The sequence below is a fragment of the Cibotium barometz genome, chromosome 13 (assembly GCF_041138505.1).
Source record: "Cibotium barometz isolate CiBa-2024 chromosome 13, ASM4113850v1, whole genome shotgun sequence".
Classification (NCBI taxonomy): Eukaryota; Viridiplantae; Streptophyta; class Polypodiopsida; order Cyatheales; family Cibotiaceae; genus Cibotium; species Cibotium barometz.
This window is the reverse complement of record NC_141058.1, coordinates 32,887,683-32,948,630: the sequence shown is the minus strand read 5'-3', so window position 1 is coordinate 32,948,630 and position 60,948 is coordinate 32,887,683. Positions and strand designations below refer to the sequence as shown.

The 60,948-nt window shown below is 46.0% G+C and overlaps 1 protein-coding gene across 3 annotated transcripts; it reads right to left on the bottom strand.

Moving 5' to 3' along the window:
* Window positions 1-3,639: 3,639 nt before the first annotated feature.
* ALG10 (DIE2/ALG10 family) lies at window positions 3,640-49,012 on the bottom strand. 3 transcript variants are annotated; one of them, XM_086807391.1, is made up of 9 exons: window positions 48,654-49,012; window positions 48,452-48,569; window positions 31,150-31,238; window positions 30,675-31,008; window positions 30,011-30,263; window positions 29,551-29,688; window positions 29,250-29,457; window positions 5,783-5,925; window positions 3,640-5,584 (listed from the first exon to the last, which is right to left on the bottom strand). In XM_086807391.1, the coding sequence occupies exons 2-9, from the start codon at window positions 48,539-48,541 to the stop codon at window positions 5,316-5,318; spliced, it is 1,524 nt and encodes a 507-aa protein (XP_086663517.1). In that variant the 5' UTR covers window positions 48,542-48,569; window positions 48,654-49,012; the 3' UTR covers window positions 3,640-5,315. The 3 variants fall into 3 exon arrangements, with proteins under 3 accessions (XP_086663517.1, XP_086663519.1, XP_086663518.1); XM_086807393.1 differs by having other exon boundaries at window positions 31,150-31,249; window positions 48,654-48,919; XM_086807392.1 differs by lacking the exon at window positions 48,654-49,012 and having other exon boundaries at window positions 48,452-48,647.
* Window positions 49,013-60,948: the final 11,936 nt, after the last annotated feature.

Genomic DNA, 60,948 nt, shown 5'->3' with positions numbered 1-60,948 from the left:
TTGGTTGATTGTAAGCAAATAGGAAGATACAAGGCAGAAATTGCGAGTTGGAGACCATATCCGTCGAAGTACTTAGCAATGGGCTAAGGAATCTTTCCTTAAAGGGATTTGGAAATGGTTGAGGATGTTGAGAGAACCAATTCTTTGAATTTCACCCTCTCTTGGATAGAAAATAAGGTTAGGGAAGTGAGCTATTAATGACCAATGAGCTGATATTAATGCAATGTGAGCTAAGAGATATGATAGGCTTACAATGGTGAGGCTTTTGGGGAGAGGGGAGACTCTGATACCACGTTGAGAAACATGAATGTCTTGGACATGTGCATGGCTATGGTGATTAGTACTAATCTTACATTAATTTGGTGATTAAGCTAATCTAAGGAGAACGATGCCTAAGCATAAATATGATGATTAATTATTAAACTAATTAAGATTAGACTCAATCACAATTAGGTTACAAGATTGAGACTTGTACTCATAAAGAGGCTTGAGAGCTTGCTTCATGTTTCATTGCTTGAAATGGCGGGCCTTTTTATATGGGTGGGTACAACATTGGCTTTGCTATCTCATGTGGGATAATTCCACCTTTGCTCCTATGGATAGGCTTGTACTTCATTTGGGCTACTCATACTCACTCCTACTACCAACTCGTGTGCTCAATGGAACCAAATTTCTTAACTCTTGTGTATTAGTCTTGTGTGAGAGAGAGAGAGCTAAGAGTAGATTGTATGAATATCGGTGCATATGCCTCTTGTTTACTATGTGAGAGTAAACAAGAAAGAGAGGATTGAGAGTCCTTTCACGTGTACGCAAAGCTCCTTGTAGTGACTGACAAGGAGAGGGATTCGGAGAAAAAGAAGCTAGCACCAACTAGTGGAGCATGGAGTCTTCAAGAGATACAATCTCGAGAAAATCGGCAAGTCCCCATGTCAAGGTAAGGTAAGCATAGCTTAGTGTTTGAGAGTAATCTTACAAAGGGTTATGCAAGCCATAATACGCCAGCCTTGTCACATGCCCAACAACTAATACAACCCATGGGCATCCTCTAACTATATCATACTTACCTCAAGCAAGAAGCCCTCACCCATAGATGATGCCACCATTCACACCATCCATGTGGCTTACACGCAAGATATCTCCATCGACAAGCTATGGGAGGCCTATGCCTTTTTCCACAGCCCTATAGATGAAGGAGGATGACCTTGAAGATTCCTCAAAAGGCACATGAGGCAAGACCCAACCTTCTAGAGAAGAAGGTCCATAAGCCAACAAGACACTCTTCTAACAGTTTTTTTGGCGACAGAGAAAATACCTAGGAGCCAAACCTAACCTCAGCCATGAGCTATCTCAAAGCTAACCGTTCCACCCCATCCACCTCTGCACCCCAAACATAACCCTTCCATGAACCCATCTCCATCATCCTCCATGGGACTACCTACATCAAACTATTTAAACCCTAGGTCTAGTGGGACACCCGATCAACCGCATCCACCATGAGTCCCCCATCATTGACTCATTCCATGAGTCGATCTCAATGAGGCACCACCACACCAACTACTCAAGATGAAGTCACTAAAGATATTGGAAGGAACCAAGGGTGGTTTCCTTGCCTATCCATGAACAACAACTCACATACCCATTCTCGGAAAAAAAAAAACAACTCACATACCCACGCAATGTGCAAGATCCCACATTCCAAGGAAACTTCCATAACATAAATCAACATGGACTAAATCCGTTTGGTGAATCAACACATGGATCACCTATTTTCCCAGTGGAAGATCGACCACCCAACTACAGCACACTAGAGGAGGTTAGCACTTTGGAAATCCAAGGGATTACGTTGCCCCAGGTCACATATGATTCCAACCCGAGTGGGGCACATCCTATCTCCTCAATGACCTCCAAATGTGGTGTGAGTAGATCATCATTCGCACGTAGAGAAGTCCGCATTGACCCCAAGTTCATGCCTATTAAAGAAGGTGGTCCTCGAGCAAGTTCTTGTGCATGGATGGCAAAGGGCACGTCTATAACTTTACATACATTTATGGACCCACATCACTCACACCACCATGGAGATGCAACACTCCAAATGCAAAACTTCAATGACCTCTACTATACACAAGATCCTCGACTCTGGTAGCATGGGAGGTAGGTTTTATAAGTTGTTAGAGGGAGGTTAAAAATACCTACCTCCCATGACAATACAATCCTATGTATTCTCATGGGAGGTAGGTTTATAAGTTGTTAGAGGACGTTAAAAATACCCGAGTCTAGGGGATAGTACATCAAAGATGAGATGGAATGGAATGACCCTCATACCTTAATAAAAGAGCATAAAAACTTTGATATCGTTAGCTTAATTGTTTGAGATTTCTAGAAGAAGTTATAATTTATGCAAAAGGGGAAGAGGGGAGGGGGGGGGGGGGGGATATATATATATCAAGGCCTAGTATTACATGCATTCAAGGTGAATTTCAAAAATCTCCTACATACGGATTTTTAAATTTTAAATGCATACCTCCTACAGGTTTTGAGCTGATAATTAAACAACCCCTTGTGTATGTATATTTTCTATAACTTCACATGTCAAGACCCCATATATCATCATGTGCGTTCAAAACAACTGGACAAGATCTATCATGTGCTTTAATGTTCAAAGATGTCTATAAAGCCAATCAAAATATTTTTGAACCCGCCCACCCCCCCCCCCTCCCCCAAAAAAAAAAATCATGCTTCCATCTTATTATAGGTATAGAAAATAAGCCTAGGAGGTTCATATTATCTTGAGAAAACCCCCCAACATTTGATGCTTTGATCTTAGGTAAATTAATTTTAATTCTCGCCGGAAAGGTGGAGAGAGGCATTCCCTAGGGCCACTTAACCCCCAATGCGATGTGGAAGGCTACTTGGTATGGGTGTGCAATCTATTCCCCACCTTTGCAATGGTGCACGCGATCTTCAAGTGGGGGGGAACCCAGCCGGTTGTCAACCTCCCCACCTTTACAGTGGTGCATGTGATCTTCAAGTGGGGGGGGAACCCAGCCGGTTGTCGACCTCTGTCCACGTGTTGTGCCTCTGCTTGCACGTGCTCTATTGTTCCACGTTCTTTCATGATATAGAGCCTCGTTTGGCTCATGCCATGCCTTCTTCATGGCATCATGCTTCAATTCGAAGGGGTTGTTGGAATGAAATCTTGCCCTCCTACTACTCACATTGCCATGTGCCAGTGTAATATCCCCCATAGTGGGTTGGGGTCAACTTGACCCCTCTATATAGGGCTAAATGCCCATTGGTCTCTCATCATCCCCCACCTTTATAGTGGTGCACGCGATCTTCAGGTAAGGGGGGCCCGCGACCGGTTGTCGACCTCTGTCCACGTGCCTCGCCTCTGCTTGCAAGTGCTCTGTTGCTTTGCATTCTTTCATGGTATCAGAGCCTGGTTCGGCTCATGCCCTGCCTTCTTCTTCATGGCATCGAGCTTCAATTCCAAGGGGTTGTTGGAATGAAATCTTGCCCTCCTACTCCTCACATTGCCATGTGCCAGTGTAATATCCCACATAGCGGCTTGGGGTCAACTTGATAGGGCTAAATGTCCATTGGTAATCCCCTCATCCCCGACCTTTATGGTGGATCTTCTTTCTTTTTTAGCCGGGGGGGGGGGGGGGGGGGGGGGGGACCTAGCCAATGGTTGGGGCCTATGTCCGTGTACTGCGCCTTTGCTTGCACGTGCTCTATTGTTCAATGTTCTTTCAGCCTTTCTGTGGTAGGACCTCTCCATGGCACTAGAATATGTACGTGACCTACAGCTAACAGTGGAAAGTTTGGATCCTTAGGAGCAGAGAGGTGGTGGCTCTCAAAATGGATCGCTCGCTCTCTCTCTCTCTCTCTCTCTCTAATTACTCCGTGGATGCGTGGTGCCAAAGGGTCCCATGATCTAGTATGTATAGAGCCTGGGTAACACCGTCTATTGAAGATGGGTATAATGATGGTTTGTGAAGCATCTCCCTTGCTCAGACTCTAGACGTTGTCTCAACATGACCTCTCAATGGTGACGAAGCTCGAGTAGGTACATATCCACGTATCCCTAATCCTCATATTACATAACCTATAAGAGAGTTGAATCCATCTCAAAAAAGACAATGGAATCTCCCACAATATGGCGGGTACATGAATATGTAGTGCTCCTCCACTTGCCGATTGTGCTTACTCTACATACCCATGCCTCTTAAGGAATGCCCTCTACCTTGCTTAACTCAATCCACACACACACACACACACACACACACACACCAAAAAAAAAAAAAAAAGAGGGGGGGGGGGGGGGGGGGGGGGATCCTGTGTAATGCCGAAAATGCCTATCAGACCTAAATATCAGTACATGCAAGACACCTCCATAACGTATAGTGCATTAGAAACAATTGGAAAACAATTCCTAGATATGCATGCCAAACATATCTGTCCAAAAGCAATGCTGAAACTGTGGGGACTAGTTTCTCTGAAAGAGGTTTACAGTCTGCAGTTGTCATCCAACTAATCTGCTCCATAAGCCTCACCCCATGGAAGTTTACTATGTAGGCTCATACTCTCACAGAAAAAAGAGTTGTGAATGAGCCCGGAAGGGGTCTCAAATACTGCTTTAATGTCTCCTTAGTATGTCTAAAATTTGCCTCCGTCATCCTTTGGCCCACTCGGTAAGCCTGACTCCTGGACGTCACGATACATCCCAACACTATGAGGCCACTAAAAGGGCACCCCAAATAGGACGCCTCCTTATAGACCCCGTATCCATCCTTATATTAGTCTCTGTCCTCATGAAGTGCATGAGCTCTCACACAGAGTGGTGATCAATGGTCTGGGTAGTTAAAAGCTAGATGCATGTTGTGAAACCCTTGTTCAAAGAAACAATTAATGCCTCACATGAATCTCATGTGAGCTAGAGCACATACTCTATTTCCACCTCTTCCATATCGCATATGCTGGAGTCAACTTTTGATGTTGTCATGTGGCCTTCGACCTCTCATCAAGTCTCATTGTAATATCTATGAGATGTGTTTGAAGTTGGACCATGGCTTTTGTGAAAGATGACTATGTGCATAATGTGATAGCTGGATTAACCATGAAGAAATGATTTCTATAAAATGCCATCTTAGTGGCATACAGCCGCATCAGGGACACCCATCAACTAGCTTCAGGATTGGGAGAAGAGGGAAAGGGGGGGCTTACGGGTACTGCTTATAGACTAGTTGATTTAAGAGGCTTCAGTAGCTTGGTCCCTTGTATGGTCCAAGATGGACTAACTCGCAACGTATTCTTTACCAAATAAACCTCTGAGCTTCAATTTCTTCAGGTTTATAAAAAGGTCTGTATAAGAACATGTACATTGTAGCAAAATTAGTCATAGCATATTGTAGGAAGATAAGCACCCAGTATAAATAACCCTTCCTAATTCCGATAGGTGTGTGCAAAGCAATAAAATAAATAGGAACAGTGTAATATCTAAATTCTATTAAAGGAGCAGGCACCAAGACTGCTATCACAGCTACGAAGAAGATGAGTAGCCACATCTTCCTCTCTTTCTTACCTGCACAGAGTCAAGATTATGCATCAACATACTAAGACTCGATGTTTTGTCAAAATACACAGCTCTAACATGTCAGCAGCAGAGCCAAAGGGGAGACAAACCTCCAATTACATTAGCTACAACTACATCAAGAACCTTCCAAAATAAAAGATACATAAATCATCCCCAATTTTTAAGAAAGGCTTACGAAAGACTTACCAAGCACAGTGAATATTGAGCACCATGAGTAGGTGTAGATGATGGTCAACAAGTATTTGGCAGTCCAGTGTGGATTAATAATCCTTCTCCAGATGTAAAAGGTATAATGACGGTTGTCAGACACCAAATACGGATGAGCAAGACTACAAGAAGCAGTTTAAAATGTGGTTCAGCTACTCTCATTTGCTTTTCAAAATAAAACATGCTCGACTGTAAAGCACAAAAACCACCTCCTCTCTCTCTCTCTCTCAACGTGTTGCGTACCTCCGAGCCAGACGGAGACCGAGAGCACCAGGCTACCAGACTCCCAGACTACATTAGAGGGAGATCACACAGATACGGGCTCGACATCAACACCATATCTAGGAGCGGCTAGCTCACTTACACTCACACCCAGAGATCATGCTCCGAGGTATTTTTGCCTCGCCATCGCCTATGTATCACATACTACACCCCCATTATGGTACTGGCTGGAGCTAGACAGATCTGCATTGCATTCTTGTATACCCTACGCATATAGGTTGCATACTAAGCCTCTAGCAGTAGTGCTCCATCCATCACACCCCCCCACTAGCTCAGTACTTTCATAGTTTATTTCATGTTCATTTTGTCCTTTTTTTTCTCGACATCCAGAAGACATTGACAGTTGTACATTGATTTGTCTCATAGGTCGAGTTCGGCCTCTAGTAGACGTTAATACAACTTTCTTTCTTTCTTTCTTTCTTTCTTTCTTCTTTCTCTCATACACATTTGTCTCATAGGCCAATATATCTTTTCTTTTCTTTCTCTCTCTTTCTTTTTCGTAATAGAAGAAATATTACCAAAATTACTTTACAAATGGTCACATGCTCCCATGTGATGTACCAGCTTTCCCTCACTAATTACTCCGAACCACAGGTGTAGCTCGGAGTACCCTCATCCAATATATAGCCGTCTCATTCTCCACCAGATGAGGAGACTTTTTTTTTTTCGAGAAAAGATCCTTTCATTAGTTATATAAAAACGCCCGTAGGGCTACAAAAGATCTCTCCTGCTCCTAAGAGAGACAGAGCAGCGAATACAGCATGGCAGCCCGGGAGACTCTCCCTAGGTGCTGCAAAATACAAGCATCAGTACAAAGAACTGAGCGGCTAAGTCATACAATAGGGGGGGGGGGGGGGGGGGGAAGAGCCAAACAGGTGGCCTGTAATGCCAACAGGGGAATCCCGTGTGTAAGGTGTAGAAAGGGCCACAGCGCCAAGTGGTGTGAAAGGCCTGGCGCCGTAAGATCGCCTCATCCGAGTCTCCCCGAATGCGGTCGTACTGTCCTCGCAGGGTGTGGATCAACTCCTGCCAAATCCCCCGTACAGTCTCTGCTGGTGGCTCCAATCTCCCCTCAAAGGCCGTAAAGCACCGGGCCCTCCAGGTGAACCAGATGGTGAGGCTGCTGAGGAGCTCCCATCGTAAATCCCTCTCCTGTGTCCAGCTGGCGGACGAGAAATCCGGTGCCGGAACCAGGCGAGGCTGGCCCCTAATAAATCTGATGGCCTGACTGCCCTGCTCCATCTCATAGCCCATAGCAGGCCCTGACGAAGTCGACCAAGCAGCGGCACCCCACGTAAACATACCCTCTGGAGAGAGGGGGGCCAAAATACGCAGCATCCGCAGCCAAATCTGTTGTGCCTGAGGGCAATCCCAAAGGCAATGTCTCTGTGTCTCCATAGGGTGGCCGCATCGGACGCAGGCCGCCGGAAGACCGCTGTAAACAAGCCAAGTGCCAACTGCTGAGCCCCTGTGGGCGACCAGCCACTGAAAAGTCGAGATCCTGCGGGCCTGTCGACTAGCCCAGAGCCGAGCCCAGAAATCCTCCAGGAACTCCTGTGAGAGTCCCTGTAGAGTCGCCAATGCCCCGCTGCCGCTGGAGAAACCGTCCTCCTCGCCGTCAAAATATGCCGCCCCAGCCGAACAGTATACTGGAAAAAGGTGATCTCTGTGGCCTCAAGGGATGCATAAGGATCATGCCACTCGTACTCCCCGGGGTCCCACTGTAGCCGGGCCAAGGGGCGGGCCAAGGGGCGCGCTGCATATGCCCATATGCGCCAATCCGGAGCACATCAGCAGGGTCGGGGTCAATATGCCACTTCCGAGAAGCGGCCGCCACTACCCGAATCCTCTGAAAGGTGCACTCTGCAACCAAAGGCGACTCCACCTCCACTCTCTGGAGTCTGCCCTCATCCTGAATCTCATAGTAGAGGCATCTGCCATCCTCAGTGCAAGCTCTGACAGCAATCAGGATCTCCAACTGTGTAAAGGCTCCCATCCACCGTGGGGCCACTGGCTCGAGAGGCGTGAACCACTCCTCTGTGAGTGCCTCCTGAATATCATCCCTCATAATCAACCCCCCTCTAAAGTGACTGAGCCTCTCCACCTGGATCTCCTCTGGTAGACTGCAGAAAGCCTGCCAGTCTCCAAAACTACGAGCTGGGCCTGCCGCTAAAGGTTCCCAGGCCAGACGAGGCCGAGAACCCAGCATATGACCCTGCTCCGTGCGAACCGCTGGGCTCCAGATGAGCGGTTGTCTGGCCCGCTTCTCAACACAAGAAGGTGGTCGCTGAGAGAGCCCCGGTCTCAGCAGCTCCCAAGCTCTCAGGATACTCAAAGCAAATCTGTCCTCCCATCCTCTACTGAGCCCTGTCCTCCTCATCTCTATGAAGATCCAGCGAATCTCTGGTGCCCAAGTACCCCCTGCTGGGGGCGCCCGAGCCTGCAGCCGCTGCAAGAGGAGCTCTTTCCAAGGCTCAGCGCCTGGAAGCAACCCCCGAACAATAAGCTTCCCCAATAAGGCTCTACTCTGATCGACTGGATCTATAATGCCCAAACCTCCCTGAGCCAGCGGAAGTGTAATAACTGCCCATGCAACCTTTGCCCGAGCTGGCCGACCGTCCCGCCCAGACCACAGAAAGTTCCTGATCAGCCTTTGTACCTGGCTGATGCAAGAGCTCGAGAAAATCCAGCAAGACGTAATGTACCACATGGTCGCTAACAGCACCTGATTTGCCACCACCACCCTCCCAGCCAAGGATAGTCGAGCTGTACTCCAATACAATAGCTTCTTCCGAATGCTCAGAAGAAGCGGGGCAATCTGCTGCTCAGGTGACAAATCTAGGCCAATCTGGCATCCCAAATACCGCACTGCTGTGCCTGGAGGAATCAATCTAAAACCGGGGTCCGGGCTCCATGCCGGAGTGGGAGCACTACTGATCCAAAAGGCCACTGTCTTGCGCCAATTGATCAATGCTCCCGAAGCTGCACTAAAAACCTGGAGCGACTGCTCAGCCCGAATAAGATTGGCCTCATGGCCATGCAAAAATAAGCCCGTGTCGTCTGCAAACTCAGCATCAAGCATGTCCTCCCCCCGGACTGGGAGCTGAAGTCCTCTCAAACCAACCTCCTCTGCCGTCAAATACATACTCATAGCCTCCGCAAAGAAGAGAAAAAGGAAAGGGGCGAGAGGACACCCCTGACGGACTGATCTGGTCAGCTCAAAACTCGGCCCCCGTCCTCCTGCAATCAGCACCTGGCTGCGAGCTGTGGAATACAAAGCTGCCACCCCTCTGATCCATCCTGGCTCAAAGCCCAGGCGAAGCATAGTGCCCTCTAAGAAACCCCAATCAACTCTATCGTATGCCTTCTCAAAATCGAGAAGCATCACGACCAAGTCCTCGCCAAGAAATCTAGCTCGGGCCGTCGCCTCCCAGAAAGTAAAGATGTTGTCAAGGATACTGCGCTCCTTGACAAATCCTGTCTGAGTAGCATGAATCAACTCCCCGAGGAAGGACTGGATTCTCAAACTCAAGGCCTTTGCTAAGACCTTGTACACAATATTGAGGATCGTAATAGGCCTCCAATGCCGAATGTCATCTGATACTCCCTCCCCCTTGGGGATAAGATAGATCAAGCCCTCTGAAAAGCTCTGCGGCATCACCCCAGTGTCCAAAACATGCTGAAAGCCCCTGCGGAGGCCTGGCCCCAAAAGGTCCCAATAGTGCATAAAAAAGGCCGGCGTCAGTCCGTCCTCCCCTGGGCAACTATGTCGCGGCAGGACCCTCAAGGCCTCGGCAAGCTCAATCTCTGACAAAGGCGCACCTAGAACTGTACGCATATGGTCTGTGACCCTCCTCTGCACATGGGCCCACACAGTCTGTCTGCAAACATCTCGATCCTCAGTGGCTGGCTCCGCTGAAAGCAGGTCACTATAAAATGCAGTGGCAATGGCTCTGATCTCCTCGAGCTCAGTAGCTACCGATCCATCCGGTCTACCAAGCTGGCGGACTCCTGCTCGCGCATGACGAGGTCCAGTGATCTCAAAAAACTCTCCAGTCACTCTATCACCAAGCTGCGTCCACTGAGAGGCCTGACGACGATAGTAAAACTCATGTCTCTGCTCCTCTACCTCTCTAACCTCCTGGCGTGCCTGGCTCAGCTGGGACGCCACCCACTCACATGCAGGCTGCTGCTCCTGAAGGCGCTGTAGCGAAGCAACGCTGCGTCTCAGCCGTTGCTCCCGCTCACGAATCTCTCCCAGTCATGTCAAAGCTGCAGCGTGTAGAAAAGAGCTAAGATCAATGAGTCCCTGGGCACATTGGCCCGCTGCATCCTGGTCAGAGCACTGACTATCATGCCAGATCCTCTCAATGTCCTCAGCGAGACTGGGATCTGTAAGTACCCTCTCTGGGATCCTCAACTGCAAGCTGGGCTCCCGTGTCCCCTCCTCCAATGTCAATATAACTGGCGCATGATCTGAAAATGAGGTGCCAGCGAGAATGCCGACGGAGCCCCCTCGCTCCCCTAACCAGTCGCCCACATAAAAGCGATCAATCCGTGATAGATTAGTCCCTCCCTGCCGGCGATCCGACCGAGAGAAACTAAGACTGTCCTGAGACCGAGAGAAAGCCCTGAAGACTTGTTAAATGAATAGATCAACAGTTGTGCCTGATTCAATTAGGAAAAAAGTGTTGTGACTGCCTCCCACTCTATCTGCCGGGTCCTCAAGCATGTTGAAGTCTCCCCCAACACACCAATGTGCGGCCTCTGGCAATGCATCTATAACCTGAGTCCAGAACTCTGCTTTGGCACTAGCATGATTGGGCACATAGATGTTGAGCACACCCAATAACTCATCATGCATCCTCAGAATGACATACTGTGCTCTACCAGGCACAATGATCCCTCGATCCACAATGGCCTGCCGCCATACATCTGCAATGACCATGCATACTCCTCCCTGTCCACCCAAAGGACCAAACCCTGCAGACCAAAAAGTGTCCCATCTACCAGGCATCACCGAACCATATCTCCGGATCTTGCTCTCACCCAAGTGGTGCTCCTGCATCATCAAAATATCAATGCTGCCACCAACCAGGCATCTCTGAAGCTCCTGCCTCAAGCAACCACGATAGCGTATAAAGTGTGCTCTGCCAAGGCCCTGTACATTCCATGAGATGATCCTCATGGATGCCCTGCTGAGGTGGATGCTGTCTCAGCCGTACGGCGGGCCTTCGCAAGCGGCTTGGATGGAGAGTAGTCCCCATCCGAGCGGCTGCGAATCTGCCCACCCGGTGTACTGCAAGAATCCCGGATCAGGCGCCAGTGGCTGTGGCCCATGGCGACTGCCTCCCGCTCTGACAGAGCAACCTCGTGTATACACACATATCCAGGGTCGCGTGCTAAGTCTGCCACTATGCGCACGATCAAATGCCGAATCCCTGAGGTATCCACACTCCCGGGATCCAAGAAAAAATGAGCCAACTCCCAAAGTCGGCCTATCACATCTGTCACCTCCAGATCGCTCATGTGATGAGAAAACTCAACTGCATGAGTCTTCAAAGTGCTGAGAGCGAGCTCTAGAGTCCACTCCCGGTCGCAAGGGCCACATAGAGGGAACGAGAAGGCCACCGCTGAGTCTAGTGCCTCCTCCCCGCGGGCCGGAGGTATCACTACATGAACTCGGATGGGTGCTGGCTCATGGGGGCCCTCTGCTCCAAAAAGCCGTGTGAAGGTATAATCAAAAGCCTCCGAGCGCTGTCTAATGCCAAGGCGACTCAGCCGACTGCGGATAGATGAAATCCGTGAAGCCCTAATCGGCATAGGTCTCCTCTGTGATGCTCGAGCGAGGTCAGTGCTCAGCGCTCTCCGGACTGCAGGTGAGCGCCAGGGAACTGCCAGGGCCTCCCGGGAAGGTGAGGCGGGCGGAGGGGGAGGAGGGGGAGGCGAGGGAGGTGGAGAGGGAGCCGCTGCCGAAACCGGAGCGAAGACGGGAGGAGGCGATGGTGGAAGCGAGGCGGTGGGAGGGGACGGGGGTGGGGGGGGTGAAGGTGGGGGTGCTGGCATCTCCTGGTCCTCAGACGTCGCCGCGGGGGTCTCCTCCTGGAGGGGAGAGAAGCTGTTCCTCACGGGGACCCAGTGAGGCTGAGACTGTGGCTGCTGCTGCAGCGGTCTCTGGGCGTGCTACTGTGGCTGTCTCCCTCGGCGGTGCCCCTGTCCAGGCTGCCACTCCGAGGTCTCTGTGGCCTGAGCAAGTGTCCCGGAGGCAGCCTGCCGAGCCGAATCTGTGGGCGGGCCATCAGTAGCCTGCTGCTGTGGTGAGGGTCGGGGTCTCCTGCGAGGACAGGCCCTGGCCAGATGACCGACCTGCCTGCAAATGAAGCACTGGTTTGGGAGCCCCGAGAACTCCACTCTCTGATCTATCCACCCCCCCCCTATCCTAGGTAGCTGAATGACCTTAGGAAGGGAGGAGATGTCAGACACCAACACTCTGACCGAAGGTAGCCCAGCTGCTCTGGCCACCACTGAAGCTGCTGAGGGGCCCATCTCTAGTACCGAGCCCACCAATGCTCCGAGCCTGGAGAGGAGCGGAAGATACTCCCGGCGGAGACCAGGGAAACAAACTGTAACATGGAAGAGGCGCTCTCCCTGCTCCGCCGCTGCTGGGTCAAATCCATGCTGCCAAGGTCTGAAGAAAGCCCGAGCACCCCTGATGTCAAGGGGACTCATGGCAAGGACCTTGGCAACGCTCTGGGCGGCCTCGAACTCGATCTGATAATGTCCCCGGCCCAGGAGCTGTACATCCAGGATCTTGCCCACATCTGCAAGAAGGCGGGCCTGAAGAAGATCCCTGATCTCCCCTCTGCTGGGGCGAGTGCCGACTATACGGCAGATGGTGGAATGAGCCTGGAGGCGTTCCACCTCTGCGGTGAGGCTCGCTTCCTCTTCCGGCGAAAGAGAAAGCCTGATGGGGGTGACCTCAGGGGCGGGCGAGGGGGCTGCGGATGAGTCCCTCTGAGGCGGGGCGGGAGGAGCCTCCATCAGAGTCTGAAGCTGCGGCGAAGGTGAGGCGAAGGCGGGATCCTGCTGGAACCGAGTTGCACACAGAGAGGCGGGATACGGAGCGAAAAAGGAAAACAAAACCCCAAGGGGGGGCGGAAGCAAGAAAAAGGAAGGAGGGGGGGGGGTGGGAGAAGGCGAAGGAGAAAAAAGGAAAAAAACCCAAAAAAAGGGGGAAGGTGGGGGCTGCGCGCAAGAGGGATGGGAGGAAGCGAGCTGGCGGAGGGGGGGGATGAGGCGATGCAGAGGGGAGGGGGGCGCGAAGACGAGGGGGGGAGGCGCGAGGAGAGGAAGGCGAGCAGAGCAAGGCGGCGGCAGCAGGCGGAACAAAAAGGGGGGGGGGGGGGGGGGCTAAAAGGACAGGCGGCGGGCAATGCAGGGAAGGCGAAGGGGGGGAGGAGCGAGGGGAAGACGGGGGGGCGAGCAGGCGGGGGGGCCGACAGGCGAAGTGCAGAAACGCGAGCAGGGAGAGGGGAGGCGGGAGCTTCAGCGAGGCGTGCTAAAAATATCCAAACCTCTCCCACCATATGAGGAGACTTGCCACAATAGTAGCCCTTTTATACGACCTATGTGAGCTGTAATACCAACTTTTGCATCAAATATGAAGGCATTCCTAGTTAACCAGATATGCCGAAAACCTATCCACCTGAAAAAATGAAAGAAAATTGAATGTTCTAGGTTATCTGGCCCATTCAGAATCTTGCAAGAAATCCAGTCTTTAACCTTTAGAGGCCTATTTGTCAACGGAGTCCATACGCGAGAAAGGAAATTCCACACCTTCTTTGCCACCGGACATGAAATGAACAGATGTAGGCATGTTTCCAAGCATGCAGTACAAAACACACAATTACCAGAAGCAATCCACCGCTTTCTCTCTCTCTCTCTCTCTCTACCCGCGTCACTCTGTGTATTGCCCACTTCGCGTACCTCCTCTATTTCCGCCTCCCACCTGTACGCACAGTGTATCCACTTCATGCGCCACTCTGTCTCTTCCCCTCTTCGCGTACCTCTGCCCCACCTGTACCCGCATCACTGTGTATTGCTCGCTTTGCATACCTCCTCCGTTTCTGCCTGGCATCCACCCTTCTGTCTGCCTCGCCTGGACGCACAACGTACCCGCTTCGCACGCCACTCTGTGTATTCCCCTCTTCGCGTACCTCTCCCCCGCCTGTACCCACGCCACTCTATGTACTGCTTGCTTCGTGTACCTCCTCCGTTTCCGCCTGGCATCCACCCTTCTGTCTGTCCCCGCCAATTGAACCCTCAACCAAAAGCCACTCCTGCCCTTACCCAATTGTGCATCGGGCCATCTCTCGTCTTCTCCCGTGTCCTTGACCATAGCTTCAACAGGGTGATTGTGAAAATGGAGCTCCCTCTTGAAGACAGCGAACAAGATCGAAGAGATGCACAAGTATGGCAAAGAAGAAGGAGAGCTAGCTACACAAGAAGCCCTTGCTCTAGAGATTGCTCAGTTGCGAGACGCCAATGCCAAACTCGAGACGGAACTATTGAAGGCTAAGAAGGCAATCACAGAAGAGATTCAAGAGACCAAATCAGCATCCGGGAGGAGCATGCAGGCTAGGCCTCCGAAAAGACATGGAAGCAACCAAAGAAGAGGTTGGAGAAACCTCCAAATGGGTTGAGGTTGTGAAAAAAGCAAAAAACAGTCCACACCCCGAATGCCACATGCATCATGACGGCCACGCATGAAGAAGAGAAGTGTCGCCAATCTAGGGCTCTACATGTGCGAGTAACAGGCTTGCAAGCGGGCAACTCACCAAAAGAGGAGAGTGAGACTTTATGCAGACAAATGGGCCTCACTACCACCCTTTTGTAGATGCTTGGTGAGCTAGGAAGGACTTGACGAGGGAGAGGCCTCTCCTCCTCAAGTTCAAAGATACGGAGTCCCATTTGGCTTTCTTGAAGAAGAGGGCCACCCTCCGAACCACCAAAATATACCTTGGAGATGACCTCCCCCCCACCAGGTGGAACACATGAAAGCCAAGATGGTTCAGGTTATGGAAGCCCACAAGGCATGAAAATGGGTCGTTTATTGTGATGACCAAGTCATCATCACGGATAAACGCCTCACATGACGGTGGGGGGTCTATGAGACCACAGATGCATTGAGGATGGGAGTATGGAATTGCAATGGAACTCTATGGTCAGACACAGGAGGCTTCCTAGAGACTTACACAGGTAGGGATATTATCTTCTACACAAAAATGCATCAAAGCCCTCAGAGAGGGCTACCCAAAGTGGAGGGCGACACATGGGAGTCAGATTTCAAAAGAACAGACTTACACAGGTAGGGATATTATCTTCTACACAGAAATGCATCAAAGCCCTCAGAGAGGGCTACCCAAAGTGGAGGGTTACACATGGGAGTCAGATTTCAAAAGACAAACACGCACCACCGGGGGGGGGGGGGGGGGGGTGCATGGTTGGGGAGGAGTGGCATGCTTGTTTCTCCCTCATTTGAGAGACATGCTCACAATGGTTAGACACGATGAGGAGGCTCGCTATATGTGGATGCCATTAGCCAGGCCTGGCTTGAGAGTGATGCATATTGCAGTGTGCTACTTCCCACCAGAGAAATCAGCATATGCATGCAGGTTGACAGAGAAAAGGGAGACTCCATATGCGCCATTATTTGCAGACATTGCAGAATTCTCCCAACAAGGAGAGGTCCTCCTATCAGGAGACTTTAATGCACGGACAAAAGGGGAACAAGTGCAGACATATGACTTCCAGGGAGATGCCATTATGTTGTCAGAAATTGACTTGCCTGAGATGGGCCTCCAGAGGGCCAACGAGGATATGGGGAATGCAACACCATATGGTAGGCACTCCTTGGAGATGGGGGCTATGCATGAGCTGGTTATATCTAATGGACTGTCCAGATGGCCGCAGCCAGACAGCCTTACATCTTTTCCGCGTGGGGGAGGCACTAATACGGTGGATTACCTCATGGAGTCTCCCGCTTTTATACCACACATCCCAAACTTCACCATCCCTCCTCCCCCCATACTAGCTAACCATGCATTCCTTTCTTTCACGATCTCATGCCCCACCTTACCACCCACACCCACACCCCCTGTCAGTGCCATAGTTTCCAGAAACGCCGTTTCTGGCCCAACGTTTCGGAAACGTTTCCAGAAACGGAAACGGCGTTTCCAAGTTGTTATTTTTTCCAGGGTTGTTTCCTTCAAGGGCTCTAGCTGCACTTCTATGCATGATTTTTCCTGCTTTAGCTCTCGTGTCCGCAGAGCCTCAGATGTAGGGCCATCCCACTCGCATCCAATGCGGTTGATGGCCCTCATGGTCTTCCTCCATTGATTTGTCTTGGCCACATGAAAGGGAATGGCACACCGTATGAACATCCGGGTGAGCTCCCTAGTTGCCTCTGCAATTGCTTGCTTTTGAAATCCTGCTTGGATGCTAGCCCTTTGTACAGTATTTATTGGAGGGGTGTCTTGTGAATGTGATACATCACCTGGCAAAGGAGTCCTCCTTGCATGCACACCCAACACTGAGGTAGAGGAGAAATCTGATCCTGTGTCTCTGCCTCTGGCCCTCTTTGCTGTTGCTGCTTGACTTGAACCAGCTTCATGCTCTTGACCACCCATTGCTGTAGATACTTCCTCTTCGGGAATGGCCAAACGCTTTCGCCTCCACATTTCAAGGCTTTTCCGAACATCTAGAGGAACAGAGGGGCATGGCCCTACATCTTTGTTTGGAACATGAGCAAGATGGTCCTTCACACGGGTGACATGATCATCAAAAGTTACAACCATGGTCCAAGTCCCCTCTTTTATACATGGACTTGTCCCATTATTAACCCTATTGAATAAAGCCCACAATATTTACATCTCCATTTCCTGGAGCCACCAGATCCTGCATAACCCCCCACTTGCTCCACATGCTGCCAAAAAGGATCCGGAGTCCGAGCCATGTTACTTAACTTACTTGTGCGGTTCGAGGTCGGAAGACTCGGAGAGATTCAAGAAGTGGAGGCTGTTTTTCTGGTCCTGCAGGCTGCGAGCAAGGTGTGACTCCTTCTTGCTTGGTAGAGCTTAGATGGCAAAGGTGGAGGCCCCAAGTAGAGAGGTAGAGGGCGTGGTAGAGGGCTGATGTGGAGGTAGAGGAGTAGAGGGCAAGGTAGATGGGTAGAGCTGCTCCAAACAGGCGGCGAAAAGAAGGCGCAAAATGCCGGCGAAAGAGAGCATGGAAAAAGTATGGCTGCACTGTATTGTGTGATGGGTGGTCAGATGTACGCAGGAGAAATGTATACAATGTTTTGGTGTCATGCTGCAAAGGCACTATGTTTTTGAAAGCCATTGATGCCTCCCTCCCAGGTCTCACAGTTACAGGTGCATTTATTTGGACACATATAAGGGAGGCTATAGTGCAAGTTGGGCCTGAGAATGTTGTGCAGGTGGTGACAGATAATGGAAGTAATTGTAAGTCTATGGGCTCTATGCTAGAGGATGAATTTCCAGCCATTGTGTGGACCCCTTGTGCATCACATAGCCTCGACTTATTGATTGAGGACATAGGTCAAATACAATGGGTTGAAGCCATCTTTTGCACCACACGAAGCATGGTGAAGTTTGTGAAGAAGAGGCCAAAAGTCTTGAGCATGTATCGTGCCTACAGCACTCTTGAGCTATTGCAGCCCGCAGCCACCAGATTTGCATACATGTTCATTGTGCTTGAGAGACTCCTGCGAGTCCGCAGAGAGTTGGTACGCACTGTCTACTCAAATGAATGGCTAGAGTGGGATGAGAGAGAGAGCCCCAAGGCAAGAGCTTTTGTGCATGATGTCATGAGAGAGGAGTGGTGGGTAGAGGTTGAGGGGTTGATCAAAACTCTCAACCCCATCTACACAGTGTTACGCATTACAGACATGGAGGGCAGTACTCTAGGCCTTTTATAATTGACTCTTGTTTTTTGTCCTTTTTTATCTTATGGTTTGATCTCTAAAGGGTTGATGAAATCAAGGCTGTGTGGAATCGGCGATGGGATTGGTTTCACAGGCCGATTCATGCAGTAGCACATGTATTGCATCCTTTGTGGCGAGATGAGGAGCAATACGAGAACGAGGAGCTAGAAGAAGGCTTCATGACATACATGAGGAACTTGACATCTAGTAATGTGCACATGCTAAAATGTATAGAGGATGATCTCTTGGCCTTTCGCAACCAGACAGGGAGCTTTGGTCGAGAGACTGCAAAGCTTCGAGAGACTCAGCTACAGCCTGTCTCATGGTGGGAGAAGTATGGAAATTGTGCTCCCACGCTGGTAATTCACTACCCTTAACTACAGTTTACATAGTACACTGTACAATGTGCATCTTTCTTGTTTCCACTTAGTTCTAATTTCTAATTGTATGTGCATTTCAATAACAGAAACGCATCGCCATTCCTGCGGACCTCCGAACTAGACGGAGACCGAGAGCACCAAGCTACCTGACTCCCAGACACATCAGAGGGAGATCACACAGATATGGGCTCGACATCAGCACCATATCCAGGAGCGGCTAGCTCACTTACACTCACACCCAGAGATCATGCTCCGAGGTATTTTTGCCTCGCCATCGCCTATGTATCACATATTACACCCCCATTATGGTACTAGTTGGAGCTAGACAAATCTGCATTGCATTCTGGTATACCCTACGCATATAGGTTGCATACTGAGCCTCTAGCAGTAGTGCTCCATCCATCACACCCCCCCACAAGCTCAGTACTTTCATAGTTTATTTCATGTTCATTTTGTCCTTTTTTTTCTGGACATCCAAAAGACATTGACAGTTGTACATTGATTTGTCTCATAAGTCGAGTTCGGCCTGTAGTAGACGTTAATACAGCTTTCTCTCTCTCTCGCTCTCTCTCTCTCGCTCTCTCTCTCTCTCTCTCGCTCTCGCTCTCGCTCTCTCTCTCTCTCTCTCTCTCTCTCTCATTACAACTGGCGCTGACGTGTATGACATATTACACCCCCCTCTCACCATAGGATGGAGCTGACTAGCAGCATGCCTGCATTGAGCATCGTTGTATCACCCTGGCATATAGTTGTGCATTTACCCCAGTAGTGCTCCATCCTTGTATATGTACATACATCCCGACCTCACAGTAGTAGTTTTCTTTCAGTTTTCTTCCAGTTGTTGTATTGTGCAGTAAGCACCATCTGATACTCAGAGATACCACATTGTACATGGTTGTCTCATAGGCCAATTCTCATTTTTCTTCAGGGGGTGCTGTGCTTCAGCTTTGGTGCCCTGTTTGGGGCTACGTTATCTTCTCCTAAGGCTATCTTCTCCGTCAGTCGATGCTGTTGCTGGTGGTGCGTGGGTTGTGTTCAGCGCTGGGAAGCAATGGAGGTTCTCTTGCTCATGGTGTTTCAGCCTTTCCTTCGCTTGAGAGGGGACTGTCGGTCCTGTGCTTTCGCGGTGTTGGCGTTTGGAGCAGATCTCTGGACAGCAGTTGGTGGTCCTCTTCTTCACGTGTGGAGCGCCAAAAACTTGTGGCATCTTCAGCCTGCCTCTTCTTCGATTGATCTACCTCCTTTGTGGGTGTGTTCTAGCAAGTTTTCGAGGAGTGTTTGCTACTGTCCATCAGTTTTGAGAGGGGGCTGCTATTTCCTCGTACCTCATTCAGTTGGAGAAGTGTTGGAGATTGGTTGTGGAGTGTTCACATCACCAGTGGCACAAAGGCTTGCTTGCAAAGGTGTACTATTGCCATGAATATGGGTTCCCTCTTGGAGTAGGCATCTATCCTTGTTTCTCAAGAGCAAGTAAGGTTCCCCCTTAGTGGACAAGATCAGTCACTTGCTATAGTGCAATGGTGTCACTGCTACTCTTCTGGAAAACAGGGTCATTTGGCCAAGGATTGCAAGACCAAAGGTACAACCCAGGCCACGACCAAGTTTTCAAAGACGGGCAATGATCATATACATGATGATGACTCTGATACTTCTAGTGTCCCCAAGGTTGCACAAGCCAGGGAGGACCTGGATGGTCAACTTCTATAGTTATACATATAGTTTTCTCCCATGTGCTTCTAGCCAGAGGAGGCTTGTGGGCGGGAGAGGGGGCTATTAGTAGCTCCATTTCTGGTGCGTGGGAACCGTGAGCCAGAGTTCCAAGCATTAAAAACATCTAGCGAGACAAGTTCATTTTGGAGCTATAAACTGGATGTGTTCCACACCTATTGCTTGGTGTAGTAGAGATTATGGACTCGATGTGTTCTAAGTTCATTGTTCGACGTTTTTTGGGACGCGATGTGTTCTAAGTTCATTGTTCGACGTTTTTTGGGACGCGATGTGTTTATAGTCCACTATTAGGGATTATGGGTGCGGTGTGTCCAATAGCTCATCATTTTATTCTTGGAGTTCACTGCACACTTGTGTGGAAATTCGGAGCCAAGCAAAGTTCCTTGCTATTCGTGGTGGCATTTTGTTTCAAGGAAACAGGTTGGCGGGTGCACTTTTCGAGGTGTATCCGGTACCGCAGTGTCCATGGTTGCATCTTCATCAGCTTATCTTCTTCAAACTCTTGCACACTATGAGCTGCAAGGGGGAGGGGTTAGAAATTCTGCATCTCAATGTATTTTCGGGAATGCCTATTTATGGCTTTTATCCTGTTTTTTTTCCTTTTTAGTTGGTCGTGGGCAATCGGTTAGCTCCTATAAGCAATCGGCCAGCTCCCTTCTATCACTATATAAAGGAGCCTCCTCTATTCACTTGTTCATCCATCTAACCTATTTGACAGGCACATGTTCTACACCATATGCTAGTTGATATTGCCATTGTAAAAGCCTCTTGCTACATAACATGATGTTCATTGTCTGATGTCTCTCTCTCTCCATTGCTCTTCCTCTCTCCTATGTTTTGCTTCCACATTGAGCAACTTTATCAGCGTGCACCCGGCCATGTTTTGGTTGCACCACAATCCTCCACCCACACGCTGCACGCACCTAGCTCCCCTCCACCTTTCTTTTCCTACTCAACCTTGCCCATAGTCACAAAAAAACGTGTTTCGTCCAAAAGAAACCTCTGAAACGTTTCGTGGCGAAACGTTTCTACGAAACCTACGAAACTTATGCCTGGTCAAGTTTCGCCCAAATTTTTTGTTTCGTTTTTTTCGAAAAACAATTGCTTTTAAAAATTTTTCTTTCATATCCTCCTCATCAATTTGCAACTCCTCTCCTCCTTTCTCTAAAAAACCTCAAAACCTCAAATTTGAAGTTTCGTTTTTCGTTGTTTTTTTGGGTTTTTTTTTGTTGTTTTGCTTCCATCTCCCCCTCTTCACCTTCCATCTCCTCTCTTCCTTCTTGTCTCCTCTTCCATCCTCCGTTGTCTTCTCTTCTTCTCCATCTCCTTCTCTTCTCCTCTTCTTCTCCTTCCAATCTTCTTCTTCCACTTCTTCTCCTTTTTTTTTCACCTCCTCCCCTTTTCTCTTCTTCTCCACTTACCATGTCCTCTCCTTCCTTCCCCTCTTCTCCTCGCTCCCTCCTCCCACTACCTCTCCTCTACCCTCTTATTCTCCTTCTACCACCTCCCTTTCATCACGATTCACAATACACATGTATTTCTATCTATATACATATTACAATTTTTTTTCACCTCCTCCCCTTTTCTCTTCTTCTCCTCTTACCATGTCCTCTTCTTCTCCTCTCCTTCCTTCCCCTCTTCTCCTCCCTCCCTCCTCGCACTTCCTCTCCTCTACCCTCTTATTCTCCTTCTACTACCTCCCTTTCATCACGATTCAAAATGCACATGTATTTCTATCTATATACATATTACATAGTCACAATACACATGTATTTCTATCTATATACATATTACACACACACACACACACACACACACACACACATATATATATGTTCTCAAAAAACCTTCGGTTTTTTTAGTGATGGACGAAACCTTCTGAAAAAAAACCTTCAAAACCTCGAAACGTTTCTTGTGACTATGACCTTGCCCTCCCCCCACCACCCACACGCTGCATGCACCTGGCTTCCCTCCGCCTCCCTTTTCCCACCCACGCTTTCCTTGCCCGCGCCACCCACGTGCAAACACACTTGGCTCTCCTCCGCCTCCATTTGTGCCAGCCACGTGCTGAGCGCACCTGGCTCTCCGCCTCCATTTGTCCACCCACCCTTGCTCACGCCCCAAGGCAACAACATAATCTCTCTTTCAAGCCCCCAAGGCAGCAACATAATCCTCTCTCTCTCTCTCTCTCTCTCTCTCTCTCTCTCTCTCTCTCTGGGAAGCGCTGCAAAGTAACCTTGAGGAATGGCTCCAAGTCTCCAACAGAAGCTCGAGGCCCTCGAGACGGCAATGAAGGCACTAATCAAGGAGAACAAGAAGACATCCGATTCCAACCTCAATGAGGTGGAGAACAAATTACACCGGCACATCATGGCCCTCGAAGCACAGGTCAGGGACCTTGAACAAGAGAACACGGCACTCAAGGAGGAGGTGAGTGCATTGAAAGTGGAACTGGTAGCCGTCAAGAACACCGAGAAGGAACAAGGGGAGATCAATGACAACACTCTCACGGCCATCAAAGAAGAGATATCCAAGGAGATCACAAAGGACATGGAGGGAAAACTCGAAGCCAAGCAGTCAAGATGAGTTGAAGTCATGAAGAAGAACATCCGTAAAGAAGTGAGGGAGGAGACTCAAAGGGAAGAACACCAAATCATTGACACCACCATTGAGTAGGAGAAGATGAGGCAGGCCCGCCGCCTCAACATTCGAGTCACAGGTATAGCCAAGACACCCGACTCCACTCCCGAGAGAGATGGAAAGCTTCTATGCACGAAGCTCGGCTACAGAGAAGAGGACCCTCTCCCCTTCACCAAAGCATGGAGAGCCGGGAAAGACTCAACACGCAAGCGAGCCCTCATCCTACAGTTTGCAGGAGAGACGGAGAGGGTCACCTTGATGAGGAAGAGGGTGATTCTACGAGGATTACAAGTAGATCCCATCTATTTGGATGACGACCTTACAAGGATGCAGATAGAACACAGGAAAACATGCATGCCAAGAGTCCTACAGGCCCGAAAAGAGAGCAAGAGAGCATTCTATCGCAATGGCCGTGTCATCATCAATGGCAAGGCCACCGATTAGCGCCAGGCGGCCTATGGGACATCGGCTATGGAGAATCCAGATTCACAGATACACACAGCAATTCGGAACTGCAATGGAGCACTTTGGACACATCCTGGGAGGATGGAGGACGTCATGGAGGGACGGGACATCATACTACTTACAGAGATGCACCGGAGCCGAGAGAGGGGGCTACCCAAAGTAGAGGGCTATCAATGGGAGTTTACATACAAGGGGACCACACAGCAGAGCACATCGAGAGAATCTGGAGCTATAGCGATACTCTTCAAGCGAGAGCTACAAGAGCGCCTATAGGTGGTAGCACGTGACAAGGAGGCTAGATACATGTGGATTAGACTGCAGCTCTCAGCAGATACATTGCTCTATGCTACTTCTCTCCTAGAGGATCGAGATATGCCATGCACAACAGAGGAGGAGAGTAGAGGGGAGAAGGAGGACACAAGGCCATTGGGAGAGTCACCATATGCAGCCCTTTCAGATGAGATCATACACTACTCCAACTTGGGGGAAGTCCTCCTTATGGGGGACTTCAATGCACGGACACAGAGCCGACAGTGCGACATTTATGATTTGGAGCACCCCGAGGTGATGCACACACTAGAGGTGGAGGACACGGGAGCTTGCAGGGTGTCAGAGGACATGGGGCCGGATAACACCAGATATGGTCATCACTTACTTGAGCTGGGAGCGCGACACCATCTCGTTATTTATAACATGATAAGACAGTGGTAGGATTCATGAGCACTGACATGCTTTCCACGATCAGGGGGAGGTAGCACAGTGGACTACCCCTGTCCTATTGGTGCGGATCACACGTACCTCTTATTGTCACTGGCGAGCTCCACACCAACACCCACACAGGCCACACAGGCATCGCATACAACTTTCTACTTCACCCATGACTTGGTAGACATATATGAGCATCATGTATATGACGGGCTACTCTAGATGGATCTCCTGTCACCTCTAGACACACTCACCACCCAGCTGTCATCTCTACTACATACGGCCGCCACCGCAGCTTCCCCCATCATACACACATTGCACACACAGATAGATCTGGGAGCATGCCCTACAATCGGTGGTATGATGATGAGTGTAGAGAGCTATATAGACACCTCCATGCCCAAAGAGCACTGGGGACCATTACACAGAGACGGGCGTGCCGACAGATGAGGACCCTCACACACTGTAAGAGGCGTGCACATGAGGCACAGTACTAGGATACATACCACGTACTCATGAGCAGAGATGCAGCCATTGCATGGCGCACGATGAGAGAGCCTCGCCCACGTACCCCGATTGAGGATCCACACACATGCCACACATATGCAAAGAGCCTGTCACCAGCCTGGACATTTCCCAATATGAAAGAGGTCTGGTGGACTCTAGGATGTCTAAATATTTGAAAAGTACAAGCTTTGGGAATGGGGGATTATCCTAGAATACAAAGGACCACACTCTATATAGACACCTCCATGCCCAGAGAGCACTGGGGACCATTACACAGAGACGGGCGTGCCGACAGATGAGGACCCTCACACGCTGTAAGAGGCGTGCACATGAGGCACAGTACTGGGATATATACCACGTACTCATGAGCAGAGATGCAGCCATTGCATGGCGCACGATGAGAGAGCCTCGCCCACGTACCCCGATTGAGGATCCACACACATGCCACACACATGCAAAGAGCCTGTCACCAGCCTGGACATTTCCCAATATGAAAGAGGTCTGGTGGACTCTAGGATGTCTAAATATTTGGAAAGTACAAGCTTTGGGAATGGGGGATTATCCTAGAATACAAAGGACCACACTCCTAAAATTTAAGAGTTGCTATTTTTGGCCCGACTCCGATGGAAATTCTATTCGCGTCATTACATCTGGAATTGAGCCGATACCAAGAGTTGGCAAAGTGCCTATGACAGAATGTCTACCAATTGGGATATTTTTAGAGATAAAGTTTATGGAAGGACCCATCTCTTAGATTGGGACATGTGGCAAGAAAGTGGACCAAAGTGAGACAACTGGCCTGACACTTGTTAGAAAGTGGATCAAAGTGAGACAAGTGGCCTCACACTTGTCACTTCAGCTATTGTGTGGCTCTCCACTTGTCATTGTAGCCTTCTCTTGCCATTTTAGCTCATGGGAGGCCCAAATCTATAAATTGGAGCCCTCTCTCTTCATTAATGGAGGCTCTCTTGCTGCACACTAGCCTCTACCACCGTTATAGACTGCCCTAATGATGGCTACTCTATTTCTCTCTCTTTCTTTCTCTTGCCTTATATTCTTTCTTTCTTTCTTTCTCTCGCTGCCGTGCTGAGTGTTCGCCGATTCGCTTCGCTGCCTTGCTGACTGTTCACCGATTCCGCCTCGCTAATTCGTTCGCCGCCGCCCGCTATGCTGGCCCGCCTTCCTCTCCAGTAGGCCCTGTGATTCCGCCTTGCTGATTCGCTTCACTGTTCGCCACCGCCTCGCTATGCTGGCCCGCCTCCCTCTTTGCTAGGCTCCCATCCTTGCTCCTTTCCCCACCCACCCACCCACCCACCCTTGCTCAAGAGGAATGGCCCCGAGTCTCCAAGAGATACTTGAGGCCCTCGAGACGGCAATGAAGGCACTAATCAAGGAGAACAAGAAGACATCCCACTCCAACCTCAATGAGGTGGAGAACAAACTACACCGGCACATCATGGCTCTCGAAGCACGGGTCACGGACCTTGAACAAGAGAACACGGCACTCAAGGAGGAGGTGAGTGCATTGAAAGTGGGACTGGTAGCCATCAAGAATACTGAGAAGGAAGAAGGGGAGATCAATGACAACACTCTCACGGCCATCAAAGAAGAGATCTCCAAGGAGATCACAAAGGACATGGAGGGAAAACTCGAAGCCAAGCAGTCAGGATGGGTTGACGTGGTGAAGAACATCCGTAAAGAAGTGAGGGAGGAGACTCAAAGGGAAGAACACCAAATCATTCACACCACCATTGAGGAGAAGAAGATGAGGCATGCCCACCGCCTCAACATTCGAGTCACAGGTATAGCTGAGACACCCGACTCCACTCCCGAGAAAGATGGACAGCTTCTATGCATGAAGCTCGGCTACAGGGAAGAGGACCCTCTCCCCTTCACCAAAGCATGGAGAGCTGGGAAAGACTCAACACGCAAGCGAGCCCTCATCCTACAGTTTGCAGGAGAGACGGAGAGAGTCACCTTCATGAGGAAGAGGGTCATACTACGAGGTTTAGAGGGAGCGACTATTTTCTTGGATGATGATGTCACGAGGATGCAGCTTGAGCATAGGAGAGCTTGCATGCCACGAGTCTTACACGCGAGGAGAGAAGGCAAGAAGGCCTTCTATCGAGATTGTCGGGTCATCATTGATGGCCGGCCCATGGATTAGCAGTTTGGGGCCTATGGGACACAGACTAGGCCATTGACAGAGATACACATGGCAGTATGGAACTGTAATGGTTCACTATGGGTGCAGCCTGGACGACTGGAGCATGTTATGGTGGGGAGAGACATCATACTTCTGACAGAGACACATCAGAGCCCAGAGAGAGAGCTACCTCGAGTAGAAGTAGCAGTTCTATTCAGACGGGAGCTACAGGGGAGACTGAGAGTGGTAGCACAAGATCTTACAATGTATATTTGTATCTATTTGTCTGAATCTCGTCCTTTCTATGAGGTATTATATTGGTCACGTATGTTACTCGGCCCGGGACTAAAACATACTCGAAACATTCTTACATACCCGAATGCGTATGCGTTTGCTAAACGTATGTTATGAACTATGGTTGCATGTACTTGTGCTTTCCTTGAGGATGCCATGCAGTTTGAAAGGTGCTTTTACTCGGTCAAGAGCCCCACCCCTCTCAAGTCCACAATACCAGCATTTCAACCTCTTAGCACCCCTTTTTTACTATCATACTTGGTCAAAATGTCCACTTGTTGCCACCAATATTCAGCTTGGGTCATCTCATTCTCCCTTTGGCATTCACAAGTATTTGAGCTCCATTGCTTAAGATTCATTTTCAAGGCTTAATCCTCTAGCTGAGAGTCAAAACTTGATCGAGAGAGAGAGAGAGGGAAAGAGAGAGAGAGAGAGAGAGAGAGAGAGAGAGAGGAAGTTATAGTAACATCTTCAAAAGACCCGAAGGGTCTATGAGACCAAAATGATGTGAACATAGTGTCCATGAAATCTCGTCATGGATGAAATAAGAAAAAGCAGCAGTAAACTAAAACTGAAAATTGAAAGCTAAGATGTCAAACTCTGAGATTATGCAAGATGAAAAATCTAGATCCTACTATGCCAGGTATAGGGTACAATAAGTGATGGGAAATGGGAGAGCTGAATAAAAACAGTAAATCAACCATGTATGTCAGGCAAAGGCCCATCCAGGATGTTCATCATGGGTGATACAAGACGGCTAGAGATGTGGATAGTCTGCTATGAGGATGAGGCTGCTCGATAGTGAGCCAGGATCTCCTGAATCCGGGGCTGATGAGCTAGGGGTGGTCAAGGTCCCACGGGACGGGGGCATCTAGCTCTCTGGATATGATGTGACTCCCCTGGCCTGCTGTGAGGGGGCACTGTGGCATAGGCCCCCTTATCCACTATGGTGGGCTCTGGTGCCTCCCTATCCACCCCTCTAGGCTGGAAAAAGCTGAGGATGTTCATCATGGGTGATACAAGAAGGCTAGAGATGCCGATAGTCTTCTGTGAGGATGAGGCTGCTCGATAGCAAGCCAGAATCTCCTGAATCCGGGGCTGATGAGCTAGGGGTGGTCAAGGTCCCACGGGACGAGGGCATCTAGCTCTCTGGAGTGTGCGTGCCCGATGTGATGTGACTCCCATGGCCTGCTGCAAGGGGGCACTGTAGCATAGGCTCCCTTATCCACTATGGTGGGCTCTGGTGCCTCCCTATCCACCCCTCTAGGCTAGAAAAAACTGGTGATGGTAAGCTGAGAGGAGGGTTGTTGGGGCAATGATCTCTGAGTAGTGAGGATCAGAGAGAGAGAGAGAATCTAAACTTAAGAGAGAGAGATTAGAGAGAAAGGAAACTGTTGAAATAAAACACCAAAATATCAGGGGACTAAGTGTATTAGGTTCTAAGGTAATAAAGCCATGTAAAAATGAAGCAGTAAAGATCTCAAGATGCCAGTAAACATGGAAGAATCCCTGAGTTGTAGGAGGAGCCAGACAGCATTCAATGTGGCCAAATCTGTTGTTGACTTTTGCACCTAGAATAGTGGAGGAGCGTATAGAGGCTAGAATCACGGAGCGAAGCATGGGAGAGAATCATGGAGCTTTATTATCAGTTAAGCTTAATTAGCTTGACCTAATCACTCTTGTACTCAGCCTATATAATGAGGCACTCATCTAGTGTAAGTACACTCTCTCATTCTCATCATACTGCCTTGCTTATGCTTACCATTGTGTGTTTAATTTAATCAACATTGCTCAGTGCTAATGTTGCCTTCACCATGAGTTCGATCATCATGTTTGATTGTGTTTTTGTGGGTTTGCTTCATTGTGAGGCCAAAAATGCAGAAGCACCGTTTCTCAAGCGTGCTGTTTCCAATTCCAATTCCTGTTATTAATCTCCTCATAAGCTATCTCCCACTAATTTCCACACAATCTCCTCCGAAATATGATCTACCCCAAATTCCAATTTTCTCCTCTCTCCCTCTCAACTTTTTTCCTTATTAATTTTTTCATCTTTTCTTTTCATCTATGCCATACAATGATAGAGACTAGCTATTTCCATGTCCTACTGTAAGATGTGGTTGGTTTCCACTGTGCAGACATTAGCCTTTTCCATTTCCATTCTACGTGACTATGCTGGTGAATTATGCATGTCAATCATTGACATGTCTAGTCACTTATGGAAGCAAAAACAATCAGTTTGTCAGCATGAAAAAAATGTAATCTTTCTTAGAGAAATCATCAACATAGAAAAAATACCTGAAAAAATGAACACATGCAAGTGCTCCAATGAGACCAGCAACAAAGTAGCTGAATAATCCTCTTTGCATTACTCTTGCTGATTTTTGAAAGTTTTCTCTAATCAAACAGAAATCCAAATGAACAGGTGCCATTGCAAACACTGCAGCTACGCCAAAATACAGAACCTGGGCAAAATGAGGAGATGCCTTATGCGCTTTCTTTGCACCTATAAGCAAGAATGAAGAATGTCAGTGCAATGAAGCATATCACACCCAAGTTAGATGTTCCAAGACATTTAGAAACACGAGCTAATAATTACCTAGCACAATGCTACCATTGTAGACCACGAAAACAAAAAATGATATGATCGGTAGCATCAATGGGAGAAATCGCTGGATCAAAGCACAGCGTTTCTGCCAAGCCTGGTGTAACATGAATAGAATCTCTTCAACAAGGCCTGTAAAAGGAAGATCTCAAAAGCATAGTCATGACAAGATCTATGTAAGTTCAAAAAGATGGCCTTAACCAAGGTAGTTTAACTCATCTCATGTAACACATGGGTGCACAACATGGATTTTCTGAGGTTATACTAGATGGATCAGAGGGCTTTTATGTACAAAAACCTAGTGGTTAATGAGGGTATAAATCTAGTGTATGAGAAAATACTCTTGTTTGCAAGGGTAGTTCTCAAGGGGTCATGGAGCAGATAGCATTCCTTACATGTACCAAGTGAAACCTATTGGCCTAAACATTTAAAGATTTTTTCCACCTGCACTTACCCTCTTCGTCTGTGTCTTTATGCATTTGAGTATTGTGAGCATGATTGGTACCATTTGACCCAGCAAATTTGTGGTTTGAATGTGGTCTGCAGGTCTTTTGGTGCAATATATTAGAAGGCCAACCGCTGCTTGCCGCCGGTGGACTTGATATACCACAACTTTGCTTATAGAGAAAGTCGATTATCCCGACACATGCCACAAAAAAGGTCCAAACGACATTTGTTTGTCTAAACAAAATTGCCACAAATCCAAGCTGCAAAAACACACATTTTTCATATATCCTTAGAGAATATTGAAGAGTGCCTTTTTTTAAAAAAAATTAAGCACACGAGCATTAGGTATTAGGGTTTGAACTCACGCCCTCTGCTAGGCAGCCTGAAAGCTAATATGATAACCACTCAAGCAAGAGCCTACTGACCCAAGAGTACAATTAATTAGTTACATGCACATTATAAAACTTAATAAAATCAAAATGCTACCTAGAAAATTATATAAAACAGATTAGGACTTCTTTTCTCATCAAAATGCTACCTAGAAAATTATATAAAACAGATTAGGACTTCTCTTCTCATCAAATTCAGACCTCTCCAGGTGAAATAAAGGGTAAAAAATCACCCACAAAAAAGGAAAAAAATAAAGAAGAGAGGAGGTGAAAATTACTCACCAAGCCACTGGTCCAATATGCTTGCTTTAGGCAAGCTAAATACATAGCCATTACAGCAGTGGTAGACCCGACATCAGTATAGAACAGGAAAACAAAGAACCAGTGTAACGGATAGCACGCCATTGCAAAGGCCTTCAAAGACGCAACTTTGGCACCACTGCTTGGCTCGAGATGCAAGGAAATCTCTTGAAATAAGACAGCGCATATGATAGAGAATATAATATTGATGGATCTGAGAACAAGTGGAGAGCACAAATCTGGCCAAAAGAATGCCCCTTCTAGGGCTTCCAACCCAAAGCGCAGAGCTGAGGCATAAAGATAAGATACAAGATACCTGCAAATATTAAGGGCCAACAACACATTCTTTAAATAAAAGGTTTGAAACTTAGTTTGTGAAGAAGGCAGAGCTCAATACCAGAAAATTATGGAGGAAGCTGTATAAAAATGTTGAAAAAAAATGTGAATTTACACTCACAGTCCAGGGGGAGTAGTAATCATAGGATCCCAGCTTTTGAAGTTCCCTTTGCAGTATTGCTGAGTTTGAGGAATGTGAAAAATTTCATCCTGCAGGCATACTTTTAGCAATATATCAAGGCCCCTCATCATGAACGCTTTGTTGAAATTGTGTGCAATCATGTTTTTAAAATCGTATGTGAATCTCTAAAGGAAACAATGCACAAATTATAAGTCAAACCCCTTGATTTTTTCTTTTTCTTTTTCTTTTTTCTTTTTTTTTTTTGGGGGGGGGGGGGAGGGGGGGGGATCATGGGTTTAATTTATATTTTGAAGTCCACGGGCATGTAACCTGGTGGAAAAGGTCTTCGAATACCATGCTATGAACCTCCATTCGATACCCCACTAGTCTACACCCATGGACACACACTGTGACTAAATAGCATATATTCCATAACCACACACACACACACACACACACACACACACACACACACACACACATATATATATATATATATATATTGGAAAAAATATTTTCTCTTTGCATGTTTTCATGTGGGCACTGGAATGACAAGCTCTAGAATGACCAACAAAGCAAGCCTTTAGGTGGCACCATTTGGTTTTAATGTCTAATCAAAAGAAAAACAAAAGAATATTCCCTTGTTTTACAGCCAATCAATGCACATGCAAGGACCACTTTTATAAAACCAAAATTTGGTTTCTACGATACCGTACAGGAAAATACGGTACGATATGAAAAAAATTTCTTATCGTACGATAAAATACGGTGTTTTAAAAAAATACTTATAAACTTAGGTATTTCCAAGTCCAGATATGGAGTATTTTAGAAAGGAGGGAAGTATCATGTGTTAGAAGTCATCTCTTGTCTTTACTGAGACACCAGGGCCTCTGTTGTGGGTGTGCCCGCCCGTATCAGGTGTTTTCTCATTTTTCCCCACTCTCCATATTTTTCCCCATTTTTGCCAAGTGTGGGAGGCAATTCTGTGGCTCCTGGCTGATCCAGACACTGGCCGACTGCTGGTCAGGGTGTCCTGGATGCTGGCCGACTGCTCCTTCTGGTCCCCGACCTCCCATGTATGCTGGCCAACTGTGTACAGCTGGCCGACTGGTGTTGCTTCTTCTCAGAGGTGGCCTGTGTGTATCAAATGGATGTAAAATCAGTGTTCTTTAATGGTGACCTGCAGGAGGAGGTGTATGTTGAGCAGCCTCCAGGCTTTGCTGTTCCAGAATCAGAAGGAATGGTTTACAGGTTACGTAAGGCCTTGTATGGTCTTAAACAAGCTCCCAGGGCTTGGAATCAGAAGATTGATTCCTTCTTTGTTCGGACTAGTTTTCAGACATCGGTTGCAGATCCCAACTTATATCTCTTTCGGGAACGCGGCATGGTTACGATTATCATCGTTTATGTGGATGATCTCATTCTCACCGGCGGTCATGTGGAGCACATTGGCGTGACAAAGACTGCCTTGTCAAAGGAGTTTGAGATGACCGACCTAGGCTTACTCCACTTCTTTTTGGGATTGGAGATCTGGCAGACCCAGAGGGGGTTTTTCGTCTCTTAGCAACGGTATGTTCATGAGTTGCTTGAGGCCTTTGGGATGGGGAACTGTGAGCCTATTACTTCGTCGATGGACCCAAATACAAAGTTGTTAATGATCCTTGTGAGCCAGTTGATGCCTCGCAATATCAGAAGCTGGTTGGTTCATTGATTTGGTTGCTGAACACCAGATTGGACTTGAGCTTCTCCTCCGTGGGGCTGTTGAGCTCTTTTATGCAGACACCATTGAAGTCTCATTGGGACGCAGGATTGCGGATCTTGCGGTATCTGCAGAGTACGAAGGATCTACGACTCTTCTACACAGGAGGGAATGGAGTCAGACTCCAAGGTTGCTGTCACCAGCCTGGACATTTCCTAGTATGAAAGGAGTCTGGTGGACTCCAGGATGTCTAAATATTTGGAAGGTACAAACTTTGGGAATGGGGGATTATCCTAGAATACAAAGGACCACACTCCTAAAATTTAGGAGAGTTGCTATTTTTGGCCCAACTCCGATGGAAATTCTGTTTGCGTCATTACATCTGGAATTGAGCAGATACCAAGAGTTGGCAAAGTGCCTATGACAGAATGTCTACCAGTTGGGATATTTTTAGAGATAAAGTTTATGGAAGGACCCATCTCTTAGATTGGGACATGTGGCAAGAAAGTGGACCAAAGTGAGACAAGTGGCCTGACACTTGTTAGAAAGTGGATCAAAGTGAGACAAGTGGCCTCACACTTGTCACTTCAGTTATTGTGTGGCTCTCCACTTGTCATTGTAGCCTTCTCTTGCCATTTTAGCTCATGGGAGGCCCAAATATATAAATTGGAGCCCTCTCTCTTCATTAATAGAGGCTCTCTTGCTGCACACTAGCCTCTACCACTGTTTACAGGCTGCCCTAATGATGGCTACTCTCTTTCTCTCTCTCTTGAAGGCTGCCCATGAAGAATATCGGCTTTTGGGGACTATTTTTGAGGCTTCCATCGCGAAGAAATACTGAAGGCAAGGGTATTTAATCATTTATTATGATTTCTAGCCATTGTACTTGTACCAGCCTTTGTACCTGTTGTACCAGCCATTGTACTAACTGTACCAATCCTTGTACTTGTTGTACTTGCTGAACCACCCATTATACCGGATGTACCAACTTCTGTACTTGCTCTACCAGCCACTGTACCTACTCACTGCACATGATGTACCAACATTTGTACTTGTTGTACCTGCTGTACCAGCCACCGTACCGACTATACCAACCACTGTACCTGCTGTACCAACCACTGTACCGACTGAATGGAGAGTTGTACTTGTTGTACCAACTCTATTGCATGAAGACCCGTGGTTTTTGGGGAAGAATCAGTACCCACACGGAGGTATATGGATTATGTTGTTGGCTCGGCATTTCTCCAGCCTATGTTCCGGCTCAATTGCCTCATGTTGGGCTGTGTTATGGCATTTGTGTATGGATGATCCGGCATCTCCCGTGGGGAGTGTAAGGACCTCAAAGCTTCTACATGATATTATTCTCCTTGGGTGATAAAATACTCCAAGGGGGGGGTCGGCCCATTCCGGCCTCTATGTGGTGTCACACGTGCAAGCTCCATTTTCAACATTTGTGAATGTTTTGTCCAGCTTTTATGTTTTATGCAAAGTGATGATGGATATGTGTTAAGGTTGTGACCATGTTTAAGTGTTTTAATATGCATTAATGGTATCAACAAGTGTGTCAAAGACCCTAGTCCCCCGGGCACCCGCCGCGAGTTACATTGGTATCAGAGCATAGGCTTTCTTGGAAGCAGAGGCTTCCTTCTATCAATAAGGAAGAGAAAAGATCTCAAATGGGGACCACACTTACCATCATTGCTATTAGGCATGGCCAGCCACTTCATAGCTTATGAAGAAAGAGCATGGGCATGAGCAATAGACAGCTTGTTGATCTAAGGATTTATGAATTCACAAAATTTTATCTTGGAAGTATGGAGTTGGCTTTATGTGCACACGTTTAGCACTCTTTCCATATGGATATTGTGGATTATATTATCAAGCTTACAGGCAAGCTATACGGAGATATATCTCAGGATATCTTAAGGGTATGGTAACGAAATATTTCTTTTGGCTTCATGACCAACCTGGCAAAGAAAAGCTAAGTATACTTTGAGTTTGCAAAGTTGGTGCTTTGGCTATTTACTATGAAGTGTTTTTGATGTTCACTAACCCTTGTATAGCCATGCAAGGAGAAAGGTGGTGTTGTTTGCCTTGAGATGGTTTCAGGGAAACATTGTTTATGGCTCCCTTTATTGGGATGGATTATATCTATGGAGATTTCTTTCTTGGACAAGATTTATATAGATATTGGGTTTCACAAGCAATTTCTATGGACGAATCTGTCCCAGTTTATAGAGAAGAAACATTTGGATATCTCATGGATATGATGCTTTTTTGGATAAAAGTCTACCTCTGCTCCAAGGTGTGTGGTTAGCACGGAGTATGTGGTAAGAGTTATGGTATATAAGAGTTATGGTATACAGGTCTATGGATTCCTGGACTTCTTTTCTAGGGATTTGGATCCATCCTCAGGTTTATGGATTATGTTTATGACTCCCTTTTACTGGAATGGATTATTCTTTTTGGCTCCTTTATTTGGGATGCATTGGACTTATGGAACTCATGGTTCACATACCCTGTGTAGTGTTCTCGTCCTACGTGCTCTCTTGAAGATTGTTTCTACCATGTGAAGGTGGAACGATAGAGAGCAGATGGAAGGGAACATGGGCACTTCAGAGGGTAGTGTCGAGCAGCACATGCCGTGTGTAGTGTTCTCTTGTCCTACGTGCTCTCTTGAAGATTGTTTTTACCATGTGTGGGTGGAACAATAGAGAGCAGATGGAAGGGAACATGGGCACTTGAGAGGGTAGTGTGAGTTGGTGGCCGAAATGCCTATAACCTATGTGTAGCAGAAATACTTATGGAACACCAGATTATCTATGCCTGCGAGTGATTATTTTATCTTGTTACTTGAGCCCACCTCTCATCCAAGGTGTGTGGTCAGAATACCAACACGGAGTGCAAGTGGTAAAGTGGACATGACGCCTGGTTGGCACGGGACTTATGTCTATGCCAAGGGTCATGTGGACCGATGCCTTGTTGGCAAGAGACTTATTTTGTCTCGCCCATTTACTTGGGACATGGATTATGATATCTTGACTTATGGGACTGATTTGTCTCGCCCATTTACTTGGGACATGATTACGATATCTGGACTTATGGGACTTTTGTCTCGCCCATTTATTTGGGACATGATTTTAATATTGCTATTATGGAGACTTATTTAGTCTCACCGCTTTCTTTGGGACATGGATTCTTCAGTTATATTGGATTTTTTAGACTGTCTCGTCTCGCCCACTCGATGGGACATGATTATATCTTGAAGCTTAAAGTTGCGGACAACTTTTAAGAAGTTGGGGAGGATGTCACCAGCCTGGACATTTCCCAGTATGAAAGGAGGCTGGTGGACTCCAGGATGTCTAAATATTTGGAAGGTACAAACTTTGGGAATGGGGGATTATCCTAGAATACAAAGGACCACTCCTAAAATTTAGGAGAGTTACTATTTTTGGCCCGACTCCGATGGAAATTCTGTTCGCGTCATTACATCTCGAATTGAGCAGATACCAAGAGTTGGCAAAGTGCCTATGATAGAATGTCTACCAGTTGGGATATTTTTAGAGATAAAGTTTATGGAAGGACCCATCTCTTAGATTGGGACATGTGGCAAGAAAGTGGACCAAAGTGAGACAAGTGGACTGACACTTGTTAGAAAGTGGATCAAAGTGAGACAAGTGGCCTCACACTTGTCACTTTAGCTATTGTGTGGCTCTCCACTTGTCATTGTAGCCTTCTCTTGCCATTTTAGCTCATGGGAGGCCCAAATCTATAAATTGGAGCCCTCTCTCTTCATTAATAGAGGCTCTCTTGCTGCACACTAGCCTCTACCACTGTTACAGGCTGCCCTAATGATGGCTACTCTCTTTCTCTCTCTCTTGAAGGCTGCCCATGAAGAATACCAGCTTTTGGGGACTGTTTTTGAGGCTTCCATCGCGAAGAAATACTGAAGGCAAGGGTGTTTAATCATTTATTATGATTTCTAGCCATTGTACTTGTTGTACCAGCCTTTGTACCTATTTACCAGCCATTGTACTAGCTGTACCAATCCTTGTACTTGTATTTGCTAAACCACCCATTGTACCGACTATACCAAGTTCTATACTTGCTCTACCAGCCAGTGTACCTGCTATACTAGTCATTGTACATGTTGTACCAGCATTTGTACTTGTACCTACTGTACCAGCCACTGTATCGACTGGACCAGCCACTGTACCTGCTGTACCGACTGAATGGAGAGTTGTACTTGCTGTACTAGCTCTATTGCATGAAGACCCGTGGTTTTTGGGGAAGAATCAGTACCCACACGGAGGTATATGGATGAATTGTTGGCTCGGCATTTCTACAGCCTATGTTCCAGCTCAGTTGCCTCGTTTTGGGCTGTGTTATGGCATTTGTATATGGATAATCCGGCATCTCCCATGGGGAGAGTAAGGCCCTCAAAGCTTGTACATGATATTATTCTCCTTGGATAATAAAATACTCCAAGGGGGGGGTCGGCCCATTCCGGCCTCTATGTGGTGTCACACGTGCAAGCTCCATTTTCAGCATTTGTAGATGTTTTGTCCAGCTGTAACGCGCGGAAGCTCTGGGGAGTCTTCTTTCAGCCCTAAACACTCTTGGAAACCTTCTGATGCAAAAACGCACCATCTGATGCAAAAACGCAGGTAGAGAGAGAGTAGAGAGAGAGAGAGAGAGAGAGAGAGAGAAGTGCTGGAAATTCAGTATATACTATGGTACAAAAAGGTACATGTCTTTGCAGCCCTTGGCTGCCTTCATAAAAAGGTGGTTAACCCTAAAATCTGTCCCCTATGGGACCTCCTATGATCCAATCCCCTAGTGGGAGAGAATGACTAAGACCTTGAGCAAGGGGGCTATTTATAGTCCCCTTGGAGTACATGGGAAACTGGCCGACTGCTGGTCGGCCAGTTCATAATTCATTAAATGCCATTTAATGCAGCCGACTGGATCTCTTCTATTTTCCTTGATGCGCCTGCTGCCAGCACCCTCTGTCCTGCAGCCGACAGCCCTCTGGTACTGCTGACGTCATCCTCCATGCAGCCGACAGCCTTCTGATCCTTGCTCTGCTCCAAGTCCTGCTCCATGTCCATCTTCTACTGGTTCATAGTCTTTATCTGCTTGCCCCTTCTGGATTTAGCCCTAGAAATGTCCATGGCATCTGTGATGCACATGACATCCCCCTCTGCTAAACTTGATGACGGGAATCCAACCTGCTCTTGGATGACTGTCCTCATCCCAATCCTGTTCCGAAGTCCCTCTGTCATCATCCATCCTTGGCAAACCTTTTTTCTCTGAAAATCCGTTCTGTTCTCCAAACCACTCTGTCTCTGATGAAGATCTATGCATCTGGTCTTCCTCTAGTCCACAATCCATTCCTGCCCTGGCTCTGAACACCGTCTTGGTCTTCGTTCCTGGAACTGAGTCTGGCACTCTCACATCACCCTTGGAGGATCAACCTCCCTTGGGACCGTTCCCTTAGAACCCATCTGGCTCACGGAACTGCCATCCCCATCTGGCACTGTGGAACACCACCAACAAACCTCCTGCGAGTTCTTCCCGATCTGTGTTCCCGTGTACTTTCCTGTACCTTGGACCTGTACACCACCATCTGGGCTTCGAATCCGTGTACTTTCCTGTACCTTGGACCTGTACACCATCATCTGGGACTGAATCAGTGTTTAGCTTTGCTGAGCCTGATGCTCTGATACCAATGTAACGCGCGGAAGCTCTGGGGAGTCTTCTTTCAGCCCTAAACACTCTTGGAAACCTTCTGATGCAAAAACGCACCATCTGATGCAAAAACGCAGGTAGAGAGAGAGTAGAGAGAGAGAGAGAGAGAGAAGTGCTGGAAATTCAGTATATACTATGGTACAAAAAGGTACATGTCTTTGCAGCCCTTGGCTGCCTTCATAAAAAGGTGGTTAACCCTAAAATCTGTCCCCTATGGGACCTCCTATGATCCAATCCCCTAGTGGGAGAGAATGACTAAGACCTTGAGCAAGGGGGCTATTTATAGTCCCCTTGGAGTACATGGGAAACTGGCCGACTGCTGGTCGGCCAGTTCATAATTCATTAAATGCCATTTAATGCAGCCGACTGGATCTCTTCTATTTTCCTTGATGCGCCTGCTGCCAGCACCCTCTGTCCTGCAGCCGACAGCCCTCTGGTACTGCTGACGTCATCCTCCATGCAGCCGACAGCCTTCTGATCCTTGCTCTGCTCCAAGTCCTGCTCCATGTCCATCTTCTACTGGTTCATAGTCTTTATCTGCTTGCCCCTTCTGGATTTAGCCCTAGAAATGTCCATGGCATCTGTGATGCACATGACACCAGCTTTTATGTTTTATGCAAAGTGATGATGGATATGTGTTAAGGTTGTGGCCATGTTTAAGTGTTTTAATATGCATTGATGGTATCAACAAGTGTGTCAAAGACCCTAGTTCCCCGGGCACCCGCCGCGAGTTACAATTGGAGTGACTCAGATTGGGGAGGAGATCCAGACACAAGGAGATCTACTTCAGGTTACAGTTTTACCCTCGGCTCAAGAGCAGTTTCTTGGAGCAGTAAGAGGCAGCCAACTATTGCCCTATCTTCAACAGAGGCAGAGTACCGGGTTGCTTGTGGTGCTGCTCGTGACGTTGTGTGGCTGTGGAGGCTACTAGGTGAGATTGGGTTTCCACAGGAGGAGCCCACAGTCATCCAGTGTGATAACCAGAGTTGTATAGCTATTGCTCGGAACCCAGTCTTCCATGCCCAGACCAAGCACATAGAGATACAGTATCACTTTGTACGTGAGAAAATCTTGGTTGGTGACATCTTGCTACTTTATTGTTCGACGGAGGACAATGCGGCGGACCTCTTCACAAAGCCTCTACCTCAGGCTATGCTCAGGCGGCACTCCAGCTCACTGGGGTTGGTTTCACAGCCAGGAGCTGAGAGGGGGTGTTAGAAGTCATCTCCTGTCTTTACTGAGACACCAGGGCCTCTGTTGTGGGTGTGCCCACCCGTATTAGGTGTTTTCGACTGCTCCTTTTGGTCCCCGACCTCTCATGTATGCTGGCCGACTGTGTACAGCTGGCCGACTGGTGGATATAGCTGGTCATGGACATTTAGGTCCAGTCGGCTGCCTTTTCTGCAGGCCGACTGCATGTTTGGGGCCATATAAAATGGCCCCATGGCCCCCACACCATTGTATCTTGTATATTCCGGGATCTTGTGTATATAGAGCATAGTTACACGCCTCTCTCGCTCATTCTCTTGTGCAATTTATTTTCTGCACTGTTCTTGCTCTAGTGTTCTCAGATTTAGTTATCATCTCTGCTGCATTCTGACATCATGGTACAGAGGAAACTCAAATAGCCATAGATAAGCCAAAAAAAAAAAGACCATTACCTACCCCCAGAAAAAGGAAAAAAATTATATTTTTGAAAAAAAGAAAATCGGGAAAAAAATTTCTAAAAAAGTCCGTACGAGTGCGAACGGTATCGTACCATACGGTATTCCATACGATAAGCTATCATACGCCGTACGGAAACAACCCTGGGTTTGGGGAAAGACCAGATGCACAAGCTCTACATACGGCTACACATCTGGTGGGGTAGGAGTGAGTAACAGGCGTAAATTGGTATTGAAGCATCAACCCCTCGCATTGAAGAAGCACAGGGTAACGGGGTCCATGCGATACCTAATGAAGACAAGTCCTTGGCCCGGGTTTGGGAAGGACGCCCATGTTGTGGCGATTCCACCCAGAAGGTAATGAGCTACTCCTACGGCACGTCCCTGTATGATACTCAGAGCCCTAGGTTGGGTAACAGGAGCAACTTGTACCTTGAAACATATGGAGGTACATGATGTACTTGGAACACATGGATATACATGGAACATATGGATGTGCTTGGAACACTTGCAGTCCGCAGTTGAGGAAAACTACGATACAAGAGGGAGGGAATGTAACTATTTGGCCCTCCTAGCTGTCATGTGCATGAAATGCCATATCCAGAAGGGGCAGCCAAGAAAAAGAGCATTAGAACCAGAAGACGGAGCACAGAGTGCAGAAGTGGCTAGTGTGGACTTGGAGCAAGGCTTGGAGGACAGGAAGAGGAGGCTGTCTGTTGCAAGTGGGGACTATCGGCTGCATCAAACGATGACGTCAGCTAGACCAGAGACAAGGCGGCTGAAAGCGCAGCATTAGATGGGATTATGTCCAGACGGCGCAGCATTTTATGATTAAGTGTCCAGTCGGCTCGCCGACTGCTGCGAGCCGACTGCTAGTCGGCCAGCACTCCATGAAGTCCAAGAGGACTATAAATAGGCACAAGAGCTCATTGTATTAATCAGGAGTTGGGTCCAGCATTAGGACAGATTTTGGTGATGTTCACCTTTTGTATGAAGGCAGCCTAGGGCTGTAGATTAGGTACCTTTTTGTACCATATGAATACATGGAATTTCCAGCATCTCTCTCTCTCTCTACTCTCCCTTCTATCTGCGTTTTTGCATCAGCATGTTCTCATTGGTGTTTAGGGCTGAAAGAAGACTCCCAGAGCTTCCGCGTGTTACATTGGTATCAGAGCATCAGGCTCAGCAAAGCTAAACACTGATTCAGTCCCATATGATGGTGTACAGGTCCAAGGTACAGGAAAGTACACGGATATGAAGCCCAAGGCAAGGAACACAGAATCGGGAAGAGCTCCCAGGAGATTTGTTGGTGGTGTTCCACAAAGTCAGAGGGGATGGCAGTCCTGTGAGCCAGATAGGTTCTCGAGCAACGGTCCCAAGGGAGGATTATCCTCCAAGGGGTGATGTGAGTGCCAGACTCATTTCTCAGGAATGAAGACCAAGACAGTGTTCAGAGTCAGGGCAAGAATGGATTGGGGACTGGAGAGAACAAAGCATAGATATTATTCAGAGTCACAGTGGTTTTGGAGAGAGATGGATGGATGACAGAGGGACTTCGGGAAAAGATTGGGATGATGACAGTCATCCAAGGAAAAAGCTGGAATCCCGTCATCAAGTTTAGCAGAGGGGGATGTCATGTGCATGAAAATGCCACGGACATTCTCAAAGCTATTCTAGAAGGGGCAGCCAAGAAAAAGACCAATAGAGCTAGGATTTGGAGCACAAGGTACAATGTGGACTTGGAGCAGGGCTTGGAGGATTTGGAAGGCTCAGTCGGCTGCAAGAGAGTGGAGTCGGCTATACCAGAAGAGGTCGGCTGCAGCAGGCACTTCAGTTCATGGAGAGGCGCAGCCCGACCAGCATTTATGGAAGTCCAAGCCCAGTCGGCTGGTCCGACAGCAGTCGGCCAGCTCTGCCAAGTATTCAAGAGGGCTATAAAAGGCATAAGATGCTCCTCATTGTATTCATTCAACTCTTTAAGAGTTGGGTCCAACATTAGGACAGATTTTGGGTGTTTCCCACCTTTTTATGAAGGCAGCCTATGGTTGTAGATTAGAAGTACCTTTTTGCACTATATGAATATACTGAATTTCCAGCTCTCTCTCTCTCTCTCTACTCTCCCTTCTGTCTGCGTTTTTGCATCAGCATGTTCTCAGTAGTGTTTAGGGCTAAAAGAAGACTCCCAGAGCTTCCGCGTGTTTACAGGTCCAAGGTACGGGGAAGTACACAGATATGAAGCCCAAGGCAAGGAACACAGAATCGGGAAGAGCTCCCAAGAGGTTTGTTGGTGGTGTTCCACAAAGCCAGAGGGGATGGTAGTCCTGTGAGCCAGATAGGTTTTCGGGCAATGGTCCCAAGGGAGGATTATCCTCCAAGGGGTGATGTGAGAGTGTCAGACTCATTTCTCAGGAATGAAGACCAAGACAATGTTCAGAGTCAGGGCAAGAATGGATTGGGGACTGGAGGGAACAGATGCATAAATATTATTCAGAGTCAGAGTGGCTTTGGGAACCGGGCCGAGTTTTCAGTGAAAAGGGTTTCCCCAGTTGGATGGATGACAGAGGGACTCCGAGATTTGAGTGGGATGATGACAGTCATCCAAGGAAAAAGTTGGAATCCCGTCATCAAGTTTAGCAGAGGGGGATGTCATGTGCATGAAATGCCATAGACATTCTCAGAACTAATCCAGAAGGGGCAGCCAAGAAAAAGAGCATTAGAACCAGAAGACGGAGCACAGAGTGCAGAAGTGGCTAGTGTGGACTTGGAGCAAGGCTTGGAGGACAGAAAGAGGAGGCTGTCTGCTGCAAGTGGGGACTGCCTGCTGCAAGTGGGGACTGTCGGCTGCATCAGAGGATGACGTCAGCTGGACCAGAGGACAAGGCGGCTGAAAGCACAGCATTATATGGGATTGTGTTCAGATGGCGCAACATTTTATGATAAAGTGTCCAGTCGGCTGGCCGACTACTGGTCGGCCAGCACTCCATGAAGCCCAAGAGGACTATAAATAGGCACAAGAGCTCATTGTATTAATCATTCAACTCTTTAGGAGTTGGGTCCAGCATTAGGACAGATTTTGGTGATGTTCACCTTTTGTATGAAGGCAGCCTAGGGCTGTAGATTAGGTACCTTTTTGTACCATATGAATATACTGAATTTCCAGCATATCTCTCTCTCTCTACTCTCCCTTCTGTCTGCGTTTTTGCATCAACATGTTCTCAGTGGTGTTTAGGGCTGAAAGAAGACTCCCAGAGCTTCTGCGTGTTATACTAGCTCTATTTCACATGATGAAATCCATGCCCGGACACCAAACAGGTGAAAGAAGACATGGGGACAAGGTCCATAAGGTTTGATTAAGAAAAAGCACCAGTTTTGGTCAAAAAGCAAAAAGTCAAACTAGGTTGACCATGAGCCAAGGGCACCACTAGCAAGAGGAGACTGAGCCAGACCAAAATGCTAAAAGCCACTTTTTCAAAAAGCAACTCCAGGGCCAAAACGCAAGGCCCTAGAGTTAGAAAAGCAAAAGCTAAATAACTTTGACCAAAGTTGAGTAATATTTTATTATTGAAAAGCAAAAAGGGAAAAGCAAAGAGTAAAAAGACAAAAGCAAAGCATGGATAAGCTTTTGGCAAAAAGTAGGACCCTCTTCAAGTATAAAAGAAGCATGAGCCTCTCTTGAGCATCAAGTTGGAGAACAACCTCTTGATCTTTAAGGTGTTGCCATATATATATACCTAGATGAATCCAGGAACATGCCCAAATTCACCTTTTACGAATGTGCATGTTATATACTCATGGTAGTCAACCCACAAGACTATATAACTATCAACTCCATTATGCATAGTATGGACTAGATACTACGACATCCACACTAACGTCATCAGTGCCCAATAGTGGGTGTAGAACTTTGTATCAAGATATGCTCACACACGCACTCCACACACACACACACACACATAAGAGCATATATTCACACAAAGCCCTTCATACTGAGTTGAGGCTTGGAAATCATCTTCCTGATCATGAATCAAACCATGGGAGTTTTTCATCGTTGCCCGCTAATTCAGAGCACCTCCATATGTTGTAGTGCCACGTCATCATCTGTCCGTACGTCTGTACGGTTCGTACAACCATATGGAACTATACGGGCATGTGCGTAGCTGAACAGATTGAAAATTTCAAAAATCCTAAAATTTTCTAAAATCCTAAAAATTTCAGAAATCCTAAAACTCCTCCAAAAACCTTAAAAATTACTTTTTGGAGGTTTTTATCGCCCGAAAACCATTAAAATAGGTTTAATATCAATATTCTTGTCAGAAAGAGCTTTTTCGTGATTTTCTTCATCAACAAGACTGTAGGAGTTGTGGAGATTACTCATGGGATGAGCGAGTGATTCTTGGACTTAGATTTGGAATCAGGACTTGGATTCATTGGATTTGGATCTAGACTTGGACTTGGACTTGGACTTGGATTTGGACATGGACTTTGGACTTGGACTTGGACTTGGACTTGGATTTGGATTTGTATTTGCAATGGACTTGGACTTGGATTCGGACTCGGACTCGGACTTGGATTTGGACTTCGACTTGGACTTGGATTCGGATCTGGACTCGGACTTGGATTCGGATCTGGACTTGGACTTGGACTTGGACTTCGACTTCGACTTGAATTTGGATATGGACTTGAATTTAGATTTGGATTTGGATTTGGATCTGGATCTGGACTTAGACTTGGACTTGGACTTGGATTTGGATCGGGATCTAGATCTGGACTTGGACTTGGACTTGGACTTGGACTTGGACTTGGACTTGGATTTGGATTTGGATATTGGATCTGGTACTAGCCCGGTGAGAGATTCTTGTGGACATCCCCGTAGTGTGCTCGGCATCAGAGATCTCGTGCTTTGACTTAGGGATTCTATAACAACATATTTGTTTGTTTTTGTATTCATTGATTGTATTAATCCTGGCTACCGTACCCGTGGATTGTTCCTGAATAAATTCCTAAAAGAGGGCAGGGCATGTTCCCCACTCACTGCGGTGTATTGTGCAAGATCCGTATTCCCTTCTCTCTCTCCCCTCTCTCTATATCTTTATCTCTTGGATACGTGGTTAAGTCTATCACAGCACGCCCCGCTGGGCTTACACAAGGAGTTCCTTTTCATGTTAAGCGATCTGTGTACCATGCTCTGGGAGCCTGCTTAAGACCATACAAAGCTTTCTTTAACCTGCACACTTTGGCTCCTTGACCCTTTTTAATAAAACCACAAGGACATGATACATGAACCTCCTCATGCAAATCACCTTTCAAGAACGCAATTTTAATGTCCAATTGATGCACATTCCATCCATGATGTGCTGCCATAGCAATTATACACCTAATGGTGGTCAGATAACAAGTGGGGGCAAAGGTCTCATCATTGTCCCTACTACCTACTCCTCAATATCAACCTATTTTAGATAGCAACAACTGAGAGAAATTTTTTACATTCTGATGCCAACATCTTGTGCTCTTGCTGATTGGAACTTGCAAATCTAATCATGTTTACGGGTAAGAGCTTCTACTTGTTTCTTTTTAGCTCTACATCCGCGTGCTTGGTCATTTTGGTCTTCTATGTCTCGTCTTGGCACAAGCATGCATGTGTATGGATGCCAATAGAGCATAGCTACATTATGACAAGTTATTGGGATTTGCAAGTGAGACACTATGCGCCTAAAACTTTGGATTTCAACATTCAGCATCAATAAAATCATGTTTGGTATTGGTTATTCATAGCATAAAGTGTCATTGGAAATCAGGCATTCAATGCCCATGACGCTGGTATCTAACAAATTCTTTGTTAATACGTATATTACAAGGGGGATAGACTTTTTCCGACCCTAGTGCCTCTATCATTTAATTTTCAGCATTGCTACTTTGTTTGTGTTGTGCTCGTTTAAGACTATTAATAGTTTAAGTCTCAACCCCGTCTGGGGGGAATTTCCACAACCAACTAATTGCTCAGCTGTACAGACCAGTCTAGGTGCTCATATGGGTAGAAATCCCCGTGCACGCGTATGGGCAGAAATTGCTGCTATACAGTCCGATTTCAAAGCTGAGGCATATCGGACACATTTTCAGCCGGGAGTAAAGAATTGTTGCTTTTATTGAAGTGCATTCAAGATTGTGGCATCAATCTGAACTTGCTGGAAAAAGAAAAGGAGGGACCTCCTTTTCATCAAAAGCCAAATCTTCGAAAATTGGTATTGATTGTTTGTGTGCACAATAAGCACTGTATCTGTGCCTCTGCAAAGCCTTGCATCCATCTTCTAGAATAGAATACCCAAACAAGGGGGACTTGGTCCATACTTCAGTCCACAAGGCAATATCAAGGTAAGAAGCACACATATGCATGCACCGATTATTGCATATCTTAATTTCATGAATTATTAAGATCTTATGGGGGAACCCTTGTTACACTAACATCGTAACCAGCCTACTGCCCCCACACTTTGACTTTCCTCTAAGGTGCCCACAAGATGGCCTACAACATTCACCAATTTGTCTCAATGTTACCTTACCAAATGGGCTTTGCCTGTTGGAAGGTTGGAGATTTCGAGCATGTGATCTATGGCTAGAAGGTGCCTTGGATTATCCCATAAGTGGAAGCATGGGAAGTTGAAGAGCCATATATAGGCTAGAGTGGTACCTTGTCATAATCATCTCCTCCGGCAGGTGTTTTGGGAGGCAGCTCACCAGGAGATGGGAGCCCGATGGAGGGATGTTGCAGTGCCCCTTGGGGGTGTTCGTGGAGCTCGATGGTGATGCATCTCCTACGTGCGTTAGTCTTCCGTTGCGCATTCTGACATGGTATCAGAGCCCGAGCGTGTGTGGACCCCCTCGCGCCTCGGTGGCTTGAGGAGCTCGAATCGAGGGAGGGTGTTGGAAGGTTGGCAATTTCAAGCGTGTGATCTATGGCTAGAAGGTGCCTTGGATTATCCCATAAGTGGAAGCATGGGAAGTTGAAGAGCCATATATAGGCTAGAGTGGCACCTTGTCATAATCATCTCCTCCGGCCGGTGTTTTGGGAGGCAGCTCACCCGGTGGAGGGATGCTCCAGTGCCCATTGGGGGTGTTCGTGGAGCTCGATGGTGATGCGTCTCCTACGTGCGTTAGTCTTCCGCTGCGCATTCTGACATTGCCCTGCCTTTTCTAATGGCCCCACATTTTGACATGCTTTCCAAAGGAGTTGTGTGGTCTATCTCAAACTCCATACTATATCACAGCATCACATGACAAGTAGATGAGACCTGCAAAACGTTTGTTTTCTCCTGTCTGGTTAGTGCACCTTCTTGGCCTTGGTTTGCACATAGAGCAGAGGGTGGTAAATTGTATTCTTTTTGGGAACGTTTTCCTTGTACTTTCATTCCTGGAGCCTATGTCACAGTGAATGTTTCTCAGTATTCAGTTTGTCTAAGGGACTTTATGCATAGAATCAAGAACAAAAAATGCTTCTGCTATAGAGTATCTCACAATGAAGCATCTGCTACCTCATCTTTGTAAGGCCCTGGCTGCAAGGAGAATCTGTGTTTGGAATCATGGTTTCATACCCAGTGGAAACCGACAAGTGACGAGACGTGAACTGTAGTTGGACTTGTATTCTCTCAAGGCCACAGATGAAATGGAAGCACTCTCTCTAAGAGGTTTAAAATGACATATATGGAGGTATCTAAGATATTGCAACGCAATTGTGGCACTTTTATGTGTGAATCAAATATGCCAAGGAGATGCTACAGAGCAATGTGCCAAACAGTACTCCAATGACAGACAAAAGGGTCAAGTTAGATGCAACTGAGACAGAGCTCATCTTGTGGTCTTGCCATTGGCACCTCGGGCGTTCATAAATATCAAATACTTTTACAGAGAATCTCATCACTCAGCCAATGGGTGTGTAGCCTAGCGGTATAGGTGTGTGACTGGGAAGGGTGGGGGGGAGCCGATCCTTAGTTCAAATCCTCGCAGGCTCCCGGGCAACATCCAAGCCATTTGCGGCAATAATTGGACCGCCTTCGGGTAGGAGACCAAACAGCCTTCAGGTGGGCAAGAAGGAGGAACCGAGGGAGGCAGGGAGGCAGGGTTCATCATTACAACTAGCACGCACAAATCAAGCTTGAAAAGCAACTTGGATTGTGAGATAAGAAGTGGCACATACCATGTATGGATCTGGAACAATGCGATCCACCAAGAAAGCCACCGGTACACACAAAGCAGCTAAGGCGACACAGAGCCATACCTTTGACATGGTGTGTAGGAGGTAAATATCTCACACTCTGTATGAGCTAAAGAAGGGGTTAAGACAACAGCAGTGGCATGTATCAACACAATTACGCGTGAAGGCGCACATAGAAATTTACCTTTGTCAATGCGCGGCTTGAAGGTGAACGAGGGATGTGCGTTTTAGGGCCCGGTCTCAGGGTATTATAGCTATCAAGTCAAAGACCAAGATAATTGCCCACGGGTGCGTAGCTGAGTTGGTAGAGCGGTTGGGTTTCATTGCGAGGACCCAGGTTCGATGCCATCAAGCTACGCAACGACCCAGGTTCGATGCCATCAAGCTACGCAACGGTTGTGAGCTGATGGATAATCCACCTTCCCACTAACACAAAGACCAAGATAATTCAGGTAAAGACCTCAGCACTAGTCCTTTTCTGCCACTGCATTAGAACCCAACCTAATAGAAATTATATCCAAGGTGGGCACCGCTTGTGAGCATGCATGCAGGGTCTTCATGGTATTATAGCTATGTGGCATGTTTACCAAGATAATTGCCCACGGGCACATAGCTAAGTTGGTAGAGCAGTTGGGTTCCATTGCGAGTACCCAGGTTCGATGCCAGATGGTTGTGAGCTGATGGATAATCTTCCTTCCCACTAAACTAAAGACCAAGATAATTCAGTTAAAGACCTCAGTACGAGTCCTTTTTTGCCACTACATTTGAACCCAACCTAATAGAAATTATATCCAAGGTAGGCACCACTTGTGAGCATGCATACAGTGTCTTCATTTTGGAAAAGTGGGTATTCATTTTGGAAAAGTGGGTAAGCCACGATCTTAAAAGGCTAGCCAGTAGCCAATATGTTGGTTCGTTATTCTCGCCATTGATAACTCATTAAAGCAGTCGTGTGACTAGCTCAAAGACACGTTGGTTGTAGTGTCTTCATTTTGGAAAAGTGGGTAAGCCACGATCTTAAAAGGCTAGCCAGTAGCCAATATGTTGGTTTGTTATTCTCGCCATTGATAACTCATTAATGCAATCGTGTGACTAGTTACTTAAAGACACGTTGGTTGTCTCCTCATTGGATGTGACCTAGCTCTTAATACATCACAAAATGATTTTATCTAGGGTCCAATATCTCCTCATCATTGCATGTGACGTAGTTGTTAATACATCACAAAAATGCTTCTATCTAGGGTCCAAGGAAAGATATGGAACCTTGAATTATCACCCTTATGGAAAGACATGGGCATGGTAAGCATAACTTGATAGACGATGTACACTTTGTGACACATTTATCCCCAATGGTAAACATAACCTTGTAGACGTTGAATGCTTTGAGACACATTTATCCTCAATGGTAAGCATAACCTTATAGACGTTGAATGCTTTAAGATACGTTTATCGATGCTAAGACCTTGACATACCTTTTTAGTACTTTTTTGGTTATTCAAGACCTCCACGAGGAGCTACACCCACCATGGGATGGATATCCAATCATGGCTAAATCTAAGTTTATTAGATTGATGGGGCCATTTATAGATGGAAGTTGACATCTTTACTCCTCAAGATATCTACTTTCTGGGTTTTTTTGCTTCTACCATCATTAAGGACGACGCTTTTACTTAATAAACATGTGTGTTTACGAAAATCTGAGCAAAGTGTTTCTTTCTAATGAGTCTCATTTTTTGCTCAAGTGACCTGAGGACCATGAGAAGTGCATTTGGTAAGGCCCATATAGGCATAATATGGATGTAAATTTGGTAGTTGGGTTTGGAGAGGCCCTGATTTTGGAACAATAAAAAAGAGAGGGTGGGATAAAGTGATGGACATGGAAAAGTGACTGCTAATTGGCATAGCTAATTGGAAGGCAAAGAGTATTAATAAGGTCACTAATGAGACAATACTGCAAGGTGGGTGTAATGAGACCTCTTGCAAGCTTATGTGAACTTTAAGAGGAGAAAGTGTAGTAAAGGTGGTGGAAGATTGACACTATAATCATGCTTTTGTGAAGGATCAATGATGGGTGTAGGTTGAACACATTTAAAATTAAGACCACACAAACAAGAGGAATCTAAGGGTAAGAGCCTACATTATGCATTTTGTCCATTGTTAAGAAGGCCCAATGAATCCAAAAGGTCCATGCGTTTGGTTGTAGGTTGGATGTAGATTTGAGGAACATGACACAAGAACTTTGTCCATTGTTGAGAAGGCCAAATTGATCCAAAAGGTCCATGCTTTTGGATGCAGTCTTGAAGAACATTACACAAGAACCTTATTAACATGAATAATACATTATCTATGTTGGCAAATGGGCAGAAGGTGTGCCCCATGTGTGCAGGTGAAATGGGAAAAATGGGAAATGGGCAATGTGCAATGGGAAACGAGTAAAAGGTGTGTCCCATGTGTGTACTTCTCCAATCTCAAAGATTTCTCTAATTCAACTACTTTCTTCAACTCATCTGCCTTGTTTAACTCAACTTCTCTCTCCAACTCAATTGCTTTCTTCAACTCAACTTCTCTCTCTAACTCAACTTCTCTCTCCAACTCAATTGCTTTCTTCAACTCTCTTTATTGCTTTCCTTGACATTTACTTGATATCCCTTTTGTTGGGGAGTCAAGGTTATGAGATGTCGATGTATAGCAAAGGACTTTGCGTCATTGTGGCACAAAGGACTTTGCCCATAGCTTGAATGGAGATGGGAGGCTTCTCTTGCTCAGTTTTATTGATGAGCACTTGGGATAGAGGCAATTTGGATCAATGATTAGTTTGGGTGAGGAAGAGGTCCCATAAGGTTCCTATTGACTTGAGGAGGATTTTGGTAATGGGTCGTACCATGGGCGAGGCTTGTGCTTGCCTACCATGGTCCCCATGTTCAAGTCAAGAGCTTACTTTCCTGAAGCATGTGTCGTTGAGTCTTGCCTTCTGATCATAAATCCATGATCATAAATCCAACTTCACATTGTGGGTGCACTAGCTCGTCATCTATCACATCCTCACTATGTTTTGTCACACCAGAATGCTCCTTGCCAAAGGGGCAAAGGGAGAGCTCTCAATGCCTAGATGGAGGCAAGAAGAGATGTCCTTTGTCACACCAGAATGCTCCTTGCCAAAGGGGCAAAGGGAGAGCTCTCAATGCCTAGATGGAGGCAAGAAGAGATGTCCTTTGTGATGGTTCTCTCTCACAAAAAACAGGGGAAGAAGAAGCTAATCGAAAAACCTAGAATCAACACTACAATCAAACCTATTCAAGCATGCATCCATCTAGCAAGCATGAATTCAAAAAGCATACAAGCAAGCAAGAAGAGGGAAGAAGGAGAGGTCACAAGAAAACTATTGCAAGGTGGACCATCAAAAATCCTAACTAAAATATTATGTGCAATTCTTATGAAAACCGATGAGACTAAGCAAAAAATGATTCGGAATATAAGCTTACGACTATGTTGCTTTGGTCTTAGTACATGTCCTATAAAGTTATAATTGGAATATAGGTATAATTAGTAGTGCAACTAGCTTAAGAAGCCATCGCATCTTATTCTTATTCAATGGGTGATCTTACAAAAAAAACATAAGTAAGGTATGTGGTATTTTGTCACTCCATTTAGGTACCACATCCAACTTGAATAAGTTTATTTCCAAAATGGCCTACACCTTGGCCTCTAGATGAAGATTTGCCTTTACCTCTATTGGTTTCCATGTAGAAGGCTTGCTCCTGCATATTTATGGAAGATGATTTATTTCTAACATTTATCTCCCGTGTGATTAGAAGGGCTATTAAAGTTTGGGAAGTTTTGATGTCCAAAATTGATCATAGTCTTTGCTAAGCTCATTCAATGTAATCAACACCAAGTTGACATCATCCAGACGTCATCAAACTAAAGCTCATAGTCTTTGCTAAGCTCATTCAATGTAATCGACACCAAGTTGACATCATCCAGACGTCATCAAACTAAAGCTCCAATAGAGGCGAAGGCATTTATAAGCCCTTTCACATTCAATGAGTAATCACTAATACTCATCATATCCATTTCACATTCAATAAATAATAGAGGCGAGGGCATTTATAAGCCCTTTTACATTCAATGAGTAATCACTAATACTCGTCTTATCCCTCATCACATTTTGTAGCTCTTGCTTCAATTACATCTTTCTGCCTGGTACTTGTGCTTACAACTTAATCAAGGTATCCCATCCATTTTGTATCACTCTTGCTTCAACTGCACATTTTGTAGCTCTTGCTTCAATTACACTGGTACTTGTGCTTACAACTTAATCAAGGTATCCCATGCATCCTTAGGTGTTACTCTTACTTCAACTGCACCTTCCAGACCTTGGTACTTGTGCTTATAACTTAACCAAGGTATCCCATGTATCCTTAAGTGTCACTACATCTTGTAAATGACTGATTATAGCATTCAACATGCTACTAATAGTAGACAATTTGTATATAACTGACTATAGCATCTGATACCAAGGCATCCTAGTGTAATTGCATCTTGTATATACGATCGGTTATAGCATTCAACATGCAAACATCACTTTGTTGGCTTTCTCATGCCAACCCTTAAAGCCTGCACCTATTGAGGAGTGGCATTTGCTTCTGCAAGCTCTGACTCCTTGTCATCATCTAAAATAAACTCCCAATATCCTTTTCCATGAGGAAGTTTCTCATCCTAAACTTCTATACTTGATTCTTGACCATCTTCTCGTCTTGCCACAATTTGGGATAGATTGTCAAACATGATTACTTGTAGAGTAACTTACCAAATAGTACTTATAAAGACATGCACTGCAATCTCCAATCCTCCTTTGGTACTGTGTAGACCTATTATACTCTATAATTTTATGTCAAATAAACATACATCCACCAATAACCTGCAAATATTAGGTTCTCTGCACGAAATATTTTGTAACCAAAATTTCTACCCAGCTATGCACTAAACCAAAAATTGGGCATACACAGTCAAAAAATCAACACTTTCGCGTAGAGCATGTGAAAAATTTGTAGAGCCAAAATGAGGCCCAAAACGGCTCAAGATGTGACAATGCACCTTATTGTTGTGCCGACGTTTGCTACTCTTGACTAGTAGCTACATAGCTTTGCTTCCAAATTAAAGGGAAATAGATGGTGTTACCCTTACCCGTGTACCTCTTCCTTTGCTTGCTGCTTCCTTACTTTGCTTGCCTCTAGAGCTCTTCACATGAACCAATGCTTTGATACCTTGAGAAGAATGCAAGGGAGAGGGTGAGTTTTAGCTCCTTGCAAATAAACACACACACACAAGAGTAGACAAGCACACAAGCAAGATGGATGATTGATTTTTCTTTTATTCTCTCCTCTTCTCTATAGCCATAACATAAAGATAATAGTACATACTATAAGGAAAAGTATTATCCCACTATAATATACAAGGTTGGTCCACAGTGTGTACCTAACTACACGAGCTGATGCTATAACTATGCTAGAATGGTAAACCAAAGTTGTTATCACATAGCCTATAAACCACTGTAACACATCACTCATAATCTCACCAAAAATGCGAGTGGCACAAGTGTGCAGAGCTATCATCCTAGTATGTCACCCATATCCACACACCCATATCTGTAATAGTTGAGCTTGATATCGCAAAAAATTTCGCTAGAATGGTTAATATTAGGGGCTAGGTGCACTCCTAGGTGGCATGAATCTCCACTAATCAAGGTACCTTTGTATTATGTAGGAGTAGATCTAGGAAAGTGGATCTAGGCACCTAGATCATGGAGGCCTATAAATTTAGTTAACTATCACCCCGGGGAGTCCACCTTACAGACCTCTAGGTGTAGCACGTGCGTTCAACAGGAGGGGATCCAATTTCAAATTGACCTACAGTTTTAAAAAGAAAGGAGGGGGCTTATTATTCCACCGGGAGAAACTAAAATAAGGGATGTTTTTATTCAAAATTCTTCAGAATTAGCTATTGTTGTAGTGGTAACGTTACTTTTTATTTAGCTATAGGTGGAGCGTTCAAATCCTCCCTTTTCACACTCCTTAGATCGTCACGCTCCTTAATTTTTTGTTTCAAAGCTAGGAGAAAAAGCCCGCGCATCTCTCTCTCTCTCTCTCTCTCTCTCTCTTGCTCTTGTGCAGACGATTGCAGCTCTTTTCTATTTCCTATGTAGATGATTGGAGCTCCCAAAGGAGGGCATAAGCGTCACAAGCAAGCTAGGAAAAGGTTCCTTCTTTGTCAAATGCAAGTTCTCACACAGGGTAAGATACATCTCCTTTGTTTTATTTTATTTTCTCCTCCCCTCATACCCACTCACAACAGTGCTTTAATTTCTCTCTCTCTCTCTCTCTCACACACACACAGCCAAACAAAAGGATTCTTCTTTCTCATGTTTTGTTCTCTCTCAGCATAAACATACCCATTTTCTATGTCTCACACACAAATCTTTTCTTTCCCATGTCTAGCGTGTGTGTGTGTGTGTATGAGAGAGAGAGAGAGAGAGAGAGAGAGAGAGAGAGAGAGAGAGATACAAGGTAGAGAGGGAGTCCCAAACATATGTTAATGATCGATAGAGAGAGAGTGTGTGTATATGAATACACCGCAGAGAGGTTATGCAATATGCATATGAGATGTGTATATGTGCATGTATGTTGGTGTGTGTCTCCGTGAGAGAGAGAGAGAGAGAGAGAGAGAGAGAGAGAGAGAGAGAGAGAGAGAGAGAGAGAGAGTTGTGCAGTGAGCATACGAGCTATGTACAAGTGTTTATGTTTGTGTGTATATGTGTGTGTGTGTATATGAGCATACGAGCTATGTACAAGTGTTTATGTTTGTGTGTATGTGCGTGTGTGTATGTGTATGTGAGAGAGACAAAATTGTGCATGTGCACCACGTACATATGCATGAGTTTGTGTGTGTGTATAAGAGAGAGGGTGTGTGTGACAGAGAGGCCGTATTCGAAAAGAAGACACCAAGTTTTAGTGTTTTGATGTGAGAGAGAGAGAGGGGCAAAGATAGGGAGGCATCTGTGTGAGTGGTATGAAAGATGAGAGATACAGTGTGCATGTTTGTTGATCAATTAGTGATTACTTTCATTTCTCTACAGGTAAAAAAAGTTTCCAACGGGATCCCATCTATGTTGGCAAGTCACTAAATCAATGACTATGCAGCCTCTTCCTTGTCCTTTCTTTTACTTTGCATTTCTCATTGATTTACCAAGTACATAAGCTCATTAATTTATGTATGTATTGATATTTATTCTCGTAGCTTGATTCTCTTATTGCACAGGCTGATTAATGCTTTTTATTTACAAGCTTGGAACTACAAGTTGAGATAACTTTCTTATTTCAAGTTTCACGACTAGTCGCTAAGAAGGTGAGTGTGCTTTGGAGTTCTTTATGATGTTTATGGTTTCTTTGATATGATTAAGAGAAAAGAATTTTCACATTGCTTAAGCATCCATATTATTGAGCCTTTGATTGAATAATTTACTTCTGCACATTTACTTTTCTATTTGTATGCATGTTTTGTTATGTACATTCGTGTAATATTTTTTCTTGTATGCTTATTTTGAATAGAGAGCTCATAGAGAGTTGATCATTGATGGCATCTAAGGCTCGTATCAAGGTGCTCGATCATGGGAGTAGTGAGAAGAAGCTGTTGGGTTATGTTAGAGTGATGGGAGATTGCACTTATAGTGCTATACGCAAAGAGATCATGCAAGATGGCATTATAAGTGAAGCATTCGAGTTTGTTCTTGAAGATGAAGAAGATGATGAAGTTTGCATATTGAATGCATTACAAGAAGAGCGTTGGCAAGTTGAGAACAATAAAAGTGTTGGCATAAAAAGGATATCAGCTGCGGTCGATGGTGGTGGGCCCTCGAAGCGTGTTTGTAGAAGCTCGAATGTTGCAATAGAAGCTAGTGATATGGATGCAAGGGGAGAGGGTGATGAAACGAGGGAAGAGGGTGATAAAAGGATATATAATCTTGAAGGTGGGAAAGTCAACATGCTCAAGAGTGTTTTCGTATCAAAAGTAGCTCTCGACCTTTGGGAGCTCCAATGTGAGAAGACTCGCAAGAAGTTGAGTGAGAGAAAGCCACCAAGAGATGATAAGTTTCAACTTATCACGGAAGATGTCAATGACCATCCTTTGATTCGAGTGTGGTGCAACGAATGTGGAAGTGCTTATGGATTGGGAGTGATTGGTGGCAAGCAATCAGCATACTCATGCTTGTCAAACTTCATGAGATTTCACATTCTAGATGGTCAAGCACATCAAAAACGATACCTATCCAACCGAGGGTTGAAGTTTGATGCATTTCCTACTCATGGTACTCGTGGAAGTAGTACAAAAGGCAACGAGGATGATTATGATCATGCAGTGACGATCTTGGCGGCTATCGAGGAGATGACTAAGTTCAATAGCACTCATGAACGTAAGCATCAACTTCTTGCTTCGTGCTTTACAATTAAACCATTCTCTCCTTTTATGACAGATTCATGCAAGACAGAATTTTCAGCCCCTTGTTTTGGTTCTTATTTTAAGGGCTTTTGCCTATGCATATCAGATTTAATTTCAGCTAATTTTTTACGCTCTTTTTGTCCTCGTGTAGGGGCTGATTTTCAGCTGATTGAAGCAACCTTGCATGATTACAAAGATAAAAATGTTGTTAGAGTGGTGTGTAAGTATGATGGAAAGTGGTTGCACCTATGCCCTCGAGGTTCAGATTTGCATACCATCCTAACAGAACATATCAACGCAAAATCTCACATCAATGCATGGAGCAAGACCACACCAAATCAAGCATCTCCCCTCTTGACAGGAGCTAGTGGGCGGCCTAAAAAGCATTTTGAAAAGGATCCACGTCAACAAACTTTGGGTGCATTCCTCACATCAACCATGCGTACGGAGGCTTCCGTCCCCACAGGTGATTCAAGCTTGCCTTCATCAAGTCTAAATCTGTTGTGCTGGGGCTTATGGCAATGTACACTTGATGTTAATGGTAGTTCGGTTTATATAAAACCTCTTCTACAAGACCTAAAGATGGGAAAAGAGTGGTTTTGTGAGCCGCATACAAAAGCTACTTTGTATGATGGAAAAAAAGAATACACGATAGATGGGTGCTTTAGGCATGTGTGTTGTCTTCGTATCGTGAGAATTGGAATGCCCTTTGAAAGTTTCACATGCGAGTATTGCAAGAAAATTCCAACTTACAATGATTTTTGCATGAGGGTGTATCGAGAGAGTATTGTAATTGAGAAGAGGGGAGAGAGACAAACAGGTCAAGGAAGGCGATTGGATTTCCTTTCCGGTGAGGAGCTAAAAAGTGTCGCAGTTGAGACAAAGAAAAACATGCGAGAGGTAGGGAGAAAGGTATGGTGGTTGAAGGCAAAGATTGTGGTGCTTTCAGTGAGAATCAGGTCCTTAAAAGAAGCAAACTATGAAGCTATTAATAGGAGGGATGTGCGGCGTTTTTGCAATAACATTATTGAGGCTCACAAGCAAGGAAAGTTTGGAGGCAAGCCAGCTATATGGGATTTTCTTCAAGACATTGCAAATAATGCATTAAGATCCAAAAAGGGGCAAAGATTTACAGAATCCACAAAGACCATTTTTGAGGTTGCAAATCTATGGGGCGGGCCGCGCTTACATGATTTCCTGAGTGTAAACATTGGAGGGCCATCCATGTCAACCACAAGGAGGCACGGAAGAAAGGCAACTCAATTTCAATCGGGGGAGCATGAGTATATTGTTGATGCGATCGGTAAAATATACAAAGATGCGAAGTTCAAACATGGAATAGCATCACGGGTGCCATTCATTATTGCTGAAGATGAAATGACCATCAAGCGCCACATCAGGTAAAAGCTGGGTTGATTTTCTCTCTCTTTGTTTTAGTGTCAAATCTGAAATTTATTTATGTTGAAATAAAGACGTTAAAATGGAGCTTCATGGTTATGTAGGTGGAACGCAAAGGATGACACTTTGATTGGGTTTTGTGGAAGAAAGGGAGAGGATCATGAATGCTCCTCAAATGATGCTATCATCATTGGCGATGGAGCTCAAGGATATGATACCATAGTGGATGCCTTCCAAAACCACGTGGTGGGGCACTATGCAAGACTCCTCATTGTCAACCCTCTTCAAGAGAGTCTTCCGCGGTTGGCTATAGTTGTGCATTGCACTTGTAACCGCTTTGATAGTGATTTCATCAGAACTCAATGGACTCTTGTGGAGCAAATGTGGAATGCAAAGTGGAAGGACAGCCTAGGGCCAATAATTGGACATGCTTCAGATGGTGATAGTAGACGTCGCAAGCTTATGCTTGAAGACTACCTAAAAAAGAGTGATAGACAATTTGACATCAAATGGGGTGGATGGAAGCTCAAAGGGAGAATGGTAGGAGGCGAGGTGTATGGGTTGCATGATCAAGATTTTGTGCATTGTGGAAAGAAGCTTGTGAGCCCTCTTGATAGTCCTACTTGGCAACTAGCAATTGGGCAAGTATGGATTACGCTCAATCATGTTGCTATGGTGTATAATACCTTCTCTGTTGATCAACACAAGTTACGAGAAGGGGATATACAACGAAATGATCGTCAGAACTGGAGAGCGGCCCAAATGATTGTCTCTAGACAAGTACAAAAATGTATGAGGGAAATGTAAAAGAAAGAGAGGAGCATGCACAGGACTGGGGCATATTTGCAGGTTGTTGCTGATTACATAGACATTTTTTTATCTCCACATTTCGACTTGGGAGAGCGTGTGGTGCTTGCTGCTAAAGTGGTCTTCTTCTTCAAGTTGTGGAGATTGTGGATTCATCACCATCCTACATACACTCTCAAGAAAAACTTCATCAGCAAAGAGGCGTACACAGATATCCAGCTTTCTTGTCATTTTGTGGTTCTACTTATAAAGATGTTCCGAGAATTTTACCCAAGTCTCAAGTGCCCTTTACATCTCACAGGATCTGATGCAGCAGAGATCTATTTCAGCAAGATCGGAGGTATGGTTGGGCAAGAAAGAGCATTTGATTTTGGAGATATTTTGCATTGTGTTGGAAGTCTAAACAAGATTGCCGTGCATGAATGTAACTCAAATGGGGTGACTTTTTCAAGGGCACATAAGAAACAGGAACACATATGGAAGGAGTTGAACAAGCGTGAAGGCGTTTTGGAAATAGATCTTGGGAACTATGAGAGTGTCTCCTCTGATGAAAAGGTAATAGATGCATTAAAAGAGGGATTAAAGCAGGCACAAGATCTTTGTGAGTCATTGGGCCTCAAACCTAGCACAATTGAAGGCCTTAAATGGTGGACAGAGCCTTGGATAGATACAAAATCAACGTGGTCAAGGATAGATGCTGAGATGGGTGCGGCAGATGAACATGATGACTTTGTGGAGCCTTGCGGCCATTGGTGAGGGCAGCGATGGAGATGACGAGATTATCGCTTTGAGTGAGATTCGACATGAGGTGGATGGGATACTAGACGAGGCAAGTAGTGAGGCCGGGAAGAAGACTATCTCACCCGTGGTGGAGGTTGATAAGAAATTCATCTTCAAGTCTACATTGGTGAGTCAACTCAATGGAAACTCAACACTGTCAAAGGATAGGTTGACTAGGGTAAGACAAGGAGTGTATTTCAACAACGAAACAAAGTCAACATTAAGAAGTAATGGGAATTTCTTTGGAATAGGGTCAGATTGTGCGGTTTACTTCCATGATGAAACACATGAAGAAGGAGGCACAATTTCAAAGAGAATTGGAAAAGACACAACGTTGAAGAAGATGCAAACTCTTCATAGCACTTGGTACCTTGGAAGAGTCCAGAAGATGCGAAAGAAGGTGGGTGGCAAATATGTAGATTACAAGCGGGGTTTTGACTTGGTAGATCGCCCACAAGGGGTGGAGGTTCAACTCGGTTGGTATCAAAAGGTGAAAGGGCGCCAGACATACTCTTATGATGTGACAGACTTAAACATGATTGGTATTGAGTCGGTTATCGCATTGGCACATTTAACATACAATGAAGCTAGTGATAGATATGTACTAGATCAAAATGACTACCGGCTTTTTAACGATTTTGTGAAGTCTGCTGATTAGTTGTTCATATACTTCATGTAAGTGTGGAACTATTTGGTTGTTTATTTGTCATGTTATAACACTTGTGGCCTCATTTGTTTTGTTGTCATCTACTTATAGGCAACACATCCTCCACCTTGGAGAGAGGCAGGGAGTTGAGTGACATGGGCTGAATTTTTGCAAGGCTGCAGTTTTTTTGGACCAGATTCCAAGCCTTTGTGGCTACGACTTATGCATGCTCATGCTTTTTGCACCCATACTACATCCGCCTATATACGAAGACTATGTACGAACTCGCTATATGCGAATGTAGTATGCAGGAAGACAAATGCTAGCAAGAGTATCCGGATGACAAGTAATT

Excerpts from the sequence above, each read along its gene's own strand:
- ALG10 (XM_086807391.1), bottom strand. The coding sequence starts at position 48,541 with ATGTCAAAGGTATGGCTCTGTGTCGCCTTAGCTGCTTTGTGTGTACCG. Across the intron at positions 31,009-31,149 it reads ATTACTACTCCCCCTGGACT|GTATCTTGTATCTTATCTTT; the intron begins GTGAGTGTAAAT and ends TAATATTTGCAG. Across the intron at positions 29,689-30,010 it reads TAAAGACACAGACGAAGAGG|GCCTTGTTGAAGAGATTCTA; the intron begins GTAAGTGCAGGT and ends TTCCTTTTACAG.